Here is a 72,089-nt window from a genome sequence, read left to right as displayed (position 1 = left end):
ATAGATTTTGCATGTTTATATTTATTCATCTTCATTAACTCCTGGGACAGGATGGACATTATTCAGTAGTTAAGAATTTCATCTGTTTTTTTTGAAACAGACGTCTTTCCCTAATGAGTGTCAAAATCATCAATCTCATTGTTTACTTAGGTGGCCAACAAATTCAAATCATTACAACTCCAAATTCCCTGTATGATTTACAACAATTTATGTAGAAAATAAGCCAACCTTGTTACCTTGTTCTCATGATAAATAAAATTAGAGTATGATATGCTACATTATGTAACACAGTTATACACATAAAAAGAAACAGAAACATGATGTATCTACTAAAGAAACATTATTTACTAGAATATAATGAGAAATGTATTTAGGATAGTGCAGTGCAGAAAGTGATGGATTACGGTGATGTCCGTCATTGCCGGTTAGTCAGCATTTAACAGGCACTTCTCTTTTTGTTCCTGCTTTAACTGAGTTACATTGCTGTGGGTCCTCTAAATTTGATTTATATTTCATTTTGTGTTTGATCTAAAACATTCACTCCTTTGCTTTCAGTTCTGATCAGTAGAGATTAAGCACTTAGTTTAACTGCTGGTCACAACAGACTATTTAGGAATATTTTGGACAAAATTAAATATGAAAATAAATGTATTGTGAAATGTGGCAATAAGTAAATAACACACTCATATATGAGTATAAACATTTAAATGTGTCATGAAATACATTTGTTGTTGCTTATTTATTTAATCTTATATATAAACTGGAAGTGTGTGTCTGTCTGTCTGGTCCGTAAGTGTGAGACTACAGCATGAAGCTCAAAGAGCCAGCAAGGCGACTCCAAGTTAACGAGTCAGAAGGAAAAAGAAGTACGAGGCTACGGCATGAAGCTGAAAGCGACTCTGTTGCTTAAGTGAAACCCCCGAGGAAAGACAAACTCGCTTAGTTGCAACTACACAAGAGAGGCGAGCACATCGGCAAAACGAAACCTCCAAGGAGAGAGAAACTGGCTTATTCACTGATGGACAAGCGGGGCGAGCACATCCGGAAAACAAAACTGCCGACTCTGCATTTCAATTTTTTTTCTAATGATTTCAATAGTTTCTAGGAGCCCGGGCTTTTTACAGGCTCACACAGCTAGTTATTTAATAATTTCTTCATTTTTTTTATTTCAGGGACACTGCATGCAATATGAAATACTGTTTGAAATGAAAATGTTATTTTCATCTGTCAAAGCTGATAGAGCAGGCACTAATGACTACTTTGTTTTTTATCCATTGTGCCCTGAAATAGACTGAATTCTCCATCCATCCATTTCTCTACTGCTTATCAAGACCCATGTCATGGGGGCAGCCACCTCCTTCAAGTCTTTCAGGGGGATTCCAAGGCAATCTCTCCAGCATGTTGTAGGTTTGCTCTGAGGCTTCCTCTTTGTGAATAGGGAGGGTCTAGGAGGCATCCTTATCAGATGTCTGAACCATCTCAACTGGCTCCTTTTGATACTGTTCAGCAGTAGTTCTACTTTCAGCTACTACCAAATGTCTGCACTCCTAGCCATATCACTATGGCTGAGCCCAGACACCCTGCAAAGGAAGCTCATTTTCGACACTTTTATCCTTTATCCTTTTGGCCACTACCCAAAGCTCATGGTCGTACATGAGGGTAGGAATATAGATTGACTGGTAAATGGAGAGTTTTGCCTTTTGTTATCACAACTGACTGGTACAACATCCACATAACTGCTGACACTGCTCAGAATGCTGACCTTCCTTCTTCCCTCATTCCACAAGACCTCAAGATTCTTAAACTCCTCTGTTTGAGGTAGCACATTCTACCCAACCTAGACAGGGCATTTTACCATTTTCTAGCTGAGAACCATGACCCCAGATTTGGTGGTGCTGGCTCTTATCCCAACCATTTCACCCTCTGCTGCAAACCATCAAAGTGCACATCTGATGTCACCGCCTGATGAAACCAACAGAACCACATTATCTCCGAAAAGCAGAGATGTAACCCTGAGGTCATCAAAATGGACCCCCTCCACCCCTTGGCTGCAGTGGAAATTCTACCCATAAAATTCTAAACAGGACCAGTGACAAACGGCAGCCCAGATGGAATTCCATACCCATTGTGAACAAGTCTGACTTACTGCCAGCAATGCAAACCCAGCTCTTTCTCCAGGTGTACAGAGACTGAATAGCCCATAACAGCAGACTCAGGACCCCATATTCCTTAAGTACCCCACACAGGACACCCTTACAGACAAGGCTATATGCCTTTTCAAGCTTCACAACACACATGTAGACTACATGGCATACACCCATTACCCTCAAGAATTTTTGTGAGGGTAAACAGCTGGTCCAGTGTTCTGTGACTGGGATGAAATTTGCATTGTTTCCCCTGAAAATGAGGTTTGACCAACAGACAGACACTCCTTTCTAGAACCCTGGCAAGGATTTCCCAGGCAGGCCGAGAATTGTGATCCTCCTAAAATTCTCATCTCGGATTAATTCTAGCTTTGTACCCTGTATTCCCGGGATTATATCTGGCCCCATAACCCTGCATCAAAATGGATGGATGTTTTTTTGTATGGTTTTTCTGTGATAGGTTGTTGTCCTTGTTTGACATCCTCATGCATGTTTTTTGTGCTTCTGATTTATCGATTTGAATAAAAGAATGTTGAAAAGATAAATGTAAATGTATTGTTTGATACAATGGACATTGCTATCGGTTTTTCAGGCTGCATAGGCATTAGTAATATTTGCTTTTGAAGTCCTCACACATCAGCCAGTGAATTTTAACAATCTACCAAATTTATTGCTGCTGATAACACATACTAGTGTGAAGAGAAGAAATCTGACCAAGGTTACATACTTGGTTGCTAAATCATTGCTTTTTCATAACTTTTTCCTTTATTATTGCATCTTATCCCCTATATACACATTATCTCTGAATACTATTTTTTGCCCCAAGAATGCCTAAGCACCTCATTCCCATTAATCATTCCTTGTACTAATATTCCTGTCATTATGAAAATACACAGTTCTTTACAGCATGGCTTAAAGAAACACATTCATCAGAATATTTAGCAAATAATGTAAGGAACTTAGGGAGCATAAAAAATGCTTGTACTAGGAGAAAAACATTTTTGACTCATCCTTTCATTTTCTTAATTTACTTATACGGTATGGCCACTAGGAGTGTCAAGGAGCCCCAATCCCCAGTTACACAACTGCACTGACATTTTGAGGTTCAAATGACCTTTTCATTTTAGAAAATACATTATATAGGCTTCTTCCTCGATCCACAATACACAGTGTGAAAAGATCAGACTCGACACACTTAAAAAGGTTTGGGGCAGCCACCCATATATTATCCCTGGCTGCAAAGGGTTTGGTTTTAAACAGAAGTGTCTGTGTTGGAGTGCAGACATGAACTGCTGAAGGTCTGGCAAGATGGTGGTTTTAAGTGCTCAGAGCGGAATTTACGAATGGGAACCGGAAGTGACCTTCTTCTGGCATCATCCTGGGCACTGGAACCAGAAGTGACGTCATCCTGGGCGCCGGCACCGGAAATTACGTCTTCAATGTTGAATCAGACAGGTTTTCCTGCGGCTGGTCTGCAGAGACAACAGAAGAAGGTTTAGTGCATTCCGCCACCCCCTGGCCTGGCATGGAATTACCTTTGCTTGGTCCATACAATGTCATCCTACTCGCACGTGCGTGACAACAGTCACAATCACAATACAATTCTTTCTTCTTTAAGCCAAAGAAAACCCTGAAAGACACTGGCAGAATGTGAAAGTTGGGACCATGTTGCCCTTTTAAGGGTCAGGACCAAAAGGACTTGTGCAAGAGAATGTCACTGCTGGAGGATCACCCACAGTTGTGGAGTTGGTCCTTCAGTGGTTCATTGACGTTTGAAGTGCACATTTTTTTGTGAGCATTGATTTTCTGGATTCTTGAATTTATTACTTCAGTCTTTTGCTTCTCAATTTGTGATTGCATATCGGAATTTGTTAGTTCTGGGTTGCCTTGTTAACTTATGATTTTTTGGTCCTTCTTTCCTTAAATTTTAAATAAAATTATTTATTTGTAAGACATTCAAGTTGGATTTGTCTCCAAGGTAGAGGTTTTATGATTGTTCTCTTTTGTGGGACGTTTTTGGTATATTTCTGGAAATGTAAAAGTTTTGGCCCTATTTTAAGCCTTTGCTATCAGAAGCCTGCCTGTGGTGATCAGGGGCTAGCTGCCTTTGGTACGGCCATATCTGGGCAAGCTAGTGAAGGTCCTGGCATGTCTTGTTGGACTTTCTGGAGGCTTTAAACCCCTTCACTATTTTGTGTGCTGCTAAGTATGACAACCAAAATATCACACCAAAACCTGCCGTTTCTCACCTCCCAGCTCTCTCTCTCTTTCTGCTAATTATCTGTTTTCCTTCAGACCCTGGATACTCTTTCTCCCATCATTTGAGTGTTCACCCAACTTTTCTCCTGAGACTTCATTTAGTTAGCTTTTGCTGCTGAGGTGACTTTAATCTTTATCTGGTGGTTGCTTCCTGCCAAATGTTCCTGCCAAACTATAGAATAATTTTGGGGTCGAGGATGATCCTATATTTTCTTGATGGACACCATGCTAGAACTCACTGTAGTGGATCCTGGTGTCTTTAGCTGCCCTTAAATGACCTGCCCTCCAATTCAACTGCTCATTTACAGGCAAAGCCATTTTCCCTTACCTATAGTGACTAGGAGGCATTGTCAACTTTCTTCAAACAGAAGGCTACACATCTATGCCCCTTGCAGGGTCAGCTGCCCTCAAATATCCTGGTCAACTCTTATTCTCATTCATTACAGTAAACCAGTGTAATGCCCTTCTACAACACTCACCACATATACAGGGCATTCTGCCCCCAGTGGCCCGTGTACTCCCAACCTGAGAACTCCTTCTCTGATGTTAGCGACTACCCCTCTCTCTCTGTGACCTTCTTGTGTTATTCTTGTTGTGCTTGCCCTCTCTTTCCATCCAGGCAGCTCATAACTGTTATGATGTGCCCAGCTCACACAAAAACTCAAAAGAAAGCTTTACCTTCAACACTGGGCTTGAAGAGTTTTATGATGTTTAGAAACCAAATCAGCTTGGCCCCAAACTAAAGAAGAAGGCTTCCATGCCTACACACCAAAAAAGGAACCAAGCTGGTAAATCTCACAAGGACCAGGAGAACCATGAAATGCCTAACTCAAAACAACAAAAACAGATTATTGGTAAAATTTTCATTTTATTCAAAACTTAAATTTTTCACAAATGACGCAACTAGCAAAATACAAAATAAAAGAGCAAGAAAGGACAAACATCTACCCGACAAGTGGGAATCTAAAATGTAAACAATACTGTGTCTGTCATCTAATAAACTGATAAACAACAGCAACCAGTTATCAATAAATAGATAAACAAGAGCTAAGGGTGGTCCTTCAGCTGCAACATCAGATTCAGCAAGAAAAGTGCAGGGCATATGACTGTTCTACGAGAACAGACCTTGAAATATAGAATCAGGAGAAGAAACAAAGTCAAAGATGCTGGGGTCAGGACCAAGAATGAGACCGACAATTTGCCAAGCCATAAATGTAAAACAAAAATCAAAGTAAAAATTCAGAAATTAGTCAAGATGCTTTTAAATGATGAGTAAATAAAGAGCATACCAAAATGTTAAATGACTACAAAAATGAATAAGCACCTGGCTTATGGCCAGGATTGTGCCATGACAACACACGCTGAGCACCTCCGGAGCATTCTTCAGATGAAAACCATAACATCTGGACATCCCACAATAACAATGCCAGCCAACATTCAAAATGGCAGTACAATAACACAATAAAATCATAAAAAAAAATTCAGGAAGAAAAACAGTGCAAAAAATAAATTCTCTGAGGTATAAATGCCAAACTTATCACCTAGGAAACTGCAAAACACCCGAACAAAGGCACAAAAAGTTCACAAAACAGACTAACCGCCCAAAACACACAGGGAGAAAATTGATAAACTGGTAACATAAGAAAATAAACAAAATAATATTCACATAGAATTATTTAAAAAGAAAACAAAATACAATCAATAACTGCTATGATCTGCATGCTCAAAAATTGTGAGGTCTCTAAAAGATACCTAAACTAGGCCAGGACCTTCCGTAGCCTGCCCAGAAACAGGCCTCACCCTAGGTAACCTTTAAAGGTGTTTTTCACTTTAAATGTTCAAATTATACTTTAATGTCCTAAAAAAAGGGGCGGCACGGTGGCGCGGTGGGTAGCACTGCTGCCTCGCAGTTGGGAGATCTGGGGACCTGGGTTCGCTTCCCGGGTCCTCCCTGCGTGGAGTTTGCATGTTCTCCCCGTGTCTGCGTGGGTTTCCTCCGGGCGCTCCGGTTTCCTCCCACAGTCCAAAGACATGCAGGTTAGGTGGATTGGCGATTCTAAATTGGCCCTAGTGTGTGCTTGGTGTGTGGGTGTGTTTGTGTGTGTCCTGCGGTGGGTTGGCACCCTGCCCAGGATTGGTTCCCTGCCTTGTGCCCTGTGTTGGCTGGGATTGGCTCCAGCAGACCCCCGTGACCCTGTGTTCGGATTCAGCGGGTTGGAAAATGGATGGATGGATGGATGTCCTAAAAAATAAAAAAATTCCCTTCAAGCGAGATGAACCATATACCTCTCACTTGAAAGGACAGGGTTAAAGTAGAATCTTTGAAAATCACTAAAGGTACAAATTAGCAAAAATGCAAAATAAGGGCAAAAATGATATACCTAAAAAGACCATTCAAAACAGACAAGTCCAAACCATAATCTGGAAAACAGTATCAGGTAGCAATCCAAAAACAGAAGCAGGATATCCAGAAACCAAAACTAACAAAGAAAAGCGATGCTACCAAACTTCAACAACAATCAATGAAAAACTAAAGGGCTTGCCTCCAGCCAGGAATATACAGACTGAAGTTTGTCCTACAGTGGTGACATCAATGTGATCCTGCCTCTTGGGGTTCCACTCACCAAGCACAAGGAACATAGGAAAACACAAAATATATAGAAACTATGTGTTGTCGATGAGAGAACTTAAAGGAGACGAGGCTGACAGAAAGGGGTACAGTAACTCAAACACTCTGTACAACAGTTGAGATCAGAAAGGCATCTTAGAATACATAATACATAAAACTTTAAGGTTGGGTGGGCTACAACTGCAGAACACCACACTGGGTTCCACTTCTATCAGCTAAGAACAGAAAGCTGTGGTTGTAGTAGTCACAGGCTCACCAAAACTGGAAAGCTGAATACAGGAGTAATGTAGTCTGGTCTGATGAATCTCAATTTATGTTGAGGCATTCAGATGGTAGGGCCTGGATTTGGTGACAACAGCATTAATCTAGACACTAAACTTGCCTTATGTCAACAGTGGTGGCATAAAGGTGTGGGGAATGTTTCCTTGGCATACATTGGATCCGTTAATACCAATCAAATATCACTTGAATGCCATAGTCTACTTGAGCATTGTTGTTCACCATGTACATGCTTCATGGCTACAATTTATAAGTCTTCTAATGGCTACTTCCAGCATGATAATACGCCATGTCACAAAGAAAAAGTCATCTCAAAAAGGCTTCATGAACATGACAATGAGTTCATTATTGTGCAGTTGCCCTCCCTATTACCGGATCTGAATCACCTTCTCAATCAGTTTGCCTACACAAATTTCACAGAGAACACTGCTAACTACACTTTTTACTTTATCAGTGTGTAACACGTCATAAGCTTTTGATTAAGACCAAGATCAATTTCCTAGCCCAGTTGTTTGTTATTAACAGTGTGATAGATGAACACAATCTTTAGCATTTTCTATATATGTATTTATATATATATATATATATATATATATATATATATATATATATATATATATGGTTGAAATAGTTTACTGTCAAATAAATGCAAAGAGTACGCGACACGTGTTTCGCCCTCATTCTGGGCAGTGGAGTTTGTACGCCTGATGAGCCCAGAATGAGGGCGAAACACGTGTCGCGTACTCTTTGCATTTATTTGACAGTAAACTATTTCAACCATTCTATGATCTGCTCCTCACAAACTGAGGGCACCGTGGCGGATGTTAGCAGATTGCTGGCCAACCACAAGCGTTACCTGGTAGGTAACCACCCATACAATCAGATTGTGACACAGACTTCGAATGCCGTGAATGTAATTACTCCGATCTACATGCTGTCAAATAAACGAACCACACGCCGTGGTGCAACGTTAGGGGCATCGCCTCTGGCGCTGACGTCCGAGGTTCGATTCCCGAGAGGGAGTGCAGTGGAGTTTGTACGCCTGATGAGCCCAGAATGAGGGCGAAACACGTGTCGCGTACTCTTTGCATTTATTTGACAGTAAACTATTGCAACCATTCTATGATCTGCTCCTCACAAACTGAGGGCACCGTGGCGGATGTTAGCAGATTGCTGGCCAACCACAAAGCGTTACCTGGTAGGTAACCACCCACACTATCAGATTGTGACACAGACTTCGAATGCCGTGAACATATTATATATATATATATATATATATATATATATATATATATATATATATATATATATATATATATATATATATATATACAGTATATATATATATATATATATATATATATATATATATATATATATATATACACACACACAGAGAAAGAGAGAGATTGTGATACTGTAAGTCAGTATTAATAACAATTGCAGTGTGAGTGTTTGATGCGGAACCAAATTACTGGCGCTTCTCTTTATATGGTGATACAGTATAGTGAAATTCGATAAAACTGGGTCCCCCGTGAAGCTTCAAGTGCTGCGCTGCATCAGCACTCAGTTGTAAAAGATTTGATAAAAGGAGCCAGCATACTAAACAAAGGTGCTTGTACGGTGACACTTCGGTCACCACAATACAATGCCTGTCAATCAAAAAGCAGGGGTCCACTGTGAAGATTCACAAAAAGTTGCCAGTACTCAACAGTACGCTAAGCTAAAAAAAAGGTGCCAGCACTCTATATTGTAATTAGAAATTGGTGCAGGTACTACGACCCTCCTTCAAGCAATATATGTTTGTGTGTTCTGCCAAAAGAAAGAAAATGGCAGACCACAGAGAAAAATTTTAAAAAGGGTCATAAAATGAACCATAAGTAAATAAACAAGTGCTGTCAAAACTTGGAAAGAAAGTTTAACAAAGTTCTAAACTAAAAATTGTGACAGAAAAACAAAATGAAGAAACAGTCATAAGCCAAAGAATCTGAACCTGAAACAATTCAGTTTTTCTGTTAATTTTTGTATGGCACTCTTTAGTGAGTACTGCAACAAGGTTCATAGGTAAATGCAATTACAAACTTTACAAAGCATCAATCACACCAAGACACAAATTAATTTAAACACACAGTAAAACAAAGTAGTTAGAAAGTGAAAGACCTCAGTTAAAGTCTGGGCTGGGTCATCTAATATGACAGCAGAATCTTACCATCCATTAATTCTAATACTCCACGTACCACAGATGTCTTATCAAGGGCAACAAAACAGATTGAAATATAAAGCACTAAGTGCAATAACAGGGCACCAATAAGAGAAATAGAATAACAAGTCTGCATTCAGTATTATTGGCGTTTAAACGAATCATCACCTGCTAAAGCGTCATTGTATGAGAACTTACAAGATCTGAGAACTTCTCATAGAAACAGTGGCCAAAATAAGTGTGAAAACATATATATGTACTCCATAAAGTGGTTGCTGTAGGGCTTCTGTCTTCTGTATACAGTAATAATACTGCAATTTCAAATGGACTACATGCAGACCCTCAGAATCAATTGCATGATCTAAATACAAAATAGTAGGTTTGAAAAATTTACATGTGTCTTTACATGCCTTCAGTCCATACTTTTCTAATCAAGTAAATTATAGTCAAGGTTTTTTAGAGATTATTCCTTGTCAATCACTATAATGCCATTCACTTAAGACCATAAATTTAACAACATATTCTGTAGCTGGTAAATAACTTTCGGAAAACTCTAAACTAAATTCAGTTTATTTTTGTATAGCACTCTTCACTGAGTGTGGGTGTAGAGTGTTGGTAAAATGCAAGTATACATTTTACAAATTACTAAAAACAGAATTAGTGCGCATAAGACACTGAATTGTTTAAACACAGGAGCTTGAAACTCTGTGATGACCAGTGTGATTTTATACGCTTTTATTCTTTTCTTTGGCATAACAACCCTTCCTTTAAACTGGGGTTCGTGCTGTGGTGCCTGAAACTTTATGCTTGTTTTTGTGTTGAGTGACTGTGATAAAAATTTTTTAGACGCTTTAACTCAAAAACATATGGACCAGTCCATGTGAAATTTGGGGACTGATTTCACTTGTTACTCTCAAGAGCTGATTAGATTTTGGGTCAATTCCAACTGTCCAGCTTCAGGTTTCTTAAATTAAGAGTTTTTAAAATTGATACTGAAGACAATCAAACTGCTGCTCAGAAGTTCAAAACATTTAGCATACTTATTCAAAAGCTGGAGCTTTGAGCTTTTAAAAAGTTTGAAATTTTCATAAACAGTAATGTTATTGCATCTTGTATATTGTGCACTGTAGGGTGTGCTGCAGAGCTCCAATCAGCGGACAAAACTCAGCTGAATGCAATTTCAAGGGTGAAATAAATCCATCCATCCATCCATTATCCAACCCGCTATATCCTAACTACAGGGTCACGGGGGTCTGCTGGAGCCAATCCCAGCCAACACAGGGTGCAAGGCAGTAGACAAACCCCGAGATGGGCGCCAGTCCACCGCAGGGCACACACACACACCAAGCACACACTAGGGACAATTTAGGATCGCCAATGCACCTAACCTGCATGTCTTTGGATTGTGGGAGGAAACCCACGCAGACACGGTGAGAACATGCAAACTCCACGCAGGGAAGACCCGGGAAGTGAACCCAGGTCTCCAACTGTGAGGCAGCAGCGCTACCCACTGTGCCACCGTGCCGCCGGGTGAACTATATAGCGCCTATTTTTTAATTATACCGTAGCACAGTAAAATGCAGTCCAACACAATATAATTGAAAGAACAAGCACCTCTGTCTCCTTCCACTACCACATCCATTAGCCTCATTTACGACCTCCCAATTCTCACCCTGAGGGAGCTCAGGTGCCCTCTGTTATCCTGGACCCAGGAGTACTTCTGCTGCTATGACATTGCCTAAAGGAAACACTTCTGGGTCATATGGAAGTTCACCAGAATAGGGTGTGACAGTAAATGGCACCATACCAGCGCTTAACCTGGCACAGACAGACACTAGAGGCACTCTGATCAAAGCACAAGCTTTTATTTTACAGTTCACACAGCACAATGCACCATAAACAACTCACAAGGCTCAGTCCTTTTTATTCTCTTAAGTCATCTGCCACCTCTACTCCTCTCAAGCTCCATTCTCTTCCACCCGACTCCGGCTCCCTGAATGGAGTGAGGTGGCCCCTTTTATAATGCACCAGATGTGCTCCATGTTCTCCCTGATGACCTTCCTGCAGCACTTCCTGGTGTGGCGGAAGTGTTGCATGGGCACCTGGAGGCACCCCGGTTGTACTTATTTCCTGGTCCGGCAGCACTTCCTGGCAGTAACCACAGGTCCCCACAAAGTTGAGCTTTGAAGCTCTGTTCCCGTGGCCCCAATACCCACCAGGGCGGCTGCCTTCTCCTGTTCCAGGGGAGGTACTGCTCCTCTCCCAGTCCTTCCATACTCCATGCCCGACTGGGCATGAGCCCCAGCGGTCCACCACAAGGGATATCCAGTCTTCACAGCGCCCATCCTGCAGTACCCAGAGACCCCGACAGGGTTGTTCTTCCACACAAGTCCTAGGCAATCCTGTGGGTATCCAAACTGGGACCCAATTCAAAGAGCACTGCCACCTCTTGAATTGGGGGACAAACTGCTCATAAAATCCCTTCATCCCTCATTAATCCATCATTACTTCCTCCTGACTGAGACAGAAATTGATCCTCCCGGCCGGGTTGCATGTCCCTTCTTGTTGTCCTACCATTTCAGCCTCCCAGCTTCTTAGGAGAATATACTCAATTCCAGTTGGGATGCCAGTCCATCCGCTCCCACACTTACAAAATATTTTGGTAAATTTGCACAAAAGTTAATACGCAAAAAAAAAAACAAAAAAACTTTGAAGCTTGAAATTGTCTGAACTCTAATTGACCCTAAGTTTATTTTCAAAAAAGGAAGTCAGATGCTTGAATTATTCTTTCCCATTTCTGTTGCTTTCATCATTAGGATTCTGCTTCTGACAAATTTTGCAAAAAGACATCTTCCTCTCTGGAATTAATAAAGAATATTAAATCAAAAAAATTGTCATTAATATTTCACCTGTTCCCTAGATTTTTTGTGGCATTTCAGTTTAATACTTGATGCCCAGGAAATCTGTTCATACCCATCCACTCATCTATCCCCTTTCACCTTCTTCCTGCTCAGGAACTCAAGTCTTAGTGATGCATGGCAGTTTCATACTGTTGATATTTAGGTAATTTATTTATCTTTCACTCAACCATGTTATCCATTTATTCACCCATTTTATTTACAGTTTATGTCCATTTCTGACTGTAAATTGGCCTGCGGTGAGTGTGCTGTAGACATTTTCACATTTGTTGCTTCCTCAAAAATATTTAGTGATTATGATAGACAGCTTAACACTGAACACAACAACATTCACTGTGCAAATTATTAGGAACACTCCAAGAATACGGGGTAAGGTCTCCTCTTGCTCCCAAAACAACCTCATTTCTACATTGGATAGATTCCATAAGATGTTGGAAACATTCCTTTGAGATTCATGACCATGTTGGCATGACTGCATTATGCAATTTCTGCAGATTTGTCAGCTACACATTCATGCTGTGAATCTCCCAATCAACCACATCCCAAAGGTGTTCTGTTGGATTCAGATCCGGTAACTGAGAAGGCCACTGAAGAACACTGAACTCCTTGTCATGTTCATGAAACCAGTTTGACTTTTGATTTGTTACATGCTGGAAGTAGCCATTAGAAGATGGATAAAATTGTGGCCATGGAGGGATGCACATGTTTAGCAACAATACGGAAATGGAACATGGCATTTACAAGATAATTGATTGGTATTAACGGGTCCAAAGTGTGCCAAGAAAACATTCCCCACACCATTATGCCACCACTATTGACATAAGGCAAATTTGGTGCATGAGTTCATAGAGTGGAGTGGTGGCTCTGAGGCTAAGGATCTGTGCTCGTATCCAGAAGGTTGCCGGTTCAAATCCCCATCACTGCCAAAAGAGATCCTACTCTGCTGGGCCCTTGAGCAAGACCCTTAACCTGTAATTGTTCCAGGGGTGCTGTACAATGGCTGACCCTGCGCTCTGACCCCAAGGGGTATGCGAAAACTAGCGAATTCCTTATACAAGAAATTGTATAAGGAGAAATAAAGAACAAAAAAAAAATCTGACCCTACCATCTGTGTGCCTCAACATAAATTGAGATTCATCAGATCAGGCTACATTACTCCTATATTCAACTTTCCAGTTTTTGGTTGACAGGAGTGGAACACAATGTGGTCTTCTGCAGTTGTAGCCCATCTGTCTTATGGTTTGATATATTGTGTATTCTGAGATGCCTTTCTGTTCACTACATTGCACTGAGCATTTATCTGAGTTCCTGTCTGGCGAACCAGTCTGGCCATTCTTCTTTGGTCTCTGAATGTTTTTTTGTTTTTCACACCATTCTGTGTAAACTCTAGAGCCTGTTGTGCATGAAAATCCCAGGAGATCAGCAGGTACAGAAACACTCTAACCAGCCCATCTGGCACCAACAGTCATGTCACAGTTGAAATCAATGAGATCACATTTGTTCCCAGTTCTGGTGTTTGATGTGAACATTAACTGACGCTCATGACTTGCAGCAGCATGATTTTATGCATTGTACTGCTGCCACATGATTGGATCATCGGATAATTTCACGAGTAAGCAGGTGTACAGCTATTTCTAATCATTTAATCAGTGAGCGTATATTCTGATTGACTGTACATGTAGGAATTTGGGAAACCATGAAAGTACCTTTTATTGAATTTAGTGTGTTTAGGGGCAGCACGGTGGCGCAGTGGGTAGCGCTGCTGCCTCACAGTTGGGAGATCTGGGGACCTGGGTTCGCTTCCCAGATCCTCCCTGCGTGGAGTTTGCATGTTCTCCCCGTGTCTGTGTGGGTTTCCTCCGGGCGCTCCGGTTTCCTCCCACAGTCCAAAGACATGCAGGTTAGGTGGATTGGTGATTCTAAATTGGCCCTAGTGTGTGCTTGGTGTGTGGGTGTGATTGTGTGTGTCCTGCGGTGGGTTAGCACCCTGCCTGGGATTGGTTCCTGCCTTGTGCCCTGTGTTGGCTGGGATTGGCTCCAGCAGACCCCCGTGACCCTGTGTTAGGATTCAGCGGGTTGGAAAATGGATGGATGGATGGATGATGCTGACACATTGTATTAGTTCAACTGAGCTAGAAATGTTTTGTACTCAGCATCTGATCATTCTTATTTCAGTTGGTCAGCACAAAAAAATTCCACTTTCCCTGCTACCACTTTTACATCATTGCAGTATTCTGTTAAAACCTTTCTCCATGCTCGTCACTGATTGCACCAAGATTAGCAGGGAAGAAGTCCATGTGGAAATGTAGAAAATTAGTATTTTAGCGACGTTGTACTTCATAGCTTTGTATGCTTGAGGCATGTTGTTAACCAGCTGGATGTATCTTGGTGCTCTGCAATAAAATTGTCATCAACATCCTTGAAAGACTTCTGTGTGATTTCCTCCAACCCGACCAGCACATCTTTGAACTGTTAGTCACTGATGGCATGTCTAATATATGGACCAACACAAATGCCTTCCATAATCTTGCCATCAATTATTCATAGAAACATCTGTCTCAAATATCAAAATTTCTCACTTTTCTTGTTCATTGCTTTCATGAAATTTATCACTCAAAGTGTTCTATGGAAAGGAAAAATACCTTTGATTGGGCAAGTGGTTTAAGTCACACTTTTCTGAACCACATTGTTATGGAGCGGCCAGTTCTTTTAATGTTATGAGTCTCTTTAGCACGACTGGTCCATTCACTCAAGAAACAACAGCACTTAGTATAGTTGAGCAGCATTTCCAGTAGCAATGTAATTTCTTTCAGATCATCACAGATGTTATGTTTTTAATATGAAAGTAAATCACAGAAATAGGCGTTTGCCATTAAATTGTATGTGATAGGAAATTTTAAAGGCAACTTTTGTGATCAGCAGAACAAAATCTATAAGATAAAACCAAAAGGGTTCCAGAAAATCTTAATCATCCAGTGTTAAAAAGGCTTGTATTTGTTGTTCCAAGAAGGGCTCCAGCTCTAATTGACCCTTTAATTGAAATATCACTTTTTATTTTATACAACATCCCTCACAAAATTTTAATTCAAAGAAACAAGTTATATGAAAGCAGGCTTGTCGGAACAGAATTTGAAACTACCAGGTTTAACCCGACACCACATAAAAAGATCCGTGACATAAGTAACTAGAAAGCAATTGTGTCTGTTAGTAACAAAAGAGGACAAATAAGTGTATATGGTCTTCACTTACTTATTTGTGAAACCCGTAAAATTCTATGAAGACATATTGCTCCCGTACCGGACATTACCGGCCGCTCACACTGGCATTTGTTCCTTTCCAACAGAAAGAAGCTAATTAAAGGTGTAGATTCTAGACAACATCCGTCACCTCCTTTGAGGGTACATCAAATATAGCAGTAATTTGACTTTTCATATCGGTTTATTTATTCTTGAAGCGCTTTGTTTGTTTGTTCATTTTGTTTCCAACAGTTATAATACTTTAAGTAATATTTTAGTCACACACTGGAGCGTTCTTTAATGACAGGAAGCGTCAACGTTACTTCACAGGTTGTAGCAAATTCGTCACTGGTCGTGCCGCGTCTCTCCATAAATACAAGGCAGGTAGCGCTGGCGACTCACCTTGAGCGAGCGAACTCCACAGCGCGCATCTCTCCGGCTCTCTCGCTCTCTCACTCTTCCACTCTCTCTCTCTCTCTCTCTCACTCACTCCAGCCGCGATGGGTGCCGGCTTGCTCTTTTGGAAATACCGCTCGGTGCTATTTCTGCTCTACATAGCGGTAGTTATTTCCTGGCTACACCTGGGATCCGCAGTTCCTGTCCAAAACGGAGCGCCGCTGTCCAAGATGTACCCCAGGGGAAGCCACTGGGCTGTGGGTGAGTCGTAGTGCTTGACATTCGCGTTCTTTTTTGACTGTACAAAGACAACCGCAGGTGCTGGTTTCTTAAAACTCTGGTGTCTTTTTTTAATCATGCAAAAAAAACAACAACAAAAAAAAAACCAGTAAGTTAAACTGGACAAAAATGACTGAACACCTTCACAAACTTGAAAAGTATATTACAAATATATCGTATTGTAGCGGATTTTGTTTTTTTCTAATTAAAAGAAGAGCTCAAGAAAGAATAAATTGTATAATCTGTTTGCACTGTGAGAACAAAGAGATACTACAGGTGTTTTACGGTCACGTACAAAGCCAAAATGAACTTCTTTGAAGTCAAACATTATGCAGTTACCTAAGTCGCAAATACGTTGCATTGTGTTAGATATTGGTTTATGTTTTATGTTTGAATAAAATTAAGAACTCATTAACTGTAAATCTTAAAATAGGTTTGAAATGTGGAGACAAAGTGATAACCACATGTGTTTTATAGTCCTATATAGAAGGCAAAATTAAGTTCTTTTAATTAAATCATATGCCAGTCAAAGTATACACGCTTCACATTCGACATTAGACACACACACACACACATTATCTACTGTATCTAACTGTATTCTTTCTAAGCTTTCAAAAATATCCATCCACCTATCCGTCTGTATTTCCTTAAGCGCTTGTCTGCACTCTTAAAAATAAAGGTGCCATAGTGGCTCAGCAGTGCCACATGGGATCTACTTTTGGTTCCCAACACTACCATCCCCTTGAAGGTTCCAAAAAGAACTTTTATCTATTCAGATCCCTAACACGTTGCATAAATAGCCATACTGAGATACAAATTTGTGAGATTTGTAAAATAATGGGTTATTAACTTTGCGGAACACAGTAACAGAGAAGTTCAGGTTTTCGTCATTGGTCAAGCTTTTTTCCAAGTAGCTTATACATTAATGTATTCTGTTTTGTCCACATATATGAACCTTTTCAAAGCCTAAAGAACAAATTTCACATGCAAAGAACTCCTCATAAAATGAATCGTTTCTTTGTCAAGCAAATGTATTACAAGGAAACAAACATAAGAAAATGGTATTAAAGAACCGTTAATTTTTAATAGAGTGGAGCAGGGACGCGGGGCAGCTGGAGCCCATCAAAGCAGGATCAGCGGGAGCGAGTCAGGAACAACACATGGAACGAACTATCTCTCTCTCTATATTATATATATGTAGATAGAGATACGCTTTTCATATTTGTAGATATTTGTGTATCAAAGACCTTCGCTCCCATATATATATATATATATATATATATATATATATATATATATATATATATATATATATATATGTACTGTATGTATACACACACACACTATGACTTGCAGTTGAATTAAGTATGCGCGCGCGTGCAAACAACAGAAAATATTACATTTAGTACGTTTAATAACAAAAGTAGAACTTAAAAATGGTCGGCCACCTAGCATAAAAACATATGTACACAAACCAGTTGCTCTTACAGTAGAGTTTGCACTGTCCTCACGACGCCCTTCGAGTTAGGTATATTAATGACACTAAAATGGTTCGGACGTTATGATTTCCTCCGATTATTCGAGTGCCCTGTGAAACAGCTCCATGTCCAGAGTTGGTTCCTGCCTTGAACCCGATGTTGTTCGGGGAGGTTCCGACTCTCGTGAAAATATAATTTTCTGAAGTGGGCTCGATTGAATGCTTTTTCCATTAAAGTGGAAAAATGCAGTAAAAAGCGCGTAGAATCTTAAATTGTAGCTTCATTTCTTAAGTTATAATAGTGTTTTGTTTTGGTTAAATTAAACTAAATTAAATTATAGGTTAGCAATGCTTTCCTTTGTACCTGGCATTCCTTGTTCAATTCCCACCTAATATTGTTGGACGTCCTTCCCGTCTATGTGTCGGGCTTCCTCTCACACCCAGCCCCCCAAACCCCCCAAGACATGAGTGTTAGGTGAATGGGTGTGCCCGCATTGTGTCCAGACGCCCGCAAACGTGACCTGGAGAGAGTTTGAGAGTTTTATGTTAACAAATACATGGTTTGTGTATCCTCACTGGGCTCCAGCTAACATACAGTATGAAACAAACATTTCCAGCTTTAAAGTTTCAATCTAGAACGCAGGTGTGATTTTAAATTTGTAACTTGATTGCTTCTTTTCATTCCTGTACTTTGCAACTTTTGTTGAAACGAATAAGCATTGACAGCTAAATGTATATAACGAGAGACTGCAATCACATTTGTAGAAGAAATCATTGTTTTACATCAGTTTTACAACTTTTGAAATTTCCTCTGGGCTTGCATTTGTTTATGTTTATAATTTCCTACATACAAAATGCCACAGTTTGAAAACAGGAAATTATTCTGATCCATAATTTTAAGAAGAGACGGGGGTGCGTTACTATCTACAAACTGTTTACATGTAGCAAGGGTTTGATAGTTTTCAGCATCGGTACAGACGTTTCCTCAAACTGTAACGAACTATAGTGGCGAACTGCGAACAGACGTTTATGTAGTTGCAATTCCAAATATTGTCAGTAGGGGCCGCCGTAACGTTATGCAATTGTTTGATCCAGGAGGGCAGAAAACTTTTGAAGTTATTTAGGAAACTGGCAGCAAGTGTGAGCACGCAGACATATTGGTTATGCTATGCTTTCAAATTAAACTCATCAGTAAACCTGCAGTGTGTCTTTGCCATTCCTTTTCAAAATTTTCCTTTGCCAGGAATATGACTGCATTGCCTCTTACCCTGTCGATTATAAGATGTGACAATTTTTTTCAAGTTAATGTTAAACATCTAACATTATTATTCTCCGTAAATGAATACATTTATTCAAATCCATATCCGCAAGGAGCCTTAATCACATTTTGGCAGCACTGAAAGGCAGTCCCTTGTATGACACGAGCACACGCACAGCCTATTTTTAGTTTCGGGTAAGTCTAATTGTCAATGTCAACTTTATTTATATAGCACATTTAAAACAACATCGGAATGCTGTAGCCAAAGTGCTTTACAATAATAGTATTAAAGAAAAACATACAATTAACATGAATAACAGAAATAGAAATAAATGAACATAAATAAAATAAATAATAAATAGAAGTAATGTTACATAATTACAATGAGGAAACCATCAGTATTACTGAAGGTCACAGAATACATACAATACATCATGTGGATTTCCCCTTGGGATTAATAAAGTATCTATCTATCAAGTGAATAGAAATGAGTCTTTAATCTTGTTTTGAACAGTTCAATTGTAGACGACTCCTTTATTTGATGAGGTAACGGGTTCCACAGGCGAGGAGCAGCAGCTGCAAAAGCCCTGTCCTCCTTAGTTGTACACTTGGTACTAGGGACAACAAGAGACAACTGACCAGAAGATCTAAGCATTCTGGATGGCTGGTGTAAAACACATAATTCAGATAAATAGGCAGGAGCAAGCCCATGTAAAGATTTAAAAACTAGCAACAAGATTTTAAAATTAATTCGAAAAGTGACAGGCAGCCAGTGTAAAGAAGCTTATATTGGAGAAACTGAGTCATACTTTCTTGCCCCAACCAGAAAGCAAGAGGCAGCATTCTGGACCAACTGTAACTTGTGTATCAGGGATTTGCTAATCCCAGAATAGAGCGAGTTGCAGTAATCAAGGCGAGAAAAGATAAAAGCATGAGTAGCTTTCTCAAGATCCCTACAAGATAAAAAAATGCGAATCAATCTTCTAACTTGGAGACGGACATCGGAATGAAGCCCATCAAAGACACGGTGAGAAAATGCGAAGTCAATATCAGTTGCAATTCAAATGCAGGGTAACATAAAAACTTTATTTATTTATTTATGCTTGCAACACATACAATAGCATCAGCCGGCACAGTAGAACAACAGGATACTGAGTGGAAATCCCAGTTTACACCTGCTCCAATGTCCTGCAGGTATGTGTACTCCATCAAGGGATTTCTCTGTTTTGCGGGTGGCCTCCTATGACCCTGACTTGGATTTGTTGGTTATAGAATGAAACGAGATGCCACTTGAGAATATATGGATAACTGAAAAACAAATTTTATATATATATATATATATATATATATATATATATATATATATATATATATAAACGCAATATAAATATAAAGAATTATTATTATTATCCTCAGTTCTTTGTGGCATGGATTCCACAAGACACTCCTTTGAGATCCTGGTCCATATTGATTTTATTGACTCTACAATTTCTGCAGATATGTTAACTGTACATTAATGCTGCAAATCCCCTGTTCTATCACATTCCAAAGTTTTCTATTAGGTACAGATCTGCAGATAGGGGATGGCCATTGCAGAATACTGAACTCATTGTCATGCTCATGAAAGCAATTTGAGATGACTTTTTCTTTGTGACATGGTGCATTATAATGTTGGAAGTAGCCATTAGAAGATGTGTAAATTGTAGCCATGAAAGGATGCACGTGGTCAGCAGCAATTCAAGCGATGATTGATTTTTATTAACTGGCCCAGAGTGTGCATACACAATAATCCCCACACCATACACTACAACTACCACCACCACCACCACGAGCAGCAGTCTGGACTGTTAACACAAGGCAGGTTGGGTGCATGGATTCAGGCTGTTGAAGCCTAATTCTTCCCTACCATCTGTGTGTCTCAGCAGAAATCAAGTTTCTTCAGAACAGGCTGAGTTTTTCCAGCCTTCAACTGTCCAGTTTTGGTGAGCCTGTGCTCACTGCAGCCTTAGCTTTCTGTTCTTGGCTGAAATGGTCTCCTGCTGTTGTAGCCCATCTGCCTCAAGGTTCAATGAGTTGTGCATTCTGAGATTCTTTTGTGCTTAGTTTATCTGAGTTACCATAGTCCTTCTGTCAGCTTGAACCAATCTGGCCATTCTCCTCCAACCTCTCTCATTAACAAGGCATTTTTGTGCACAGAACTGCCACTCACTGGATGTTTTTTGTACCATTTTCAGAAAACTTTAGAGTCTATTAAACATGGAAATCCCAGGGGATTATTGCCAGTGGCACTCTATGTACGTCAAAAGATGACATATTTGGTCACATTCGTTTTAAGATGTATTCTGTTCATATTATTTCTTCCAATGCTTCCATATGACTGCATTTGGTGTTGAGAGTAGTTGGCAATCTAAAGCGTGTTTGTGAGATTTTCATTCAAAACCTCAATGATTCCATCCATGGTTACAAACACAAGTATTTAGTGTCAAAGGTGTTTAAAAGCTGCTTCTGTAAGATTGTCAGAGTTTGTAATTAACAGGCCAAAGGTTTCTTGACAAAAACACTTAAATCAAATTCAGTGCTGTCGAGGACCATATTCATTTACACTTATTTGCTTAGCAGATACGTTTATGTAAAGTGTCATTCAAAAGAGGTCAATGTAATCAAGTAAACATCATTCTGGGGGACACGTTTTACAGGATAAGTTTACAAAATTGATCACCACAAGTGAAGACTTCAGAATAAAACACAACCTTGTTATGATTCCTAGATTACAAAACCTAATATCAGTTAGATAGAAATTCACCACACAGGAGAGTCTTCAAACACTTTTTAAACACGTGGAAGGAGTCAGAATTTCAAATGGATGACGTCAGCTCATTCTGACAGCTCGGCGTCTGGACTGAGATTTGATGCCACACCGAGGTGCCATCACTAGATGCCTTTCATCAGCAGACCTGAATGGCCGGAAAGGAGCATAGGACCTCATGAGTGTCTGTCTGTATATATATTATGCCAGTAATGGCACACTGCACACTTGACTTGAGCATTCCTAGTTTTCAGACTCTTTCTCTGTACATTTAGCATTTCTTTGCTCAGAGGCTGATGCGCTTGTTGCTTCCTGAGCAGATCTTCTTTTCTTCACCCTACCGGCCTGCTTCTTCTCTTCTTTCGTTGGCATCTTTTCGCATTAAAACTGTTTAAGTCAGTGTTTGTGTTCCAATTACTTAGTTCTTTTTCCTTAAATTTTCACTTAAGCTAGCACTTAAGTCTTCAATCTGCCTAAAGAATGATATAAGAGGTGGTAGGGATGAGAACGGCGCTCATACGCATGCACCACATAGCCACCCTGATGGCCATTGTCAAGAGTTGATTCTACAATAAAATAAAATAAAAATAAAAAGAGGAATAACCTTGGAGGTCAATCATCACGCCAAAAGCGGATAGTAGACGTCACATAGTATATGTGTACCAAATTTCAGGTCAAAAGAGCAAATGGTTTGCAAGCTACAGGTGATTTAAAATCTTGGACAGACAAACGGACAGCCATGGTAGCGTATTATATCAGATGATATTTATACAAATATAAGAAAAGAGGCAACAAATACAGAACTACACTCTTAAAAATAATGGTTTTAATGGTAATTTAAGGTTCTTTACTGGGTTGTATGGCTCATTGTAGAACTGTTGCTTGACAAAGCACCATTTCATTTTGGGAAAGGATCTTTGCATGTAAAGTTGGTTCTTTAATGTTTGAAAAACTTCCTAATATATGGGAAAAACCTGAAACCTTTAATGTATGGTAGGCTACCTAGCAGGATACTAACATGTTAAGAAAACCTGGACTTAGCCCGTGTTACTGAATGTAGCAGACGTCCTTTTAAAATCATGACCCATTGGTATTTCACAAATCTGTAATCATCCACTCATGGTTATTTACTGTTCGCAGCCTGTTACGCATGTACCGCATAGCCACCCTGATGGCCGCTGTCGAGAGTTGATTCTACAATAAAATAAAATGAAAATAAAAAGAGGAATAACCTTGGAGGTCAATCATCACCCCAAAAGTGGATAGTAGATGTCACATAGTATATGTGTTCCAAATTTCAGGTCAATAAGTCAAACGGTTTGTGAGCTACAGGTGATTTAAAATCCTGGACAGACAAACAGACAGCCACGGTAGCATATTATGTATTAAGAGAGATACATACACCATGATTATAATAGTAATTTCCATCAACAACTGCATTAGAATTCTCAGCCCACAATCTTTAGCACTTATGAGCCAACACTAAGCTGCAAACAACAAAATAAATGAGCAGTTATAATTTTAATTCATTATCTGCTGCCCCCAAAGAGAATAAGTTGATTTTGCTATGGAATGTCCACACAAAAGCTTGGGTTTGACAGTAGAAAACAGTATGTAAGGACAATGTTAACAAAGAATGTGTGTCAAGGGATAACTTTGTTTTTTCCTGAGCAGATTCAATGACTAGAACCTTGCAATAACCACCATTGTTTTCTTCCAAATACATAACAGATGAGATACATCACTATACACTGTCATGTGTAGGATTTTCAACGCTTGTGACTTGAAGAATATCCACATCATATGGTTGTAGTACTAGGTAGGATGTTGTGCTGTGCTAGCCATTATGGATGTAGTGAGAAAAGAAGAAGCCTGAGTTGCCATGTAAGCTTGCATATTGTAATCTTTCTAGTTAGCCGATAAAAGGTGTCATTTTGCTTAACTTCTCACCACATCATATGGCATAACATTCAGTTTAGATCAAGACAATGAAGGCAACCAAAGATAGAGGCTGTCTGAACCCTTCATGGATCAATCAAGAAAGTTTAATTTTGAAATAACTAATGCTACTTCTGAGAGCTAAACTTCAAGTACTGCACAAATGTTGAACTGGAAATAGTTCTTCACTATAATGGACACTGCACTGAAGCCACCAACAGTGAATCTACCTCAATAAAGAGGCTAGGAGCACACACTGATACAGCACATTGCTGCACCCACCACATGACAAATCACCTCAAGATCCCAGATTAAGACCCGAGTGCAGCCATGTGACGGGTGACCTGTGGAATGGAACAGTGTGAGTTTTTTTTTTTTTTATGGTGGCTGGAGAGCCAATCCTGCCACCAACCCCCAGATTTTTCCCTGCAGGTTGGAGGGCCTACATGCAGGAATGAATGCAGATTAACGTCATACCCAGGACGGAGAAATTGCAAGTTAAGGGCCTTGCTCAATAAAGGCTGTTGTAATATTCTGGAGTGTTACAAAGCAATGCCTCATACATGAGGAATACAGTTTACGTACTTGCAAAATATACATAAGTGTAATGTGGGATTTAAAGAATTGCATTTTGTTCTTTTTTTGCAAAGCTAAATAATTGAAAATTTTTATCATTGTTTGACCTGCGATATATGCAGTGTATTTGACTGAAAACAATGAAGATCACTGTGTTGAATTTGAAATTGTTTAAATTGATGAACTGTAACATTTATAAATTAAATTCTTACTTGCAAGTATGAACAATACACAACACATCACTGCTCTCCCACAACATGATCAGCAAGTCTTACTAGTCAAACATCAATCATACCTTTAAACCACTGGATTCTTTCCCTACCGACACACTGAAATAAACCCAGTTCAGTTACAAGGGTCATACTGAAATTAATGAGAGACAATTTTTTAAAAATTGGAAATTTTGAGACTTAAATAAGCAAACATGTCATTTTAATGTACACACGTTGATTTATTTTCTTTGCAAAATCTCCATTTCTTTGGAAACATTTTTCCTCATCGTTCTGGTAGTTTAAAGATTCCCTTACAGAGTACTACTCTATTCCAGCTGCCTGAAGACACTGACATAAAATTTTTGTATTGTCTCTGCTCTCATAGTGCTTGCCTTGCATCTGGTCCTTTATGATTTCAAAAAGGTGGTAAATGCCGAGCGGTAGATCGAGAATGTTTGGAGTGAAGGGGTAAACCTCCTATCCCATTCTCTCCGTTTGTACCAAGAAATGAGCAGAGTGGAGCCAAGCGTTGTCATACTGCAGGATGAACTTCTTTCTAGGGGGTTTATCACACAATGCATGATGAGGCTTCATTAGTGTTTGGACATAATGAGCAGCATTTATGGTTTTTCCAGCCTGCAGAAATTTGATCAGGACACACTCCTCTGCCTGCTAACAGATGGTACCCATAACTTTTGCAGCTCATGGCACTGTCCTTGGCCTCCTTTTTCTTGGTTAAAGAAGAACAACTCTTGCCTGGAGAGAATAGAAGGATGGGAAAACAAAAGGAAAGAACTGTGTTTTGCTGAAGGCCTGTAAAGGGACTGTCATAAATTAAAGGTTATTTGAACCTCCCTATAACTAATGTTTGTGCAGTTGTGTTGAGGATTTGGAGTCCCGAGATGCCCCCTTGTAGTCAATATTACAATGACAAAAAAGTATATGTTTTTCAAAGTACATGACTCCAGGTCCATTTTACTCATAAAATTTTAGTTTGTTGAATGTTTCTAAAAAATATTTTATTATAACAAACTTGCTAGATTAAAAACAAAAGCTGAAAGCTGTAGAGTAGTTGTTGAAGTTGGGTGGGAATGTGATGTGCACTTTTTTTTTTTTATTTAAAGGATGTGTCTGTGGACGGAGTCAGGTAAAAGTCACAAGATGTCTTCTGATTTGACAAATTCCAGACTGTGAGGGAAACCAACTGGCTAATACCCTCCCCTGTGCTCTTTATTTAGTTCCCAAAAATATAGAAGAATCTACTCATTAATGACAGCATAATAAAGTCCTTTACAGAATTTGAGAGAAAAAAAATGTGAATGTAATTCTGTACTTAGCAAAATCTTCAGCTTTGATTTGCGATATATTTAATTAGTAATATTCATAAAGTTAATATTTTCCAACAATGTCTAATAACATATATTAATAAACAGAAGGTTTAACATAGCATTTACAAGAGCCAAATAGTGTGATGATATGTAAGGAATAGATAGATAGATAGATAGATAGATAGATAGATAGATAGATAGATAGATAGATAGATAGATAGATAGATAGATAGATAGATAGATAGATAGATAGATAGATAGATAGATAGATAGTGTGGCCCACCAGGCTGGCACCGCCAGCTGAACCCGACAGACAAGAGTCGGACACAAGTTCAAGGCACACTCTGATTTTTATTTTCTTTTTCCCTTGTGGGAAAGGCCTTCCCCATTCCCCACAAGTATAACACAGTCCCGGCACAAGCACAGCACAATACCACAAGTCTCTTTCTTCACTCTTTTCCTTCTCCTCCTTCACTCCTTGGGTCAAGCTTTGTCACTCCTCCTCCCGACTCTGGCTCCCCAAGTAGTGGCTGCTGGCTCCTTTTATAACGCACCCGGAAGTGCTCCAGGTGCTTGATGACTTGTTTCTGGCAGCACTTCCAGGTGTGGTGGAAGAACTGCCCAAAAGGGCTCAGCAGCTCCTGCTGCAGCACCCCCTGGTGGCGCCTGCGGATCCCAACAGGGCTGCACCACACCCATGAAGCCCTGCAGGAGTCCGAGGCACCACTGCAAACCAGGGGGTTGCCATCTAGCATCCCGTGGGAGGTAACACAAGAGCCCCGGCTGCACACTACGATAGATAGATAGATAGATAGATAGATAGATAGATAGATAGATAGATAGATAGATAGATAGATAGATAGATAGATAGATAGATAGATAGATAGATAGATAGATAGATAGATAGATAGATAGATAGATAGATAGATAGATAGATAGATAGATAGATAGATAGATAGATAGATAGACTCCCCAAGGGATTATTAAAACATTACAGAAGCTGAAGAAAAATATAACAAACCACAACCCCCTGTATGTAGGAGTAAGATATGTTCAGATCATTTGAACAGAGTAGGTCCATTTTTATGCATCCACAAATGGAACATGCAGACAGAAATTTGTTCCTTCCAAAGTGCCACCAGCATTCTAGGGTCAGATTGATTCATCATTAGTAACAGACTTAATCATTCTTGCTGCCAAGTTGATAAACAATGATGATGATGTCAGAAGAAACCTGTCCAGCATTTAAATAGTGTCTGAAATAAGAAGATTAAGTTATTTCTCCTGAGTACCCCAAAATGTCACATTACTTAAATTTGCTAGGACATGTTATGAAATGTGAGTTCATCCAACTTATTTAAAAGCGATTGAATATTCGGCATTATATGAAGGCAGACCAGATCTGAAACCTTTCCGCCCTACTTTTATCCTCGCTCTTGATCTTGCCCCTTTCCATTCTCAGATAGAGCTCCTTAGATAGTAATGATCGCAGTGCTGCCGACTGAGTTTGGTGATTCCTAATTTATCCCACTGTAGTATTCTACATAAATATTACTTAATTCATGAATTAATCCAGATCAGGATCAGAGACAGAGTCTACATGTTAGCAAGGTAGGAACCATCTCTGAACAGGGCACCAGTGGACCATAGATCACATTTGTGAGTTATTTAAGACTAGCAAGTCATGACACATAAATTCCTGTGACGTGGGAGTACCTGAGAAGAACCCACACAGATAAGGGGACAATGTGTTTAAAACTGTAGTCCATTCTCTGTCTATATGGAGTATGCATGTTCTCCCCATACCTGCAAGGAATTTTCTCAGAGTACTTAGGTTTTTCATTCCACAAGGATATGCATGTTAGTTTAATTTGTAGAGGTAAACTGTGTGTGGAAGTGTGTTCAGCAATGGCACCTAATTCAGAATTGGTTCCCATTTTGTTCCTTGATGCTACTGCGATAAGTGAAATAATGGATGGATGAACTATTAACCATAGCTACTTACAGCACAATGCATAGTACAATAGATTCCAAATGTCTACAACTGGTACCATGCAGGTTAGATGATTTGCTGAGAGTTATAAAATATGGGATAAAATTGGCAATTTAGTGTTTTACAGCCCACCTCTTTAGCTGCCAGGACCACACTCCCTGACTAATGATTTAAGTAGCTAGGAAGAATTGTAGTCTTCACATCAAAAATCACTTCTGGGTGATTTTCTGCATGGAATATTAAGTAGGGGGAACCATTAGGTAATTGCTGCTTTGCACCTGCACTCAGTGAAGAGTGCTATACAAAAATAAACTGAATTGAATCCTCTACGGAGTTTAGCTCTTTCAAGCACAACTGAGTGGCAGTGTGAAACTTAAGAATAATTAGAACTTACTAAAAAGCAAATTGTGAAGCTAAAGAATCAAAATCAGATGGACAAAGAGACTGACTTACCATTCCGTTTTATATTTTACAGAAGTTAGCACTAACTTTTAAAGAATAGCTCAGCAGTGACAGCTCCTGAAAAAGCGGTGTAAATTTTAACTTAGAAAAACTTGCATATTGAAGTGGGCTCCCTGAAAAACACGCAGACATTTCACATAAATAAACTGAGGGCAATTTATTTCTGCCCACTCGTTTGAGACGTTTCTACACTTTAAGCACTTCATGTCAGTGCATCCCTCAGACTCATTTTACACGTTGTGAGGAGTGGACGGCGAGTGGTATTACCTCCTCCTTTAGCTCATAAAGCGGCACTTAAGCCTGATTGCTGCTCACCAGGCTGGACAGCGGGGTATAGATAACATTTCTTGCCTGAAAATTTGTTTGTGCTAGTGCTCGGGAATTGAAGCCGACAATTTTGTCCTGATTTGCGCACAGCAGAGTTCTAAAGAAAAAGAAGGAAAATGAAGAAAACACATCTTTCAGGCTGCAATTGTAGCTCATGTAACATTTTTCTCTATGCACTTTCATTGATGAAAAGCATATTGCAATCTTTGCTTTTGATTTCTCAGATATGTCTTCTGAAATTATTATTTTTATCATGATGTTAAATGTAGGGCATGCTAAACAATAAAATATGGACAATACGCTTGAATCATGTCTTCTGAAGCAGTCGTTATGGTGTTTTTGTACTTTTAAAAATGATATATGTGATGTCAGTTTATTTGGTAAAAGAACATTTCTTGATGTGTGGAAAGTCAGAGAGTGTGTGCCCTGAGTTGGACCACTAAAGCCCACTGTTGTCAGAGTAACTGTGAAGGCGTCTTTGCCCATCAAGCCAGGCCATACTTCCAGGATGATTAACAGGATGGATGCAGCTCAGTTATGTAATACAGGTTCTCTTGTATTGCAAAGCCAATCTGGTCCTAAAATGTCGTTGTAATGCAACTTTTCATAATGCAAGCACAAAATTATTATTTATTTAAATGGAAAATATTTTCCTATCCCCAAAAATGCCCACCTGCTTTTGTTTAATTAAGTTCAGTACCTGAAAATTGACAATTTGTGTACTAATAACACCAGTCATCAAAACAAACTCAAAGATTTTATTGCTTCATTATATTCTGTCTGCGGTGGGTTGGCACCCTGCCCAGGATTGGTTCCTGCCTTGTGCCCTGTGTTGGCTGGGATTGGCTCCAGCAGACCCCCGTGACCCTGTGTTCAGATTCAGCGGGTTGGAAAATGGATGGATGGATGGATTATATTCTGTTCAATAAGGCTTTCATGTACGCTTTATCACATTCAAATGATCTTTCTCTGGCTTTTCCAACTATTTCTCAATCTTTTTGGCAGTCATGATACACAAGATATTGTGAGGAGACACCTGAGCAACACGTGCAACAACAGCTGTGATAATAACTACGAATGGGATTGCACATTAACCAACATCTAGCTCCTCTTGACATGAACTGGAGTCATGACCACAGACAGACAGGGTGTGAGGCCTTCTAAAGGCTCCACAAACCAGGCCAGGCTGCCTATGCCTGCCTAGAATAGGCCTCACCCCAAAAGGCCTAACCACAACTAAAACGGCCAGTTTCGGCCTATGCAAATCTGAAAGGGGTAGCTCTTAGAAAATATCAAGATACCTTACAATGTAAAGGAAACGACTTGCAGAGGTACCTCAACACAATCCACAGCAGACAAGTCCCAATAAACAAAGAGTAATCCAAGAACAGAGTAAAAGATCAAAACCCAAAAAATCCAATAAAAAAACACAGTACTTACATACTTACAAGAGCTTCAAAGACCTTCAAGGCACCACAACTGAGCTCTGTCAGCTTTGACCTACAAAGCCAGAGGGAGGCTCACGAGTGGTGACACCAGGGAGGTGCTGCCTTTTGGGATCTACAAAATACAAGAAACATAGGAGAACATACTGTTATGCATATAAAACACAAAAAGTGTAAATTAAACAATAAAGTTTATCTAATCAGAGAAAGCAAGGTCAAAGAACAACATTTTACATGAAAGAAAAGAAAGTAGAGGAGCAAAGAAACATGGAAGCTTAATAATAAGATATCATAAGACCACAGGAAATTTGACAAATGAGAGAAGACCATTCAGTCCATTGAGTTCAGTTGTGTAGCTAAGAGCTAAGCTGTCCCAATATCTCATTTGGACCTTTGTTAAAGCTTGTCAAGGTTTCTACTTCAACTACTGTACATGTCTTGGTAGCTTGTTCCAGAATCCAACAGCTCTTTGTGTAATAATGATTTGCTTATGGCAGCAAACTCTGACCACACCAATACATTAATTCTTTTAGACCTTAGTGCAGCATTTGATATTGTCAAAAATGAAATTCTAATGTCCAGAATGAAGAACATTTTACCATTGTACTCTTTGGAACTTCACTATACCACACAGCATCTTTTGTGAAAATAAAATCTTTTTACTGTGTTTGCCAATTTTTTCTAGCCAGGGTTTGGCTGTATAATACTGGGCATTGTAAGTGCTTTTGCAACTTTTTGGGCATTTATGTGCTTTGGAACACCTACTTCACAAATTTACCTTGAGGCGAAACACCATTTGTTTTGCAAATTCTATAAGCTGTGCTGCAAATTCAGTTTCACACAAATTATTTTGCTTATTGCTATCCATCATCTTTTTGTTCTTATACATTTATTTCTTATTTCCTTTTTTTTAAAAGATACGTTTAAGCACTTATGTATGAAATGCAACTGTTTCGGGGTTTTTTTGTTACTTTTTTGGTAAGTTTCATTAATTATATCGTTAATTAATTCTGAGTACTTTAATTATATGTATTCCTAAATACATTCAGTTGAAAAATGTGTATGTTTAATCTGGAAGGTTTTAAATTTTATTAAACCCTTACAAAATTAAGGGAAGGTAATTCTGCCTATGAACCCTCACTGGGTTATTTTGTGTTCCTTTTATGCAGAATAGGCAGGTCACCTCTCAGTCATCTTACAGTTGGGCCACCGATTGGCTTAACTATCTTTTTTATTTACGGAAACTCAAATAGTATGGGCCATGAATATTATGTTAGAAACATGGTGTATCTTTTTCTCTTTTATGTAACTTTTAGCAACTAAGAATAGATTATTATTTTGCTCTTTATTGTGATTCCATGTTAACTCTACCTCCTATCATGCTGTCATCTAACTGCTGTATTGAGCCCACTCCTACCTAGGGAAACATGGTAGCAGGGAATATTAAGGAAAGAATATACAAAGACTTCAAGAAACAAAAGTTTAATAAAAATGTAGGTATATGTAATTGAGTATAGAGTGTCTTTAAAATAAGTTATTGTATTTCAAATTTTAAATTGTTGGTGTAAAGACATTATTTCAGAAACATGAAATCTACCCTGATTTTACCTCATATCTGTTTTTGTTTTTTATTTGGACTGCTCAAATAAATTTTGCGATTGATCCAAACGTGTGGCCCCCATACACAAAATGAATAAAAACAATTTTGTCAGACAGTTGCAAACTAAAAGATGCTGGTTGCTGCTCTGCTTCACATCATTTCAGTGCAGGATGTGTGCAAATTCATCAGCACCTGATGACAAGGAAGAGAGTCGAGAAATAAAAAGATCAGACCTGCTGGTTTAGGCGCATTTGTCACTGCCGGTGTTCTGTACATAGAAACAAGTGACCCAAAGGACAGGCACAGATGTTATCTTTGGTAGAACTGCAATGGCCTGTTGTTCCAGTTGCTTGCTTTGAGCAGCACTTTATTTTCTATTTTTTATCATGATGGATCTCATACTGGATCTCTCTGTGCAGATTTTCTCTCGTTCGCCTGTCTGTTGCCTGCAACATCACGTGATGTGACACACCAGTTTTTCACTGTTTTGTTTAGCTTAAAAATGCATATAAATTCTGGCAAACATTAAATATTTTTTGTGGTTGAGTTTGTGGAGGTGGTGATAGGGCCCTTTAGGTCTGAATGCCACCACGCCAATGCACAGTGTGTTGCTGTTCGGCTCGCTGCTCAGTCACTTCCACTGCTGCCTGGATACCCTCTGTGATTTCAAAGGCAGGATTGTGACTGGTGATATGAAAACTCACAGTTTCAAACCACATGACAGCTGACGTTAGAACTTGTAACAGAAGCTGTCATTGGTCTAATGGATTTGCTTCATGGATTGGTAAATGGGGAATGTTTGGGAAAAAACAAAGGGAGGTGCTTAGGGGGCCATGGGATTTCCAACCCACTCCACATGGTTGCTACGCCACTGCAGCCAAAACTTCTGGGGAATAGGCTCCAGTTAATAACACACAGCCATAGTTGGATGTACCTGGTACGGTCAGGAAGATGACTACAGGGCACTAGTGGAGGACTTTGTTGAATGGTGCAAATGGGATCACCTGCAGCTCAACATCAGTAAGGTAAAAGAGATCATTTTAGAGTTCAAGAGAGTGAAGCCCATTCTTCCCTTGATTCTTATTGATGGTGAAGATGTATGGGTTTTGACAGCATATACTGTAAATACCATGGAGTGAATGTGAACAACAGGCTTGACTAGAGTACCAACACTGAAGCTTTACACAACAAGGCTCAGAGTGAACTGTTTGTTGGGGAGGTTGTAGCCATTTAGTTTATTCAGGCTTCTCTTACATGTTTTCTAACAGTCTGTAGTGGCCTGTGTGGTAGTGTCCCAGGGAAATGGCATTAGTGCATCTGGTACCAACAGACTAAACAAACTGATTTTAAAAAAATGTCAGGCTGGACTCAGTGGAGAAAGTTGTAGAACACAGATCACTCGAGAAGCTGCCTACTATTTTGGGCAAAGACTCTCACCCCTTGTACAAGGTCTTGGCTAAGGACTACATTTAGAAACAGACTGAGACAACTTCGCTGCTCTATGGAGTGTTAAGTGGGATTATTTTGTACCCACAGCCATCAGGCTCTATAATATGTCTGCCCTCAGCTTGTTCCCTGTGTGCTGAATGGTACTGACAGACAATGATGCCATGTGCCATATATGTGCTAAAGATCGACATCCTGTACATGAAACTGTAACTTATACAATAAGTAAATGCAATTCTAATCACTTTACACTTAGCAAATACCTACACTTCATTAATTTACTTATAATTATTGTTATATGTGTAGGTGTATCTTGTTAGTTATAATAAAATCATAATTCTTGTTATATGTACATTTGTACCTTTTTTGTCTACTGCTCTAACCCTGCAATTTGCTTTGTAAATAATAATGTTACTATTTGTCTTTTTCTACTATTATGTCGATTGCAGTAGAAGGTGCCAGGGCAGTTCTAAAGTGCATCAGATACATTTGTTTGAAGACTAAGCTCTAAATAATTCCACATCCACCTATCAATGTTTGAACCAGGTTGTGGTCACATTAACCAGGGAGAATCCAGCCCTGGGCTAAGAGCTTATTCGTCACAGGACACACTCATAGACAGGAAAATACCAATTGAGAGTCACTAATCAATCTAATATGGACGTGTTTGGAAGACTAGATTAGAATTCAGTCCTGGTCACTGTTTTTGTGGAGTTTTCACTGTATTGGTATAGGTTCTTCTGGAGGGCACTCTGCCGTCAAATATTCCAAAGATGTGTGAGTTAATTTGCTTAATGAATACAAATTATCAAAGTGTGGCTATTTATGTGAATGTGCCCTGTTATGAACTGGTCTCCCACACCAGGGTGCAGCATAACGTTTGCTAGGATAGTTACTGGCCTCTGAAACATTAGGTTATAATACGTAGATTAAGAAGATGGGTGACAAGAAAATTTTACTCTGTGCAATGGGCCTTTCTTTAATCTACACCATACAAAGGCATATGAAATGTACAAATCAGCAGTACAACTATTTATAACATAACATTCTCTGAATCCCATTCAGTGTTTTGGGGAGCTGGAGCTTGTTCTAGAGTCATCAGGGAGAAGGAAGGAATCAATCCTGGAAAGGGCACCATTCCATAGCAGGCCTCATTCAGGGACAACACAACGTTTGCAGTTTACCTCATCTTCTTATATAATACTTTACCATGGCTGTCTGTTTGTCTGTCCATGATTTTAAATCACCTGTAGCTCACAAACCATTTGAACTATTGACCTGAAATTTGGTACATATATACTACGTGACGCCTACTACCCGCTTTCAGGGTGATGATGATAGACCTCCAATGTTATTCTCGCTTTTTATTTTTATTTTATTGTAGAATCAACTCTTGGCAGCGGCCAGAAAGGCGGCCATGTGGCACATGCATACGGGCGCCATTCTCATCCCTACCACCTTTGCCATCACTTCCCCTACCTCTTCATATCTTAGATCATTCTTGAGGCAGATTGAAGACTTAAGTGTCAGCTTAAGTGAAAAATTAAAGAAAACGTACTAAGTAATTGCAACACAAACACTGGCTTAATCAGTTTTAACGCAAAAGGATAGAAGAAGTGGGCCGCTAGAGTGGAGAAAACGATCTGCTCACAAAGCAGCAAGCGCATCAACCTCGGAGCAAATGAATGCTAAATGTACAGAGAAAGAGGATGAAAACTTTAAGTCAAATGTATTCACTGCACGTTATCGTGCAGTCCGCAGTTACTGGCATTCATATAATAGAGGATATGGGAGAAACAGTCGGGTACAAAGAATATGAAAATACAAGGACTCTGAACCCAGGATGCTGGACCTACGAGGCAGCATCGTTGAACATTGTAACGTGGTGCTGCTAGTTGTTGTTTAAGTTTCAAATCAAATCAAATTACAGTTTATTATCATTGTGTTTTTTCATAACAAAATCACATCAACAACTACTTAAGTCCATGCCAAATATATAATAAATACTTAGAAAAAGGAAAATAGCATACAATCACAGTATACTGCACAATAAATTACAGTAAATACATCCACAGTGTGTAATTTTTGGTCAAATATTGCACACATATCGCATATGTATTGTTATTGCCTTCAAATATTTAAACTTTGTGACTAAAAAAAAATGGAAATTCATTATTGCACTGTTATTTAAATTATAACTTTACTTAGATTTAGACTTCAATGGAAGGATGGACCTTGGGTAAAAACTGTTTCTGAACATGCTTGTGCAGGGCAGAAGATCAAACAGACGGTTACTGGGGTGAAATGGATCTTTAATAATGTTAAATGTCCTCTTCAAGCTGCGTGATCTATAAATGTCATCAGCTGATGGAAGCTGTGTTCCTATGATCTTCTCTGCTCTTTTAACACCCAACTGAAGATCTCCCTGTTTAGCTTTGGTACAACTGCCATACCAAGCTGTGACACAGTAGCTTAGCAGGCTTTCTGTAGCACAGCTGTAAAATCTGAAAAGCAGATTCTAGGGCACATTTACTCTTCTCAGTTGCTTCAAATAGTAAAGTCGTTTCTATGCTTTCCTTTACTATAATGAAGGTGTTAATAGACCTCACCTGGAGTACTCTGTACAGTTTCCGTCTCCAGGCTCCAAAAAGGACATAGCAGCACTGGAAAAAGTCCAGAGAGGCTGATTTCAGGGCTACAGGGCAGGAGATATGAGGAAATATTAAATGAGCTGAGCCTTTTTAATTTAAGCAAATGGAGAATTAGAGGAGATGTGCTTGAAATGTTTAAAATTGTGTATGGTTCGGGAATAGTGGATCAACACTGTGACTTTAAAATGAGTTCATCAAGAATATGGGGACACAGTTGGAAACTTCTTAATGGTAAATTTTGCACAAACATTAGGAAGTTTCTCTTTAGGCTAACAAGTAGTGTCAATAAGATTTTGACTTGATGTAAATTTTTGAAGAATTAAGTGGATAGGACTGGCAAGCTTTGTTGGGCTCAATGGCCTGTTCTCGTCTTGATTGTTCTAATGTTCGAAAGAGAGATCTCCTGTTGTAACAAATCAGACCCAAAATGCTGAAAGCGGACCGATCGCTACTGCTCACCTACCTAAACTGTAAGGTGGCTAATGTGAGGATAGGTGAATATCACCCCCGAAGAGTCCTCACGTACGTCCCCCTTTAATATAATCAAACAGTATAAGTAAAAAAGACAGTTGCAAGACAATTTTAGCAAAGCCAGAATGTATGTTTAAAAAAGAAAGACAAAGATGAAAACAGCAATGACCCTTTTCTTTCCCAACACACAATAATCCCTAAATGTGTGAATACTGTAAATATATATACAGTGAAATACACACCCCAGCCCCTCCCGAAGTTCACACAACAGTCCAGAGTTCGAGTTGTCTTATTATAATGGGTGGATAAATTGTAGATGCCATCCAACAAAAGAATCGGAATATTTAAATGTAAAATGTTTCCACAGTTGGTACTGCGCCATTATTAAAAAATCGGGAGTGGTCTCCCCCAGACTTTCTCGTATACAGACAATTATTATATATGTATATTAAAGAACCATCAACAACAAATCAAATGAAATTAATAATATATTGAACAATTACTATAAAAGTAAAGTTGAATAAATGAGACTGCAGCTGCATGAGTAAAAGGTAAAGTACTACTTCCGGTTAACGGAAATAGCCCAAAAGTTGATAGAAATCAATGTTTTGTACCTAATACTTGTATGCAAAATTTGGTTGACTTAAGTGAAAGTGTACTCAAGATATCGTGTTTACATACACACACATAGACACACAGACATAATTCCACTCAGAGATGTCTAAAACGTCGAGATTCATCAAAATCTCGAGATGGAATTTTTGGAGGATTCCAATACTCTCCTATATTTCGAATACGAGAAAGTCAGGGAGGTCTAAAACGTCGTGATTCCTCAACATCGAATCTTAGGATGATTCCAATGCTTTCCCCGTACTTCAATATACGAGAAAGTAAAAAAGAACTTCAACGAGCTCACCTGGGCCCGCTCGTCTTAACCAAGCGCAATGCACGATTCACGTCCCTGGAGACCTTCGCCTATCTAGGCAGGTCTTCGTAGCCGTAGTTCCTTTTATATGGCCAATGCAGATGCTGATCTGTTTTGCTAGTTTGCCAGTCTTTTCCCTTCGATTGCTATCCTACCTCTCCTTCTGAAAAACGGCGCGATTTGTGTAAATTACTTCTTAAACCGGACGTCCAGCCTTCAGGGGTGCCGCTGTCAATCACCTGTATATTCCCAAAACAGCGTGAATGGGCGACCTTCTTTGACCGTACAAGCTGATCACTGAGAGAACTCGCAAACGCGTAAGGCGACGGTGCTACACTATAATGCTAATCAACCACCGAATTTAAGCTGGCTTTCCATAGGTTCATTCCTGATCATAGTCGATTTATGTTTCGTTCTTCGAGTTTTCCTAAAATCTATAAAAATGAATTATAGATTGTGTGTTCGGATTCAGCGGGTTGGAAAATGGATGGATGGATGGAAGCTTATTATAATTACTGGCATTGCATACAGATTGATCATTTTCTCAAGGTCACTAAGTGATGATGATATGAACCCGATCCTAGTGTTGGGTTTTCAAGTGCCTTAGCCATTCAGCAGCACAATCTGCCCAACACGGATGAAAGAAAACAATTTTGCGTGACGGCCTCCTTTTAAACGTTTTGACATACTTTTGTGAAATTATGGGTTGCATTGCAGTTACAGCGATCATAATACGCTGTACCAGTTTCATTATATAGATACGCTAGTCTAGCGGCAGTCCACAGAGAGATAAACGCTGTTAATCATAAAGAAAGTTACAAAAAGGTCACTAAGATTTTTTTCTTTTTTTTTTCCAAAGTAAGAAGCTAACAAATCTGTCAGGTGTCTACGTCAGCAGCTATGCCTACTGCTTCTGCTCTAACCAGATATTTGAAACAATGGAATGATTGAAAAACACCTACATTTAATTCTGAAATTTTATCCCAAGCTATTGAGAGCAAGAGAACCCAATTGGCTGTTTTACGCGGCTGTAAGCAGATGATGAATATATCAAGCGTTGTCAGTCGTTGTGACCGCAAAAACTGAGAGGGAAAGACTCCAAAAGATCATCTAATTAATCTTTAACGGTGAATTTAATTTCTCCTTCTTTTCAAATCATTCCCTCCGTGAATATCTATGCAAATTGTACTGAAACACCAGTGATGAGACTGTCAAAACACCCATTTCTGCTCACCAGCGCTCCTTTTGTTTCTCTTCAATTTTGTAGTTTTCATTTAAGAAGGTGATTAGTATTTTTTTTTTTACTGATTGAATACTGACAGTTTCTGACAGCTGAGATATAGACACAATCGGTCTTGGCAGGGACATCGCATTGATAAAAACAGAGCACAGTCTTGGCTAAATGATTACTCAAGTCAGAATTCATCTTTCTCTTTAGCAGTTATGTTCTCAGACCTGTTTATGCGCGCGTGCCTGAGGGAGCAATGATTGTAAATGGGCAAAAGCAAAAGCGGGTTATCTAATTGTTTGATTTCTAGGGAATCATGACTGGAGAGTGAAATAAGCAGTGCCTATTGCCTCAATGCTCCAGAGTCCTGGGATCAAATTCAATAACATTTTTATTAAGAACACTTTTACTTAAAAGCAGTGCCCTATAGCTCAGCAATTAATTAATGGGCAGATATTGTTCAATCATTTTTGAATTTCTTTGCTTTCTTTCTTTTGCAACAAAGCTGTGTCCCTATGTGCACTCATGTAATTAAGAATTTGTAAAGTCTGCATTTGCATTTGCCTGTGAACTGTACAAAAATAAAACTGAATTGAATTGAACTATACAAAGGTACAAATATCATAAGGCTAGAAGATATAAACAGAAAATATAAACATGAAACCTTATCAGCATGAAATACTACAGGGTGATTCTAATGGGCGGCCCCAGTTATGATGTATTACTGTCTTAATATAAATGAAAAGAATTATTATTATTATTATTATTAATAATGAAGCAATCCAAACTAAATAAAGATCACAGTAGTCCTGGATAAATGTACGAACATGTGAGGCATGGCGCGCTTTGACTTATTTGTGAATGAACTGGATGACCATGCGATCAGTGAAATGGGGCAACCTGTCACTTGTCAGCTCACAGCATGACACAAATTGATTTGTTTTTTGGCAATCAGATCAATTCAAAGGGACTATGGCCCAGAGGCAGCCTTAGGGGTGTTCGGGGGCTAGGGCTGACCAACCCCACACAGGGCCAGTTACGTCAAACGCTGTTACCAGTATATGTGGACTGTATAAACTTGCACGCAAATTTAATAAAAATGTTAGCATACACTGGATTTTCTTATTACACTATTCAGCTAAATTTTTGCAAGATAACACGTGGTTTTTATCAAAATATAACGATATAATCTATTAAAAAAGTGCAATTCATAATTCATGTTAATACCATGACAGTGTGAAATGCGATGCGGTGTCATATGAAAATTAGCAGGGCCTCTTCCAGAAAAGTCCCTGAATTGCAAGTATACTCTGAGTCTTGATATGCAGGAACCCAGTGACTAATGAACTATACCTATTTTAGGATGGGATTATACTGGCGACCCTATTCAGGCAATGAAGGTGGACTATGGAAGGTTTTCAAAGACGTACATGTGTGGAAATTGAACTTGAAGAGGGATTTTAAAAGGGTTCCTCTTATAAGCATCTCAAATATATTTATACTGGAGAATATAACTTGATAAATCCACTTGAATGGTACATGCGGACCTCAAAAATGGGGGCCCCTTAGCCGCGGGGCCTGGGGTGGATACCCCACTTGCCAACCCCAAACGCCACTCTTGCTTTGGCCACCTCAATCCCCAAACCTGTCACCTCTGAATTTTTTCTTTTGAGGAGCGCTGAATGGAAAGGTGTACAAGAACAAGCCTCGTACCCTGGAACAATTACGGTTGCCATCACCACTACAATGCTTGCAGTTACCTTTGCCAATATGGAGCACCATGTCTATCTGTGTTTGCAGGAAGAAGGTGACAATTTCCAACACCGAATGTGATTGGATCATTTAAACGTCTATCAAAGTATGCACTGTATTTATTGAATTTCTATCGCTTCATTATTACGTGAGTAACATATCATAACTTGGGGCCTACCCATTAGAATTTCCCTGTACATCATAACATTCTCAGTCCTACTCAAATCAATTTAGGGTCAATTGGACCTTCAGCACTGGGCACAAGGCAGAAAAAAAGCCCTGATAATCGGCCTATTACTGGGCCAACTCATGCACACTCCTACATGCCATGTTGGAATCACCAATGAATGTAAACTGGCCATCTTTAGTGACATGGGAGGAAATTTAGATTAATTTGGGGATCACACCCAAGACTACATAGTGAGAATGTGCCAACTACATACAGACAAGATATGAACCAGGAATGTCTGATCAGTGAAGCAGCAGTGGTAACCATTGCATGTCATGCAACACATGAACTACAGCCAAAGAAACATCCTTATAGTATACAGGAAATGTTGAGTTCAGACACCACCTGTCCAAGTTCAGGGACCTTCTATAATGGATCATTCTGCATGCAAACCATGGCAATTTCAGTTTTATACAAGATACCTGAAAGTGGGTCCAGCATTTGTAACAATTCATTCAAAAATAGCCTGGTTAACTCCCTGGACACAATGAAGAGAAAGAGACTGGACAGATTTAGTAATGTGTCAATCAAAGCAGTGACTACAACCAATTAAAAAGCAGTATGATCCTAGCCAATGGGAAGCTAGTGCAATCTGAAATGGAATGCCATCCTGTCCAGGGTTGTTTGCTTCCCTGTGTGCGATGCTGACAGTCCTCTACCCCTCTAAATTATTTATTTTGAAAGAAATTTCTAACTTGCTAAACAGTAAGGCTAGACCCGATTTGCATTGGTGAATACTTTGAACAGAACACACTTTTGGGTTTTGATAGATAATGTAAAAAGTCCTTCTTTCTGGAAAATGGTTTCATTTAATCAAGGCACTGACTAGCAGATTTCATAACAATACTTACTGACAGGCTGTGACGTTCGACATTCTTTCATCTCGGTGAGGGATTTCTGAAGCTCTATTAGAATGACCATTGGATTCTTAGACATCTCCCTCCCCAAGACCTTTCTTCCTCAGCATACTCCAGTTGGCCAGATCGCTTACTGTAGAATGAGTCCTGCTGGATCCAAACCTCTTGCATTTCTGACTTATTGAGGCCACTGTGCTCTTGGGAACCTTCAGTGGTTCAGAAATGCTTGTATACTCTTGCCCTGATTTACGCCAAACCACAATTTAATTGCTGAGGTCTACAGAGAATTCCTTGGACTTCATAGCTAAGTTTTATATCCTGACATGCAGTGTGAATTGTGGGACGTTATATCCACAGGTGTGTGCTTTTCTAAACAACGTTCAGTCAATTCAGTTTGCCACAGGTGGACTTCTTTCAAGTTCTAGATACATCTCAAACACAGCAAAAAGTCTGAATACTTATATGAAGAAGAAATTTTAGTTTTTCATTTTTAATAAATTTGCAAACCTTTCTGAAAACATGTTTTTTCGTTGTCATTATGGGTTATTGAGTGTAGATTGATGGTTGAAATGGCAAATGTTTCCACTTAAAATTTAATCTACAACACAGTAAAGTGTGCAGGCAGTGAAGGAATCTAAATACATTCAGATAAGGAGAGTTTAGAGTCGCTAATCAACCCAAATTACATGTCTTTTGGTATAAGCTCAGATTACCCAGAGGCAATTGTAAATAGATAAGCAGGCCAGGATCAGAATCCTTCTAAACCTGTGAGACAGCAATGCTGATCACCGTGTCCCACCGCTACATAAATGACCACTTTGTTCATTGTGGGGCAAAGACAAGCAATTTTACACTCACTTTGATGCTAAAGCCAAGTCAGAGATGCCATTTCAGTTGACCAATCGGAACATGTGAGGTGTGGCCACAGTGGACCTCACAGCTGTTCAGATGAGGAACTCACACTTGTAAATTTCATTATTATACAAAAAGATTTTATTTATCCAAAGAATGAAGTAAAATAACAGACATTCAAAGTCATTTTAAAAAATCTTTAGTCTTGAAAACAGGCTAACCAAGGCCATATATACTAGTTCAGTGGTTGCTTAGTAGTCTTGTTCACATACAGACATCAGGGACTTTTTTCTGGGGTATTAGACCGAAAGAGGTTGGGCTGCCCAATGGTCTAGGTACACACATTGGGAGGTCTTCATGCCATGGATTTTAGGGTTACCCTGATAAATGTCTGGCTAGTTAACTCAATCAAAAGTAAGGACCTGAGATCCCCATCTGCATCGGACTAAGGACTTTGTAGGGCCTCATATGACATCGGAAATGATTCAAGAGTTGCCATAAGCATTACCTCCACAACAGTTATGAATAGTTACCTGGCAAAACACTTTGAATTTGGGGTTGAGACATAAAGCAAGAGACTCTGTGTCAGCATCAGGAGAAACAGAGAGATAAAAGGAGGTGAAGTGAAATATGTTTGTATATTCTTGTGTACTGTAAAGTAGGAAAGACACCCCACGTAGATGGGACTATCCTGTCTGGCAAGGATAATGGACTGTTGGCTTTGCTTTGTGCTTGTTTTATTATACATAATTTGTGTGTGTAATCTCTTCATCTTTAAAAATTTGTGGAATAAAATGTTTAACATATTCTGAGTTAATTCGTCCCCTGAAACCCATAAATACATTGTACACACACACAAATACAGATTATAGAGTGTATATACTGTACTTTGTAAGAACGCTAGGGGTTGCTGTCGCCCCTTAAACCCAACAGATAGATTCACAGACACAGGGTAAAAGCACCAAGAAGTATTCTTTAATTATTTCTTCATGCACAATGCCTTCAAAGCACCTCCACCACAATAAACAGGGCAATAACTACAATAAATCAGCACAATCAATCACAATATTCTCTCCTCCACGCCTCCCAGCAAGTTCTGTCATACTCCTCCCGACTCCAGCTCGCTTGACTTTATATAATCCTTGACCTGGGTCAGATGGAGAACTGGCTTTTTATTCAGCCCGGAAGTACTTTGGGGCTCCCGTCCTTGTGACTTAGGAGTACTTCCAGGCTATGGATGAGACATGGCTGCTCTGGTCCTCTCACGGCTCCTCCAACAGGGCTGAGAAACTGCACTCCAAATCCCAGGATGCCTTGCGGGAATCCGGGGCACCGTTACACTCCAGGGGAGCTGCCATCTAGCGTTTTGGGGGAGGCATTGTCCTGAAAAACTTGACTTCCACCATCCTTTCATCTCAGGGGTGTCCCGGCTGGGATGAGCTGCTGGCCGTCCACCACAACCTGTCTTTCAAATACACGCAATGCACTTGTTACCAAATTTTATTGGGAAGGGTAAGTGCTATTCTCAGCATTGCATGATAAAGCATACCAGCATTTTAATTTGAAACACTGTATTTTCATGTCCAGTTTTCTAAATAGTGAGAAGTTGACAATGAATCTGTGACAGGCAGCAGTAGCGTCCTTCATGTACAATTGTTTACAGCAACTTTTTAAATAAATAATATACTTTTTCCCCTGAATATTTACCATAAGCCTTGAAGAAATAAAGAAAAAACACAGAAGAATGATCAATATACTCTGCTTTTATTTTACAGGACACTTAATGGGAAAGAAAAGTAATGACTTTCCTCTTGGGTATGGAGAGGATGAAGACAAAGCAGCGTACTTAAGCAAACCTGAAGATGTCAAGCAAATCGAAAGTTACTTACAATGGTCTGAGCTTGTTAAAAATGTGATCCGAGTGCTCGAAGGAAGTGATGTCAGAGAGGCTAAGATTTTGAAAGATGAGAATCTACTCAACAGGAAAAAAACATGGGGTTCTGAAGACAACGTGAAGGAGGTAGGGATAAAAAGGAAGATCTTGGAACCTCATACATTAGAAAAGGATACAAATAAAGCAACTCACTAAAATATCTGTCAGATAGGTGCTGCATATTGCTGCAGAATTTCTGAAGCTATCAAAGTAGCCAATCTGGGATGGCGCATCAGAATCTCAGGCGGCATACTTGGAGAGATACTCACAATCAATTTAATGTTCGTTCATCAACCTGATGTATCAGGTGGGAGGAAACCAGATCATCCTGAAAACAGGCCTTGTTCCACTGGGCATATCTTTTATTAGCTAAATCCAAGTTAATATTTTTTTACTAAATGTAAACAAAAACTTGGCAAATCTAAACTGGGTTTAAAAATCTTTATTCACATTTATATATGTGTGTTTAGTTGTAAACCAGTATGATTGGTGAAGATTGCTGTATTAAGAGGAAATCGAATTGAACTGAACCCAGGCTTCTGAATCTGTGAGGCACCAGGCGTGACCACAGAGCCATCATGCCACCTAAAGCCAAGCCGTAGTTAATTTTAATTAAAGAACTGAATAATTAAATATTATTACTTATTTTTTGACTGTTGCTTTTATCCATGATGACTTACAATATTGGAGATACAATCGCCGACTTGTCCTTAGATCTTCCACCTGGAGCGCAGGCAGGTGAAGTGACTTATGGCACGATGACACAGTGTCAGCTAGCAGGATCTGAACCCACAACAATGGGGTTTGAATTCAGAAGCCTTAGCCGTGATGCTGCACTGCTGTTATTTAATGTTATTAAATATCAATTTAAAAATTATTTTCAGATGTTTGGCTGATACTGTACAATTTATTTTCATACATTTCACACAGCTGCTGCACAGGCAGATTAAGTGTCCAGCTGAAGATCACAGAGTGAGACAGATATGAGACCTGAACTAACAACCCTGGGGTTTAAAGTCCAATTCTTTAGTTACTAAAATATACTTGAAAGAGCTACACCGATTGGAGTAACCACAAGAAAAATCTGATTTAATGTTTCACACGTAATGTAGCATTTTCCAATCTGCATAATCCAGTTCATGGTTCAGGTATCATAATGCTTGAAAATTTCACTGTCACTGTTATTTTCATTATTTTTTTCTCTTGTTCGGTAATTTTTTTCATCTTGCTGTAATTTTATATGAGGGGAGTCAAGCTAAAGTTAGACAATGGGATTTATTAGAAAATGGTTGCGAGGACAAGACAAAACATTTTATTCTGCTGGAATCCAGACACTTCCAGGCAGGTGCATTGAGAAGGGTGGAGACGACATTGAGAAATGACATGATCGGTTTTGTTAAGGTTCGATCCATTTTCTAATAAATCCCATTTTCTAACTTTAGCTTCACTCCTCTCCATATTTATTGATTGATTTATGGATGTTTCTTTTTTTTTTGATCATTTTTAATTGTTTATCACTTAACTTTTACAGCAGCACCATTTTGTTTCAAACTTATTACCACCATTTTGGCCTGTGATTACCTATTTGTGATGACTGGGCAGGAGGGGATGGTAACCAGAAGTCTTGTCAGAGTGACATTTGCAGTGTGATGGTGTTTAAGCCGGCACCTCACAGAATCTTGATACTAAGCTTAAAGTAATAACTTTCTATGCCAAGTATCTTGACTTTGATTTTGGTAAGCATTTAGGACTCTGGTATGGTGGTTCATTTGTCATCCTGGAATCGGATCTTTGCAGATGTAAAGCTTCTGACTCAGTTCCTGCCTTGCACGCAATGCTTGCTGGGATAGCCTCAAGCTGCTGTGTGACATTTGATGAACGGATAGACGGATCTTCCAGTCCCATCAAACTATTATTGCCTCTCCCCTATGACACTAGGTATGGGAACTTGTACTATCACAGCAGCAATGGGTGCAAGGAAGGAACAAACCCAGGATAGAGTGCCAGTCTAACACTGGTCTCACTCATACATACCCACCTTGCGCTCACATAGGATTCATTCAGAGTCACCATTTAAATTGTACTGCACATGGGTTCATTTTTTATATCCTAGGTTAAAATTCTTTACTTGCTGGAACCAATTATCACATAGTCTAAATTAAGTTAAACTAATGTATATTGTCCATTCAAAACCTTTTCCAGTGGGCCTCTTTTTAGTACATAAACTTCCAAAACATTCTGAAATTACAGGTGGGTCCATATATAACTATACAATTATTGTATTGCATTAAAAGTTGCATAGTTAGATCTGGACCACCCTATACTGGAAACATAAAGAGAAGGAGAACAGACCTGATGTTTTGATGATCCTGATTTAATTATGCATTTACTATCTGACATCCTCACCATATCTGTTTGCATTTTCAGCCTTGTCACTGCCACATTATATACACATTACTTCGCCAGGGTTTCACCAGCCATGAAGAGCGCTTTATGAAATAGTAAGAGGTCAAGCATGCTTTTTCTGGCTCAGGCCCTGAGCTGGTGTACGTAGAGCTAATGATTGGAAAGAATGGAAAAGGTGATCAATAATTATCTGAATCTACCATGGTAGTTCTGCTCACCATAGTCTCCTTTATGCATGTCCTCCAGTTCTCCAGTAGGCCTTCATGCTAGTTTTGGAAACACATGGCTACAGACGCATGCTCAGTATTGAGAAAAGACAGGTATCATAAATTGTTACATGTATGTTTGAATTGTGGAGCAAAACTTTTCTATGAGATGAGGAATGAGGTTTTGTAATGGATAGCCAGTTAGAACTGGCCTCCCGAGCAGATGGTTTGGTTTGTGTCTGCAGAACCCCCATAAAATGGATGTATATGAGGAGAATGGAGGAAGTTTCTTGGGGCTAGAGCATCCATGTGTATACCAGTATGGCAACCTGCATATTGTTGTGCCTTGCTGGATGCAATGGTTGCTGCCAAAGTGGACTGCCTAGGAATAAGTGTCTGTGTTCAAACTGAGGTCTGCCTAACCTGGAGACACTTCCTCAGTGAGTGGTCATACCTCCAGAAGTGCTCACCGGGTCCAGCATAAAAAGAGCCACTCCTTTTCATTTAGGGTTTCGGTGGGAGCCAGTGGACAAACCGTAGGATGAGGTGAGATGAGAGAAGACAAGAGGAGTGGAAAAGAAGTGAAGCAAGAGAAATATAAAAAGGATGGACAGTAAAAAAGAAACAGTGTACATTGTTTTCTACAGACTCGAGTGCAAGAGAAAGTCTGTAGCAAGTATTTGTGGAAAAATAAATTGTGCCATTAAGATGGAACTGCTGGACGTGTCTACGTGTGGGGTATGAGTGCGCCCCCCTGGTGGTCACAGAATCTTATGTAGTGCAGAATATTCAATGAGCTATGCTGTGTAACACTCTGTTTTTAAATAGCCACTCTTTTCGGCTTTCTTCAAAAACAAGCTTTTGACGCTTTTTGTTTCGGTAGCCACATAGTGTCTGAATTTCATTTTGGATCTAGATTTATACATGGATCCAAATTTTAATCTGAACCTGAGAGACATAATGGTTAATGATGTTGCCTCAGATTTCAGGAGACTGGGCTCAAAATCTTGGTCAACATAAGCATGGAGTTATGCTGTTTAGAATGTGACCTGTGTGAGGACACTTTGAAACTAAAATATTGTTTTTCCATGACAGTTTCTTTGTGACTGAATAATGAATTACAGTGAATGGAAAGTGAAAGATGATCACACCACATGCAGTGGTGGATTTCACTTGGGATGAAGTTGCTCTGCAGGCAAATTACAGTAGAGGTTATAATAAAAACATGCTATTGAAGAAACATCTGTTGGCACAGTAAACAAAACCTCCATGACATCCCTTTTGCAGTGCCAACCACAAAATTAGAAGGGAAAAAAACGCTCTCTTCTCATAGAGTGCTTCTGAGGTATTCTTTGTTAACACAGACCTTTTCATTACACAAGATGTGTCCTGTCTGACGTCTTTTTCATTTGTGCTGCTTGGCAAATCCCAAACACAACTAGGAAGACTGGATCTGAAATTAAAAAAAAAAACATATTATACTTTATGTTGTAAAAGATAGCCCGGCCACAGACAGACACGACTCCAGATGTTCAAACCACACACACGTTTTATTCACAATATTTACAATATTTACTCAGTCCTTGTTCATTTTGGCCACCTCCACTCCTCTCTTGCAAGCTCTGTCCTCTTCCACCCAACTCCGGCTCCCCGAATGGAGAGAGGCGGCCCCTTTTATCTTGCCTCAGATATGCTCCAGGTGCACGATGACAAACTTCTGGCAGCACTCCCCAGTGTGGCGGAAGTGCTGCCCTTGCACCCGGAAGCACTCCAGGCGTACATCATCCCTGGTCCGGCAGCACTTCCTGGTGTAGCGGAAGTGCTGTCCTCCAGGGCTCAAGGACTGTCCAGGCGCCCAGGGAAAAATAATGCCGCTCTCCCGGTGCGTCCTTCCTCCAGGCATCCCCGTGGGGCAGGGTCCCTGGCCGTCTGTCACAGTGTCTTGTAGCCTTAATTTTGACGCAGATGTATAAAGAGGCATTGTGTCATTAGTGCATTAAGATGCCAATCTGTAACAATAGCTAATGCTGCTGCCTTACTGCTCCAGCATGCTGATACCTCCCAAAATGAGGGTGTTAGACCACTCAGTGTGAGGAAGGGAGCACATAAGTGCAGTTCTGCTCTATTTGGTCTGATTATGTGGGTTTAAAAGTGAATGAGTGGTAGATATGTATGGTTTTCTGTCTTGACCACTGCAAGCATAGCCCTGTAGCTCAGAAGGCACTCTGTTATTAGTTATTATAAAGTGAGAAGAACTCAATGTCTACCACTAGATGGCATAAGCTTTTATATTCTCATTAGTGATAAGAGCACCCCACTGAATTTGTTTCACTTTGAGTTCATTGATATCGTGGAAATGTTCGGGAACTCAGGGAAATGCATTGAAGTCAATGGTGAAGGACAAACTAAACTATTTCTGAGTGGATTCTAATGGTGTAATGGTCTTTAAGGTATCACAGAAGGCTAGGGAAATGTCTGCCAACTATGCTGGACAGATTATTGTGGCCAAAAGTGTGACCTGAGCTGTGAGGCAACAGTGCTAGTCACTGCTCCAATGCGCCAAGAGTAAAATTAATAGATTTAAATATCAGAACAGTAACATTTCATTCAGACAGTGGCAGACATGAATTATGACTTCTCTAAGGCTTGCCCCCCTACAGATTTAATAGCAGGTACCCACCTCTCTCAAACCAAAAAGTACAGTTTGTTTTAATTTTCTCCCTGAGTCTTTTGCTTATTCACTGTTGCTGCTACCAAATAAGCACAACACTAAACCACATGGATTCTTCACTCCTTCCTGTTTGCATCACTTATTAATTATTATTATTATTATTATTGTTATTATTATTATTATCAGGCTGTGGAAAAAGAGTAAGAATGCCCTTTTTTTCAAATTTTTCATAATGTTCTCCAATGTACCTCATTATCCTCCTATTCTGAAAAAATAATGAATTAACAACTGAACGATAGTAAAATTTTGTAAAATGTCTGTTTGTTTTTCAGCTGACGGATTATTTGCTGCAGGTTCTGAACATAAAGGACAACAACCCAAGTTGAATGAAGACTAAACTCTGCGCTCCTGACTTTAAAGGACTTTCGTTTTACAAACATTCAAATGTAATTAATGCTGGATAAACTGCTTTTGTGATGAAATATTCATTCTTACTGCATACCTTGCCTTTAGCCTGGCTCATTTTGATGTAATAATTTTGAGGTTTGGGTTAACTTATTTATTTTTGTATACTGTATCATCTTTTATGGATATCCTATTATAATGAAAATAGAATGTACTTCTGTCTGTGTTTCCTTACTGTCCGTCTCATGTACTTCGTCTCTGTGATGATGTAACTCAGTCAGTAAATGAACATACATTGCTTCAAATCTTAGTGTGTATTTTACCTTTGAAACTATCCTGAAATCAAAAATAGCAATGAGATACTTAAAAAATATTTCTAATCAAAAAATATCTTTCATTATGAGTGTAATAGTCTTCATAAATAGATTCAAAAACCTTGATTTTGAAAAGAGGAGCAATACAATGGCGTGTCTCTGCATCATTTGCAGGATCAAATTATGAACAAACTGAACTGCTTTCTAGCAATATGACACATTTTTCTTATTTAAAGCAAACTTCCAGTGCTCAAAAAATAATCAAATTCTCAGATAAGTAATAAAAATCATATTCGGTGAGTCTTTCAATGAAAATAACTGGATCCGTTCTTAATTAAGTGGAGATTTAGACAGGATTTTATTATATCACCACTATCAAACACTTGTTTATGAAGGCTGTTTAGAAAAAGGCAATTGAATTAAAGCAACCTGCATGTCTTTAAAAGGATACCCGATAAACTCTGATTGCTTTCACTTTTACCAGCTGTAGCAAGGCCACCACTTCACAAATAATTACCTAAAAAAAAAAATGTATTTTATTGTGAACACCATGCTAAAATGCTTACCAATCTCAATATAACAATTTATTTAAAAACAGATGTAATACTGCCCTCCATAATTAAAACATAGACTATGCTCGGGGTGCACACTGAGTCTCAGGTGGGACTGAACCTAAAAGTTCAAGTTCCAGTTCAAAGTTTATTGTCATGTGCACAGTAAGGAAACACGTTTCCCTGTACAATGAAATTCTTTCTTTGCTATCCACACCAAATGTCAAAACCAACATATAAAGATAAACATAAATAATAAGTAGCAGATAGATAATAAGTAACAGAGGCAGCATAAAGTATAAAAACAGAATAGAAGTATAAAGTGTAATGTGCAGGTTGGTGTGTGATGGATAAGTCAAATACAGTTATGTAAGGTAGATAGAATGAGCTGAACCATGGTTATAAACTCCAGTCAGTTATTTAGGAGTCTAATGGCCTTGGGAAAGAAAAAGTTCTTTAGCCTGGAAGTCCTGCATTTCATACTTCTATACCTCCTGCCTGAGGGTAGACGTGTGAACAGTTTGTGTTGGGGGTGGGTGGGGTCCCTGAGGATCAAGCCAGTTCTCCTTCGGACTCTGCAGTTGTTGATGCTCTGCAGAAAGGGCAGTGGGGTCCTGGTGATCTTCTCAGCAGTCTTTACCACTTTCTGCAGGCGTTTGTGGTCCATAGCAGTAGTGTTTCCGTACCACATGGTGATGCAGCTGGTCAAGATGCTCTCAACAATGCAGCTGTAAAAGTTGCCGAGGATCATAGTCGACATACCAAACTTCCTCAGCCTCCTCAGAAAGTACAGCCACTGCTGGGTCCTCTTGACCAGCTGTGTGGTGTTAAGTGTCCAAGTGAGGTCCTCACTGATGTAGATGCCCAGGTATTTAATGCTGCTCACCCTCTCCACTTCAAGCCCTCGGATGAACACTGGCTGGTGAGGTCTCCCCTCCACTATCATCTCCTTTGTCTTGTCTGTGTTGAGGGTGAGCTTGTTGTCCTCACACCATGACGTCAGACTGTCCACCTTCCTCCTGCAGGCTGCCTCATCCCCACCAGTGATGCATCCTATCACTGCGGTGTTGTCTGCAAACTTTAGGGTGATGTTATTTTTGTGGGAGGCAACGCAGTCGTGGGTGAACAGGGTGTAGAGAATGGGGCTGAGGATGCATCCCTGTGGAGTGCCTGTGTTTGTGATAATGGTGGCTGAAGTCCTATTACCAGTCCTGACAGACTGGGGTCTGCCAGTCAGAAAGTCTAGAGCCAGTCACAGAGGATGGGGTGTAGGCCAAGTGCAGACAGTTTATGGGTGAGTTTATGGGGGATAACCGTGTTAAAAGCGGAGCTGTAGTCAACAAAGAGCATCCTGATGTAGGAGTCTTTGTTCTCCAGATGGGAGAGGAAATAATGTAGTGCGGCCACGATGGCATCTGAGGTGGACCTGTTGGGCCGATAGGCATACTGCAGGGGGTCCAGAGTGTCCGGTATGCTGCTCTGAATGTGGGCCAGCACCACTCTCTCAAAACACTTCATGACGATTGGAGTGCTACCGGCCTGTAATCATTCAGGCAGGTGGGTGGGCTTTTTGTAGCAAGGGGGATGATGATTGTAGTCTTAAAGCAGAACTCTGAGGGTCATGTTTCCAGTCACTCTATACTGTTTATATTTATATACTTCAGTTAAATGTACACTTTTGGTCAAAAGGTTTACACTTCGGTTTTATCAGTTGTTCTTCAATGTCACAATAAATGACTCCAGATATCACAAGAAGATTTGGGGCAGCCACCCATGTATTGTAATCCAGGCTGCAAAAAGGTAGTTGCAAAATAGCACAGGGTAGTTTACACTACTGAGTCCAAGACAGAACTGATGACCAGAGGAAGGGGAGCAGCTTTTATGGAGGGTTGACTGGAAGTGATGTTGCCTTTGGGGCTGGGGCCGGAAGTATCTTCCTCTGGGCTTCGGCACCTGGTGGGATTTCCCAGGAATGGTCTGTAGGGAACTGAGAAAGAAAGTCAGTGCACCCCTCTGCCCCCTGGTCGGACAAGTTGTTACGATTATATAAGACCTTCAGCTGCCTCCCACTCGCACGTGTGACAAGGCCCCCCCCAGACCTGCACCTGAGAGAGGGCATCAGCATTGGCATGGAGAGAACCTTTACGATGAACAAGCGAAAACTTGTACTGTTGTAGGTCCAGAAACCACCTCGTGACCCATGGATTCAACTCCTTGTAAAGGGCCATCCACTGCAAAGGGGCATGATCCCTCACCAGAGTGAACTCTCGGCCCAAGAGGTAGTACCTCAACTGCATAATCGCCCATTTGATCTCCAAGGCTTCCACCGCTGCATACATTGTCTCTCGGTCCAGCAGTTTCCGGCTCAGGTACATAACGGGGTGTTCAGCACCGTTGACGCTTTGGCTCAGCACAGCCCCTAGGCCTGTGTCCAAAGCATCCGTCTGGAGAAAAAATGGAAGAGACAAGTCGGGGGACATTAATACTGGTGCTGAAGTAAGGGCCTGTTTTAAGTCACCGAATGCAGCTCCCGTTTATTCGGACCATACCACGTTTGTTAGGAGCTCTTTTCTTCGTCAAATCAGACAAGGGCTCCGCTCTCTCAGAAAACCAAGGTGTGAACTGACAGTAGTACCCAGCTAACTCGAGAAAGGCTTGGACCTGCTGCTTGGTTTGCGGACAGGGCCATTTCAAAATGGCATCTATTTTGGATCACTATGGTCTTACAGTACTCTAACCCACCAGGTAGCCCAAATATTTAGTTTCCCTCAGTCCAAAGAAACATTTCTTTGGATTGATTTGCAGCCTGTCTTCTCCTAGTGTCCATAATACCACTTTGACCTGCTGTACGTGTTCCTTCAATGTGCTGGAATGGATGACAATGTCATCCAGGTACGCAGCACTATATGCATTATGTCATCCAGGTAGGCAGCACTATACACATTATGGGGACAGAGCACTTTGTCCACCAGACACATGTAACCTGAATGGAAGGACACGATACTGCCAGTGTCCGCTAGGGGTGCTAAATGCGGTCTTGACCTTCGCAGAATCCATTAAAGGAATCTGCCAGTACCCCTTGGTCATGTCAAGTGTGGTCAGAAACGTTGCTTGGCCCAGCCTCTTGAGGAGGTCGTCCATGCGTGGCACGGGATAAGCATCGAACTGGGAAACCTGGTTAAGCCGATGGAAGTCATTACAAAACCTCCAGCTGCCGTCCAGCTTAGAGACCAAGACGATGGGGCTGGACCAGGGACTAAAGCTCTCCTCGATCACTCCTAGTTCCAGCATTCGCTTGATTTCCAGTTCTACTTCAGCTTTCTTTGCCTCTGGGATTCTATAGGGCTGCTCTCGGACTACAACCCCAGGCTCAGTCAATATGTCATGCGCAATCAGAGAGGTCCGACCCAGTTTTACACTCACCACCCCTGGGATGGACCGGATAGCTGTTTCCAGCTCCTGTCTGTGTCCGACAGTTAAGTCCTCACCAAAATTAAGAGTGTCTGTCTGAGCAAAGAATGAGCAGGGCTGACTGGAGGAGGGGTCTGGGTCCCTTTCCTTCCACGGTTTCAGCAAGTTCACATGACAGACCCGCTCACTTGGTCGACAATTAGGTTGTTTCACGAAATAGTCAACCAATCCTTTCCTCTCCTTAATTTCATAAGGGCCTAGCCCATGGGCGAGCAATATAGAATGAGAGGTGGGGACCAATACCATGATGCGGTCCCCCGGATGGAACTCTCAGAGAGTCGTGCCATGGTCATAATAGTGGGCCTTTACTGCTTGCGCTTCCTCCATGTGACTTTTTAGAATGGGTCTGATCTTTCCAAATCCATTGCATAACTGTGCGATATATTCTAGTACAATTGTCGAGGGAAAGGCCTCTCCTTCCCAGCCTTCCTTTAAAATGTCCAAAATACCCTGGATTTGTCGTCCGTACAATAATTCAAACAGTGAGAACCCCGTAGAGGCTTGTGGGACTTCCCGATAGGCAAAGAGAATGAGGGAGAGGAGTTGGTCCCAATTCCTCCAGTCCCCACTGACCACCTTGCGGAGCATCTGTTTGAGAGTCTGATTAAACCTCTCCACTAGCCTGTCGGATTGAGGATGGTACACCACAGTCTTTAAATGCTTAATTTTAAGTAACTTGGCTGCCTCCTTGAAAGTTTCCAAGGTGAATGGCATCCCTTGGTCCGTAAGGACTTCCTTAGGGATGTCAAAACGTGCAAAGACCCCTACTAGTTCCCATGCGACTGCTTTAGTTGTAGCTGAGCGCAAAGGAACAGCCTCTGGATATCGGGTCGCATAATCCACGAGGACTAATATATACCTGTGTCCTCAGGTGGAGGGCTCAAAGGATCCCACTATATTGACCCCGATTCTCTTGAAGGGCACGTCAATTAGGGGAAGGAGAATGAGAGGAGCGCGGTCCCTCTTGGGAATTTGCCGCAGTTGGCACTCCGGGCAAGATATCCAAAAATGGTGAACTTGCTCATTGATTACCGGCCAGTAAAATCGGAGCTTGATACACTCCACAGTCTTATTGGAGCTAAATGGCCTCCAAGGAGGTGGGCATGCGCTAGCTCACAAACCTGCCGCTGGTAGGTTCATGGGATTAACAGCAACCTCCGGACCTCCCCTCTATGTTCCACGACCTGATATAACAAATCATTTTCGATAACGAAGTGGGGTCCCTGTGGCATGGGCCGGTGTGTGCATTGGCCATTTATGAGAACCACTGCATTCTTAACATGCTTCAGAGAATAGTCATTCCACTGCTCTCTCTTGAAAGAAGCTGGCATCATTTTAAATTGAACCTGCATTTCAGAGAGAGGATCCAGTCTGACCTCAAGGGGCGGGTGGATGATGTAGCTGCCTGCAACGTGCCGGGGAGTTTCTCCGACCCCCTCTTGGCTCATCCATGGAGCGGAAGTCTCCCCAGTCCGGCTGGGTGAAGTTGTCAGGGAGACGCTGCAAAAAGAAATAGCAGGCAACCTGCTGCACAATTTGATAGGTGGTGAGTTCACATGGCCGAAGCCACAACGCCACCTGTGTCCAGAGAGCCATAGACTGCTCCAGGATTGGCGCCTCTGGGTTGTATTTCCAGTACTTTATTTTCCTCACCTGTGAGACTGGGGTTAGCCCACTCATAACTGGGTCCCGGTGGGCGGCTTAGCACTCTCGTCTGAGAGAACATAATAAGCCCTTTTTGTTTTATCCTCAGAGACCAGCCCATGTCCGTGAAGTCCCTCTACATTCTCCCTTTGGAAAGTACTAAGCCCAGAACTGTACTTTTGGAGCGGAACCTGCACAGAGTCTTTCCTGACTGTCGAACACACTCCCAGCCCAGAAACTTGGCCCCGGTACTTTCCTACCTGTCTGGTTATTAGGCCCTGTCCCTGTTTATTCTGGGACAGACTCCAGCCGGCTACGCCAATGTCATAATAAACAACTCCAGACATCGCAAGAAGGTTTGGGGCAGCCACCTGTATATTGTAATCCAGGCTGCAAAAAGGTAGTTGCAAAATTGCACAGGGTAGTTTACACTACTGAGTCCAAGACAGAACTGATGACCAGAGGAAGGGGAACGGCTTTTATGGAGGGTTGACTGGAAGTGATGTTGCCCTCGGGATGGGAACTGGAAGTGATGTTGCCCTTGGGGCTGGGGCCGGAAGTGTCTTCCTCTGGGCTTCGGCACCTGGTGGGATTTCCCAGGAACGGTCTGTAGGGAACTGAGAAAGAGAGTCAGTGCAGCCCTCTGCCCCCTGGTCGGACAAGTTGTTATGATTATATAAGCCCTTCAGCTGCCTCCCACTCGCACATGTGTGACATCAAATTTAATCAGTTGAAATACAAAGAATGACCTAAAATGGTAAAAAGGTTTAAATTTAAAGTTTAGGTTAACAATAACCGAAAAAAGGAAATATTACAAATGGGCCATCTTCAGGGAACATTTATTACGATAAATGCCCTAGTGGTTTTGAAGTAATTAAAGTAAATTAAGCCTTGCAAGGTGAAGCCAACAATTTGCACAGGTGTCCCAACTTCTGTTGAGTACTTAAAAACACTCTGTCTGTCTTAAAGCATAGTTGGAGCAGACTGGGTTACTACATCCTCTGAAGTACTACTATTCCAGTGATAAAAAGCAAGAAAATGGCAATTAACAAATGAAATTGTGCATTGTGCAGGACCCCTTACACCCCTCACATGGACTTTTCACACTTCTACCATCCAAGAGAAGATACTGCAGCATCAAAGCCAAATCTGCCAGGCTGCAGGAGAGTTTTTACCCACAAGCTGTTAGACTCCTTAACACCAGGCTGCCCCCTGGGACCTTCCACACGGCCTCAACCACCTCTAAAAACAGAACTTTTATACATGCGAGCCACTGTCCTGCAAAGACGAGTGTGCAGGTAGAAAAGAACTGGAAATCTCCTACTGACCTTTAAGTATTTTGACACTTTTGTTATCCTTCTGCTGTGAAACATTCTGACCTGTCATTGTTTACACATGTCTTAAACAATTATTATCATACACTGATAATTTCTGTATTATCTATATCTATTATTTATTATTTATTTATTATATTACATATATTATTATATACATATTCAAAACTCGACTTGATGTTTTCTTGGAAGAAATAAGTGGATAGTACTGGCGAGCTTTGTTGGGCTGAATGGCCTGTTCTCGTCTAGAGTGTTCTAATGTTCTAATATCTTACACATCAATATTGCTGCTACTTCTTTGTCTTGTCTTTGCACAATGTCTTGTCTTGTTTGTTTTAATTTTAATTTTAATTTAAATTTTAATTCTATTTTTAAATTATTATTTGCACGTCATGTTGTTATACTGTGGACCCTGAGCTTCGCAATTTCGTCTATCTGTATACTTGTATATGGTTGAGATGACAATAAAGCTCACTTTGACTTTTGACTTTGAAATGAGACAGAGCATTATCACCCTTAGAAGTGTAGACCTTTCATTTAGAGCAGTGTTTCTCAGCCTCAATCCTGGGGACCCCTTGTGGCTGCAGGTTTTTCTTCAAACCAGATTCCTAATCAGTGACAACACCCGATAGCACTGAGCTCATTTAATTAGCTGGGATTATTTTTCTTTTATCCTACATTCAGAAAAGCACAGCAGCATGATTTTTACATTTATAAGACATTTAGAAATATTTCTGCTTTTTCTATAGATTTAAATGCTTAATTCTCTTTTGTTGATTTCATCATATTTTGCCCTTTCTCTGTGCAGTTTTTCCCCTTTGTTGTATCTTATTAATGACAATTAAAAATGAGGAGAGCAGACACGCTAGCAAACAACACTGAATAAGCAAAGGCTGCAACTACTTTAGCATCAGATCCACTAATTAATAAATAATGGATTAATTAAACAATTAGAACACCTAGAAAAGTAGAACGAAAATCAAGATGAAAATATTGTTAAAAAGAAAAAAATACATTATTCCCATATAACTTCTTGGTGCATTTTAATATATATATATACAGTATATACCAAACTTAGTTTTCTAATTCCTGTATTGTTCCCGAAACACAGAACTTGGGAAATAACAGTTCACTTAATTACCCTAGGAGTCCAAATCTAAACAGAAGCTGGTTGGAACAAAAACCTGCAGCCACAGTGGGTCTCCAGGACCGAGGCTGAGAAACACTGATTTAGAGAAACTGCAAAAATAAAAAAAATCAAAGTGCAAGTGAGTACAGTGGTGTCCTACACAATTCAAAGGCAATCGGAAACTGCAATTTCTTAATGGACAAAATAAGAAAGTAAGGCTTGCCTGGGCCATGAAATATCAGTGGTGGACTACTGCAGACTGCAAGAAAGTCTTATGGACTGATGAATCAAAATTTAAAATCTTTGGTTCATCACGCAAGGGTAATTGTACGCTGTTGAGTTGGTGAAAGGCCAGTTCTTCAGTGTGTAACACCATCTGTTAAACACGGAGGATTAAGTTTGACGGTCTGGGGTTCTTTTGATGGAGGCAGAGTTGGTGACTTGCACAAAGAGACTGGCATTCTGAATCAAAAGGGTTACTACAGTTTGGCTGCTATATCAGCAAAAGGTGGCTACTTTGATTAATCAAATTTTTAAATAAAATTATGTACACATAATGATTTCTTGACTTCTCTTTTTCCATTTACCATTGTTTATTTCTTCTATGCCTTAATTTCATAAAACATTAAGACATTAAACAGCACGCATTTACAACAAAATTGAAAAAACTGAGGTGTTCTAAAACTTTTGTCCGGTAGTGGAGGTGCATTTCAAATACATTAATATTATGGTCTCTATCAGCATTATTATTGTACTTGTGGGATTCACCATCCAGTTACTGCCTACTTTAGTAAGACATCTGGAGTGAGACTCATGGAAATGGATGGTAAGAAAACTGTGGATGCACCTTCACAAACCAACCTGATCAGTTGTGTGCATTGCAGACAGTGTGGCCCAAAGGTCCAGCAGAAAGACCAGAACCTTCAATCAAATGATCTATCACATTTACTTTTAGTTTATTGGTTTGAAAGCTTTTCAAAATAAGGCTGTTAATCAACATAATGACCAAATCTGAGAATCATGATAATTTTCAACCAGTTCAGTTTATTTCTAACTTGGTGCCTTTTGCAATATGCTAATTCATCCTGTGAAAAAATCCACCTGTGCAATAACTCTAGATCCCCATGAGACAAAACAAGACCATGCGTTTTATTTCATTCAAATCACTGTTTGTTTTTCTCTGGTTTCGTTGTAAGAGGTGCTCTGAGGATTAGTTAAAGTGTTTAAAATATGCTAGAATGTATAAATTCCCCTTCATTCATTTAATTCTTTTGTTCCAACACCTGCTCTAAGCCATATTTTAAACAGAATGAACTTTACTTTGGGCTAATGTGTTCTCTTTTTAATAAGAATTATGCTGACACTGTTATCAGGTGGAGAATAGAATACAATGGAGAATATGAATGTGCTGGAAGAAAACCCAATGAAGAAGATGAAGGGAGCATAAACAGAAAGTGTTTGCATAATAGAAACACTACATGCATTGTTTATCTATCTATCTATCTATCTATCTATCTATCTATCTATCTATCTATCTATCTATCTATCTATCTATCTATCTATCTATCTATCTATCTATCTATCTATCTATCTATCTATCTATCTACATTTACAGATAGATGGCAGCCTGAGGAGGGCGCTTTACTGAATCCCAGAATAACTTCAAGGAAGCTAGGTAGTATGAGAATGAGCTTATTTAATGAAGAAATACAGACACATGAGGATAAATACATGGAAGAATTAAATATCAAATATATGTCTAACTTCTCCACTGGATCTGACTATACAGGTCTTACACTTCAGTTTAATCACTACAGAAAACCCCCCTCCCTCACACAACCTTTCATATCACAATTCCCCCCACTAATTGAACCCTTCAAATACCCTCTTTCTGACTACAAGTTCAATGGCTTTATGACTGGAGAGGGTCTTTGAGCCCCAGCCAGAAATTACTTTCATGAATATCCTGAATATATGTTCCACATTCAGGAACAGCATCTTGAATGCTTGGGGTAATCTTTCAGGAGCCACTCATGGCTCCCAGTGTCCCTGCTGTTTTTTAGCTTCTAGTTAATGAGTCAGGCAAACATCGGATTATCTGTCCATTATAGTGAGCAGTAGGGAGTCATCAACATAGCGGGACTCTCTCCTGCCACCCTCCATACTAGGGGGCTACGTTTTTGTTATTCACCATCCCTTAAAGCCCTTTCATTAAATGTTTACTTCCATAGTAACTAATTCCAGGGCTACATCCTTAAGCAAGTAGACCAGCATTTCCTTGTGGCAATGACCCCACTACACTGATGTGACTCTAAAGGTGGCTATTTTTTTGTAACCTTCAGCTGAGCATTTAATAGCCTCTTTACCATCCTGAAACACATGAAAACTCCAGCAAATACAATCTCCACCAGGTCCCACTCCACTGTATTATATGAATTATCATGGATGGACTGGCACCCCAGCTGGAATGGACCCCCTATCCTTAACATGGCCATGAAGGCAGAATAATGGATGGTCAGAAAGAGAGGCATGGTGTTCCCTGTCCCGGCCAGGAGGCTGACCTAGAAGGGAATTGTGGCAGGTGATACACTGGGACTGGCATTCCAAGCAGCAATGGCAAGGAAATTTCATACCTAACTATGAGGACAGCAGAGTGGAGGGATGACTGAATGGTGAAACATCCTTTTCCTAGTCAGGAGTCCTGAAGAAATAAGGGACAGTGGGAGACTGTCCCCCACTCTCAGTTCATCCCGAATACAATGGGCGATAGTATCTCTTTTGGTGAGCCCAAGTTTGAACACCTGCAGGGAAGTTGTGGCTGCCCTGTTGGGATCTGTGGGTGTACCAGGAGGAGATATTGGGAGGTGAATCCTCTGTTCCACCTGACCCTGAAGTGCTTCCAGGAGACAATAGTGTGGTACCTGATGTTCTCCACATTGCACAGGCAAGTCATAGTCTGGATAGGATGTCACCAAATCTCACCTGGGCGTAGAAGAGAAAGAAAAGAAAAGAATTGCACATTTTGTGTTCTGGAAGAAGAAGCCTGCATAAGCTATTTGTAGACAATAAAAGGTCATTTGAACCTGGGACTGTATCTGATCTAGTTGTGTCTGAAGTTTGGAGATCTACTCTGCCCCCTACAGGTCATAATATGCATAAAATAAACTGCATACAGAGTTTGATAGGAATGTAAAAATTAAACAGATAAAAGATGAACATAGTTCAAGGCCAGAGTGAGTGAGAACTTACAGAGGAGGTTAGTCATCCCCATAACATGGGAACACATTATAAACAAAGTATGTGTCTGGCATCATTCCATATCCAGAATTAACCTTCAAACTATCAACCTTTGTGTACTTATTCTATTAATAAAGACATAGTTGAGAGAACTCAGGGTTAATAGTGGACAAGAGATGACAAGAAGCTGGCTGCCTAAACAAGTGTGATTCCCAGTCGCTCTGGTGGGCTCCCCTACTTTCTAGTTTCAGTCTATCTTTCTGCTCTGTCAATGCTGGCCTCCCCTTTACTCCAACATTTTACTGACTCCTGGTAAGGTCCAAGGTTTACTCCATTTCCAGAGTAAGAGCAACTATCCTGGAACATCCTCTATTTTATAATTGCAGCTTTTGGTTAATGCAGATCTATTTTAACATTATAAATTGTGAATTTCCCATTGGGATTAATTAAGTATCTATCTATCTATCTATCTATCTATCTATCTATCTATCTATCTATCTATCTATCTATCTATCTATCTATCTATCTATCTATCTATCTATCTATCTATCTATCTATCTATCTAAAATGTTAGCATTATTTTGTTTATAATATTTCTCCATCTGCGGTTTGTTGGTTGGTCCTGCCCGGGATTGGTTCCTGCCTTGCACCCTGTGTTGGCTGGGTTTGGCTCCAGCAGACCCCCGTGACCCTGTGTTCGGATTCAGCGGGTTTGTAAATGGATGGATGGATGGATGGATGGATATTTCTCCATTTAGTATCTGGCCACTATGCATATAATAGCTATAATAACTATGCATTTAAATTTTTTTTTATTTTTTATTATGCATATAATAGCTATGCATTTTTTGGTTGTTGGTGGCACCTTGTGCCACACATCCAAGTTTCTGAATAATGCATTAAAGGACTAACATATTTTTTGTATTTCTTTTTGATACAGGGTTTTTTGACTTTTTCACGTTATTTCAGCTTTGATTGTTGGTTATTATTTATTTCTTCTATAACCCAAAAATCACACAAGGAATGCCTCAATGAGCTTTAACAGACCTTGTTTTTGACTGACCCTCAGCCTTGGCTTCCTAAGAAGACAAAAAAAATGTCCAGTCAGAACACTCTAATGGACCCCATGTTACCTCCATGTTAGTCCTTAAAAGACAGTCTCCAAAGATAACTTCCATGAACAGCAATATGGTTGTACTCATCCATGTTGTGGACAGTGTTCTACCAGCCTAGGGGTCAACAAACCTCCATGGCCCCTCTTTCTCAGTAACTAGTGGATCAGATGGTGCCAGTGTTAGTTCTTTTGCCTGACCTTTATCATTCTATATGAATCTTTTCTGTTTCTTTTCAGATTGCATGCTTTTCCCATTTCACCATTGCACTTAAAGTGTTTTACTTCTGCACATCAGGGTAAAATCTTCCACTAGTTACTTGCTTGTCTTCTCACATCAGAGTGCTGAGGTGCTCAGTCAATGCCTGTGGATTCTTTCTCTTTGGCAGGCCTGTCCTTTGACTACTCTTAATCCAAGTAACTCCCTTTCAGACACGCAACGTCTCACTCCATACTAGACATACGTGTAAATATGCACTATGCACACAGCTTTTACTTTTCCACTTCAGTAAAGGATATACACTTGCATAAATCTGCCAGTCTTGAAAATTGCTGAGCTCAGGGTATGCTTATAAGGATTTACAGTACCTGTATATATTTATAAAACATTCTTAGGTACAATGTTATAGTTTGGTGCACTTTGTATCTTGCCCTGCCACTGTCTGTTTCCACCTTCTCCTACACTCTCTGGCTTCTTTTATGTCCCAGAAATGTGGAAATTAAGTAACGTGGGAGCTTTGGAATGAGGAACTGCAGACATTTGTGTTATTGTGCCTAGTGATGGACTGGCAGCACGTTTAGGGTAAGTTTCTTTTTTTCCACTAAGTTCGGTTGGAATGGACTCTAGCTCCAAGATTACCTTGTAAACAAAAAGAAGTTCAAAAGTAGACAGGGTAAAGGAAGGATAGATCTATCTATCTATCTATCTATCTATCTATCTATCTATCTATCTATCTATCTATCTATCTATCTATCTATCTATCTATCTATCTATCTATCTATCTGAAGAAGGTTCACAATCCCTCAACAATGAAAGCTGAGCCTGCCATTACATAAACCTGCTTTTTCATGTTTTGTCACAAGGTGGCGCTCAAACATTATATGTTGAACTGAACATGAGCAGATGAAACATTAGCATAACACACAAGGCAAAATAAGCTAATATTTATGTTGTTTTTATTATTCATGCCAAACAGTAGCAGTGCTGTTAGGGTAATATGAACTTTTATTCAGCTAGTTCAACACTTTTTAAAATAAGTAAATACCATGTTACCTTCTGGAGACTCAAAGTAGAAATCTTTGGAAAGAAAGTAAATCATGAAACAGTTTGGTAAATGTTAACATATTAAAGTGTATAATTTTCAACATTTCTTGGAATTTCTTTGTATCTGGTACTATTATGAAGACACACATAGGCATTATTAGTCTGTGATAAGTTATATAAAGCATTTATTAGAAATTAACTATGATCAGTGTAAAAAAATGGAGAACTATGAGGATTATTGCAATATCCTTGTTTAAATGAATGATACTGTTTAACAAGATAAAATGAAGGATAAGCATAAGGCAGACGGTCAAGGACAAACATTACATTTATACAAAAAAACCCATAATCACCCCCCCCCCTCCTATTTCCCCCATTCTATAAAGCAGCATTTGCATTCAGTGGCTCTGGGCAGACAGAGTCTAACCCAACATGGTCAGGCACTTACCTCACCTACACACCAGGCCAATTTAATGCTGCCACAATTGTTTAATAAAAATAGCATCTGCGGAAATTACACACCTAAAATATGAAGTTATGAAAATAATATCCTTTGCCTGTCATATTGCTTTTAAATGTGGTATTCAGCATATGCTTTGAAAACATCTGTTAAGCAAGATGTCCTCATTTTTTAAATGCTGCCTTTTAAGAAGTTTCCTTTATTATTAAACAGCTTTGTTTGTGTAAGGGATTAACACTTGTTTAGAAACTACAAGATAGGACTTTGATTAAATGAACTTTGGAAGTCAAAAGTTAACTATTTCCATGATTTTAAGGAATAACTGAAAAGCATCTGACAGCTGTCTTCATGTTATTCTTCTAATATGGTGTCACTCTCTAAAATATTAGCACTATATCTTATATATAAACATCTATGCATGGAAGTGTGTGTATCTGTCTGTCTGGCCCGGAAGTGAGAGGTGGAGTCGGGGTAAGGGCTTCACCTCTGAGGAAACAGAAACTCGCTTAGCTGCTAATACACAAGCGAGGCCAACACGTCAGCAAAACGAAACCTCAGAAGAAAGACAAAGTTGCTTAGCTGCTAACATCGGCAAAACGGTATCCCTTTTATTTTTCCTCCCACCACTAATGCACAAGCGATGTGAACACGTCAGCAAGACTAATCCTCCTAGGAGAGAGACGCCCAGAGTAGTTCTTTTCAATTACCTGACATCTCTACATTTACATTTTTTTTTTTTGACAATTTCCGTAGTTTCTAGGACCCTGGACTTTTTATAGCACGGGCTTACACAGCTAGTTTATATATAAATGGCCAAACCCAAAAGTACTCTTTACTAGGAAATGGTAACAAACAGTGAATCAGGAGTAGGGGTTGGATAAAATCTTAATGATATTCCTTTTAAAGATCATGAAAATAACTAAAAAGTTTAAATGAGAATATGTCATTAAAACCAAATACAATTACTAGAAACTGTACCTCGGTGACTACTTCACACAATGGCCTTTTGATTGCTGATTCTTCATTTTAAGGGATATAACCCACAATGCACTCTCTTCGAAGACCTCTGCTACATCTTAACTAGATCATCTCTTCCACTCTCCAGAATCAGTTGATTTGTTTTTCTCTCTCTCTGTCACTGTTCTTGAAACTAGAAATGTTCTTCTTGGGTTTCTTCAGGGCATGCAAACATGAAAGTGTACAAATAATATCATTTTTTTTCATAGTAAAAAGCCTACGGTCCTGCAATGGACTGGCACACCAACCATGGCTGTTTGCTGCTCTGTGATTAGTGCTGCCAGGTTAGTCTAACAAACCAGGTACTGAATTAAACGGGTTAGACATTAGTAAAAGCATTGTCAACCAGTCAATGGCATACTCTAGAATGAAGACACTGCAGCCTATGAGGGTCTTTTGATGTCAATGCCAAAGCTGTTTTATGTTCATTGATCAACCTGTCACCACAGACTGGAAAAGTGGGATGTAGAATACAGAGAGTAACAAATAAACTAATAATGCACAGAAAAGTTAAATGTGACAAAGAACAAATCAAAAAAGGACAAATTTGACTGTGAAATTGACAGACCAGAAGTTTTATTAAAAGTAAAGAACTATGTGATAATGGAACATATGGATGTGGAATGGATAAAGTAAAATAATTTGAGGACTAGATCAAGAGCGGGAGGAAATTTGGAATGAAAAAGCCACCGTGAATAGAATTTTTTTGTTATGAAATTTTATTGGACAATATAAAACATGAAAATGTACTATACTTTCAAATGTACCTTAACGATGTGGCCAAAAAAGAAGACAATGGAGTAAGTAGAAACAATAATAATGCAAAACATCCCCCACCGGTATGCACATTCAGCATTAACAGCATTATAGGCCCCTGGTCAAAGGAGTGCAATGGGGGCCCTACCTACACAACCACTCACAGGAATAAAAATGTAAATGGTCAATAAAATTAAACATATATTTATTGTATTGGTACTTCCAACAAAATCAGTGTTTAAACATTAAAAAACATTCTGTAAAGCAAAGATTAATCAACACAAATGTTTCAACAACATAACATGAGCCTTGGAAAAACACAAAAGTTTCAACATATAAATGATACTCAATTGGTAAACCATACAGCATAGGGCCCATATACTCGTGCAGCCCCTGGGCAACTGCCCAGCATGCCCATGTGTTAATACGGCCCTGCTCATGACACACCTGTCCTAAAAAGTGACAAACAGAAAGCTTGTTTCTCAGTGTAAGGGTCACACAGGAACTGGAAACTCAGGCCACCAGGGCTGCCTCTGACAGAAATTATAAGAGAAGAAGAAGAAAGGTAAAGAAACTTTTTCCATGGGCCAACCATGGCCCATTTCATTAGTCCAAATCTGAACAGTGGCGTTAGGTGAATGGTTGATCCCAGCAACTGAAAGTTCTAAAATTAAGAAATTATAGAAAGTAGGTTTCCTGGTGAGGGGAGAGGACAATTTAGGATGTTTCCAGTGTGAGGCCCACAGCAACTTTGATGTTAACAAAGCCAACATTGTAAGTCTCTGCTGCAGAGAAGGGAAAGATAAGGGAAAATCCAGCAGTAGCAACACTTCAGGAGGTAGAGGGATATGGAAGGAAGTCAGCAGCATAGGACCAAACAGAATCCTCAAGGGGACACTCCTAGAACAAGTGGAAGAAGGTTCAAAGTGGCATATGGGATCAGGGTCTAGACCTCATTAGATGACGAGATTGCGTGGTGGAATATAATTGATGTACAGTTTTAAATTGAGTGTGCTAGTGCTCAGAGTTTCATGAATTTTTAATGCTTTGGAAAATGGTGTTCCAGCACAATGTTTGACCGTTGGAGAAATCATGAAGCCAATTAAAAACAGCAGGGAGGGATTTAAGAGACGCTTTAATAAGTGAACAAAGACTACTGAATAAATAAGCATGTCCTGGAATGCTAACTGTGGTGACAGATAAGGTGGTCGGAAAAGGATTTTGTGCAATGAGAAAGGACAGGAGAATAGTGCCATGTTTAATACGTGAATCTGATTTGATGAAAATGACAGGAAAAAAAGCTCGGAGGCAATGGAATTAGGTAATGGAGTTTGGACAAGAAAGAATTTCTAGAATATTCTGTTGTTAGAGAACTCCTGTGTTGTAAAAGACAACAAACAAAGGGCCTACATTTTTTTAATGTGGACTTTGTCACCAAAAAAGAAAAATCGAGTTAGAAAATGTACACATGGCGTAAAATTCAAGGACATTTAGGGACTTAGTTAACTAATATGAAAGTTCATGCATTTAACATTTTTAGTTACTTCATCAAAGGATAAGTTATCACATTTTGATTTATTAAATTTTTTGCAACAATGAATCTTTCAAAAATAGAAGTGATCATAAAATATAATGTATTAGAAGACTACATTAAATACCTACTTTTTAACAGTACCGTACAGTGTCACTTAGTTAATAACAGAGCACAAAGAGGCTTATGGTGACCGTCATTCACTGAAGATTTCAGTGATGTGAAAATGACATCAACAGATGCGCTGTTAATAGTTGTGGAGGGTCTGCAACTAACTGTATTTTTTTTTAACTAAAGGTATCCCAAAAATGATTTAAAAAAAAAAAATTCGGATGTGAGTGTCAGTAGGCTTTGCACCCTAGGAACCAAGTTACCTTAAGTATTCTATAATATTTCAGTAATTATTTACTATTCTGATGCTGATCTTTTCTGATCATAAAATAGGTCATTACGATAGCAATTGACAAGAAGAATTCAAAATTAATTGCAGAATTACAGTATTTAAGGGCTCCTCTAGAATGCCGCTTTCTATTGCACGATTTTGCTCAAAAACTAATCAGCACATCATCATCTCATAACAGTCTTAAATTTTGAGATTGGTATTTTTCTGTCCAGCCCTTTAAGCTCTAGACCGTCCACAGGAAACTGTGGACACACAGACACACACCCATCATCGAGATATCAATGTTTTCGTTATCATGGGATCCTAAAACATCAAGATCCATCAAAAACTGGAGATCAAAATTTTTGATGAATCTAAAGCTTTTGCTCTTCCTCCACAGATGATGGGTTATGGTGGGGGAGGGCGCAAAGCAAAAAGCAATAACCACCCAACAAGTGTTTAGTGCAGTAAATACAATTTCCCTCTTTCTCAGCCTTAGTAATAATACCACAAGACAAACTAAAGAATAACTGAACAACAAAGTGAAATTACCAAAAGGAAAATCACTATAAAAATAAATTTGACAATAGTAGCATCAAATCACAATCAGTATTACTCCATGGAAGAAGAAAGCCAGCTGAAATAAGATCCAAATCTAGCTATTAATATTAGTTAGTTTAAACACAATAATTTATTTAAACTATTTAAATAACTAAGAATGTTGAAAGGAGCTGATTTATTGAATAACAGGAACACCAATAGTAACAATTACCTTAACATACTCAGAATACACTCTACCTTCTAACCACATTTTATCATTATATAACTTAGAGGAGCTACACCTTTCCTGATGTAATTAATTAGTTCAAACACCTTTTAGCTGCAGGTTGATCATGTTGATAACGTCTGTTCTTTATAATAATAATGTGCTGGTAATGCCACAGTGAGGTTATTTATACCATAATGTAAATATTTTTAGTTCAGTCTTTTTTTATTGAGTGGCTCTTACAGAAAGTCTTTCCTCTTCTGTTCATTCCCAGATAGGTGACTTTCTTTGTGTGTGTTTCTGTATGAATAGTTTGCGTGTCCATCTCCCCTGGGTGATCCAAGCAATTTTCAGATGAGTAAAAGGGAAAAATATACAAAATACGCAAGTTTAAGTAACTGCCTTTAAGGTAAAATTGAAATAGTAAAGTAATTTGTAGTTCAAATCGCACAGAATATTTTTCCATTTTATGTCGATGAGTTCGCAAATTTACCAATGCTTTTCAATAAGAGATTTGGAAATTTAAGAATTTTGTACAGCATAATCTGCTCAAGATATTTCAATGAAAATTGAACTGTTACAACAAATTTCCTTGAAAAATATCTTTGGATTGGTCCACTGGGAGCTGGGTTGTTTCATGCAGTCAGGCAGACAGACAGACAGATAGTCAGACATGGCTATTGCAATAGGTGCTTTGTGCATTATATGCAAACACACCTAAAAAGTCTCATCTCTGAACACGCTACATAAGCTCACAATTTATCAAACAGGCTCTTTACTGTCTGTAATGGGCTATAAGGAGAAAGCTGAACAACAGTTACTTGAAAACACACAGGAGGTGCCGCAAGTCTGCTTAACTGCATGCCTGCAACTGACCATATTTCAACAGTAAACATCTGGGGACATGAACTTGGGGTAGCAGGTGGAAGGTCTTCTTTTATACTTAACTTATAATTTACATCAAAGTGCATCCCGAAAATATACAAAAGTCAAGTGATTGAAAAAGGATATACACGAGATATTTGGTGAATTAAAGTCAACACACATATAATATCAAAAGGGTTTCATGTTGAGAAAATAATATTATGGTTTTATTTCTGCTTTTTCTTGTGGTACTTGGGTGAAGTGATGTAATAATATTAAGTCAAAAAACATCTTGTGTTAGCAGCAGTAAATAATTTCAAATTTGGAAGATGACTAGAATGAAAACCCATAGCTACTATGACCTCCAGATTTAAAACTGAGAGGTCCTTGCATAGCATTATGGTGGAATCAGTGCCTGGATAATACATGGAAAAGCATAACAGAGCTAAGTTTGTGGGTTTGCCTATAAAATATACGACTGAAGATTTGGCACCTTACTTTTTTGAGCTTATAGAAACAAAAAGAGACACGATAACTGTACCTAATTGGACAAATCCCATCCCACATTGAGCCTCTCCTGTAATAGCTGTGTCATCGCTTCACATCAATGTACATAATAAGTGAGCATTACAACTTTGTCTTGGAACTTCTATCTTCCTTACCTGAAAATTACCTAACCTTCAAAATTCTGTTTATTCAATTCAGTTTATTTTTGCATAATGCTCTGCACTGTGTGTAGACTGAGAAAACTGTACTACAGTTAAATTCACAAGTAATATGTTTATAACATTTAACACATGCAAGTAAGAATTTCGCTGTACTCTGTGCATGTGACAGTATTGACCCTATGAAGCTATAGTATGTTTTGTCCAAGCCCCACCTCTTTTTCTAGCAGTGTCTCTTGATGCTTAGCAACGTCCACCTGAAGCTCATTCACTAATATGATGGCTGCTAGGGAGGTCATACACTACAGGACATGACTCTTTTGAGTCTATTATGCTTTTTCTGATTTTTTTCTGATGCTTCCAAGTTATGAATGCATAGCTCAAGCAAAATGCAACAGAAATAGCTGGTTTAATTTAGAAGAAAAAGGAAATGTGTCCATTCCATTTACATTTTTTTCTCATCTGGCAGAAATCAGCTTTTGCCAAATACTGATAGTTTACAAAGAGAAGAACATACAGAGGTATGGTACTGGAAACTACTCCAGTGTCATATCAATCTGTCTGCGTATTGGTAAACAAATGCTTAAATAACCAGACCATACAAAATATTAACGTGAGAACAAAAATTGTAAAAGCAAGAAAAGCAGAGCAAATTCATACCTGTATAATACAGAAAGACTGACTCTGCTCTATGTAACATTTTGTAAACTCAGCTTGTAATTTCTTAAAAGTCTCAACGAAGACAGAAACTTGCAAAAAGAAGCAGGGGTTTAGGTAAAAACAGAAGTTGGTTAAAACAAAACCCCACAGTCACACGAGTTCTTCAGGAATCAACCCGAGATGCTGAAGTAGAACATTTGCTTATAATTGTTGCTCCAAGGCTCAGAATTCCAACATAAGAAAATTGCAGTTCCTCTGTATGTCAGTAGAGGATGCTGCATAAACACTTACACTGCTAAATTGAAGCTGAACACTAATCTGCTGTGTCAAAAAGAAATTCATAGTTATCATCTTGTAAGGAGAAACTAAAACTGTTCATCAAATGTATTTGAAACCCAATCTTGTTTGTAACCTTGTCCATTTCGAATTCATGTTAGATTAGGTAAGATAACTCACTACTTAAGGCAGTGTAGACAAGGTGTATTCAATAGTTGTAAAAAAGTGGCAAATAAACAGCAAAAGGAAAAAAACAAGATTTGCAGTGCTGTGACATGTTAGGCTACATCCATGCTACTATATTTCATTTAAAAACACAGAAATTCTACATTTAAAAAAGCTTTCAGAAGCTGTATACTTCTGAAAACACTGGCATGGGGTTGCAGTGTGGATGGGTATTTTTAAAAATACAAACTGTGCTCTGATTGGCACAAGCTTATTATGTGGCCCTTTCTTAAACTGAAAAATGAGAGCTAGTACTCTTTGTAGGGCTGTAAAATGTCTCCGTATTTGCACTGATTTGACTCCCAGTCTGTGTTCTCAGACGCTTTGCTCAACTTATACTGGTGTGTTACACTCAATAACAATTCCACCACATTGTCAGTCCAAACAAATCAATGTTTTTTATTTTCTTTTGTAACTGCCATTGCTGTTCTCTGTTAGTAAACCAGCAGCCACACCTCATGCACTTCAGAACAGATCCTCCACAAGAAGCTAAGCATGTTCGTGGCCAGCCAGTACTTGGATGGGAGATCATCTAGGAAAAGCTTTGGTTGCTGCTGGTGTTGGCGAGGCCAACAGGGTTCACTTACCCTGTGGTCTTTGTGTAGATCCCAATGCCCAGTGCAGTGACGGGGACACTG

At 39.6% G+C, this 72,089-nt stretch overlaps 1 protein-coding gene across 1 annotated transcript; it reads left to right on the top strand.

Annotated features, from left to right (window-relative positions):
• The first annotated feature begins 16,081 nt into the window (after positions 1-16,081).
• grp (gastrin-releasing peptide) lies at positions 16,082-50,087 on the top strand. Its single transcript, XM_028803027.2, has 3 exons — positions 16,082-16,322; positions 43,949-44,193; positions 49,722-50,087. Exons 1-3 carry the CDS (start codon positions 16,166-16,168, stop codon positions 49,773-49,775), a joined length of 456 nt encoding a protein of 151 aa, XP_028658860.1. The 5' UTR covers positions 16,082-16,165; the 3' UTR covers positions 49,776-50,087.
• The last annotated feature ends 22,002 nt before the right edge of the window (positions 50,088-72,089 follow it).

The sequence above is a fragment of the Erpetoichthys calabaricus genome, chromosome 5, assembly GCF_900747795.2.
Source record: "Erpetoichthys calabaricus chromosome 5, fErpCal1.3, whole genome shotgun sequence".
Taxonomy (NCBI): Eukaryota; Metazoa; Chordata; class Cladistia; order Polypteriformes; family Polypteridae; genus Erpetoichthys; species Erpetoichthys calabaricus.
The sequence above is the reverse complement of the archived record's forward strand: the minus strand, read 5'-3'. Positions and strand labels throughout refer to the sequence as shown.

What these genes read in the sequence shown, in the direction of transcription:
- grp (XM_028803027.2), top strand. Translation starts at nt 16,166, where the DNA reads ATGGGTGCCGGCTTGCTCTTTTGGAAATACCGCTCGGTGCTATTTCTG. An exon ending in GGGAAGCCACTGGGCTGTGG is followed by an intron (nt 16,323 to 43,948) that starts GTGAGTCGTAGT and finishes TTTATTTTACAG; the next exon opens with GACACTTAATGGGAAAGAAA. An exon ending in CTGAAGACAACGTGAAGGAG is followed by an intron (nt 44,194 to 49,721) that starts GTAGGGATAAAA and finishes TTTGTTTTTCAG; the next exon opens with CTGACGGATTATTTGCTGCA.